General features: G+C 38.7%; 3 protein-coding genes and 1 pseudogene across 6 annotated transcripts; 1 reads left to right on the plus strand and 3 right to left on the minus strand.

Annotated features, from left to right (window-relative positions):
• Positions 1-13: 13 nt before the first annotated feature.
• On the minus strand, positions 14-29443 carry LOC113507385 (uncharacterized protein KIAA0930 homolog). 4 transcript variants are annotated; one of them, XM_026890243.1, is made up of 7 exons: positions 27755-29443; positions 27567-27665; positions 11226-11366; positions 3312-3560; positions 2934-3096; positions 1326-1475; positions 14-1193 (listed from the first exon to the last, which is right to left on the minus strand). In XM_026890243.1, exons 2-7 carry the CDS (start codon positions 27636-27638, stop codon positions 1153-1155), a joined length of 816 nt encoding a protein of 271 aa, XP_026746044.1. In that variant the 5' UTR covers positions 27639-27665; positions 27755-29443; the 3' UTR covers positions 14-1152. The 4 variants fall into 4 exon arrangements, with proteins under 4 accessions (XP_026746044.1, XP_026746043.1, XP_026746045.1 ...); XM_026890242.1 differs by having other exon boundaries at positions 27567-29443; XM_026890244.1 differs by lacking the exons at positions 27567-27665; positions 27755-29443 and adding an exon at positions 11983-13404.
• Positions 29444-37771: 8328 nt separating this feature from the next.
• On the minus strand, positions 37772-38667 carry LOC113507389 (nucleoside diphosphate-linked moiety X motif 8-like). The gene has a single exon (XM_026890248.1). It carries the CDS (start codon positions 38461-38463, stop codon positions 37780-37782), a length of 684 nt encoding a protein of 227 aa, XP_026746049.1. The 5' UTR covers positions 38464-38667; the 3' UTR covers positions 37772-37779.
• A 2338-nt stretch (positions 38668-41005) lies between these two features.
• On the plus strand, positions 41006-41838 carry LOC113507388 (nucleoside diphosphate-linked moiety X motif 8-like). Its single transcript, XM_026890246.1, has one exon. The coding sequence runs from the start codon at positions 41155-41157 to the stop codon at positions 41815-41817; it is 663 nt and encodes a 220-aa protein (XP_026746047.1). The 5' UTR covers positions 41006-41154; the 3' UTR covers positions 41818-41838.
• Positions 41839-43413: 1575 nt separating this feature from the next.
• On the minus strand, positions 43414-48571 carry LOC113507387 (annotated as a pseudogene).
• Between the last annotated feature and the right edge of the window lie 6684 nt (positions 48572-55255).

Genomic DNA, 55255 nt, shown 5'->3' on the forward strand with positions numbered 1-55255 from the left:
TCTCGGCCTAGTATACCTACTTAAATCGGCTTGAAATTTAGGTATTGCAATTATTACCACCTGGTACATGATCAGTTAAAAGAGAAAAAATGACAAAACACTTAAATGAACAAAAAGTAGCGGAAATCACGATAACGATTCAGTTTAAAGTCAATTTCTATTTTACGCCGATTTACTGAATCGAAATAAATCAAGATATGATAAAATACTGCTTGCTCTTGAACAATAAACAAAATTTTAAGTCGCGGAGGCGTGCTGCCATTTTACACAGATTATAAAAAGTCGCTCTTACGAAAATCACTCTTTACGTGTGTGTCAACTTCTTTAAAAATTAGAAAGCTCTTTAAAGGGAACAAATGTGGTCTTGCATTATTTGCTGATACGGCGATAAAGACAGATACGGAAATAGCTTAATCTATTCGGACAAACAGACAGCGGATACATTAAGGTTGGGGTGCCTGTGTCTGTTTATATTTTTACCCGTGTGCAAGAGGGTTAGTTTTGCTTCAATTATTCGTGAAGGCGGTCACAAATTATCGCAGAATGGCAACGCAAGCTCTGAAGCGATCACCACGACATACAACACTCAAATACTCCAGAGATGCCACGAATATAAGGCATGGGCAATGGGCATTCCCTGCGACACAACATTACCATATAATGTGCTTCGGTTTGTCAGCTTATTACAGAAACTAACTATTTAACAACTGTTCTTGATCCCTTCATAAAACAATCAAAATATACCTAAATTTAGCTCAAAATACACAACGTTGAACCAAAAATAGTACGTTACTGTGGGAATCGAGTGAGTGCCTGTACTATGAGCTCTTAAACCATCGACATCTTGTTATTGTGGAAGTGGGACAGCGTTCTAGTCTGAGCAAAACTGCGACCCGCTTCCACAAGGCAACAGGTCAGCTCCTAGTTCAAGAGTTCATGATAAGCGGGCAAGTCGCTGGCAAGTAACACAATGAGCACTATTTGCATGGAACATATCGAAGAGTTATATATTATCATATAATTACATTTATATAAACCTGTCTTGGACAGCTATTATAAAACTTACGGTGTCGTCTCAACGGGTATCGTTTTCGGGTCGTAGTTAATAGTGCAGTGGAGAAGTGAGTCGGGTTCGATCAGCGGCGGCAGCCTTCAGAACGTCAGTACCGGCTCCTCGCGGTGGTCGAGGATGTCTGGGGGGCAGGCGATTAATTTTTATTTAATTTGGTTTGTCAAAGAGAAATAGACATTTTTAAATTGTATGGCGTCTCTTTAGACAAGCCTTATAACTGTGATCATGTGATAAGTAGAGCGGGTCTGTTTACCTTTCGCTATGGTCCACCAGGGCAGCGTGACGTACGTGAGGTACGCGTTGAGCGGCGTGGACTGCGCGCGCTTTCCCTCCTTCCACAAGTGGAAGGTCTGCGTGAAGCCGCGCATCGCCCACAGCGGGTTGTACGCGCCGTCGTCCAGCTCTGGAATACCACACATACCATGTTAACAATATCATTACTCAAGACAAATTATATTTAGTAAGTCCTAAGTTGTGAAATGAATAAAGTTAACAAACATAGGAGACTTGAAGTTGTGACGAAAATTAAGGTCACGTCCGGTCAAAGAGACGCGTTTTGTGGTGGTGATAGTGCTAAGATATCAATTGATGGAGGGTGGTACTAGTTCAGTTACTCGAGTTAAGCCGGTGGGAAGCAAGGCTAGGCGACGCGACAAAGTTGGTTTTGGTATAAATCTCCAGAAGTGATGGGCTTCAGGCATGGCGGCCGCTGTGCCTACAGCTGAGCGTGAGCTGTGGACACAGCGTGTGTGCGGCTGGGCGCGTACCGGAGCGCGGCTGGCGCGGCACGTCGCACCAGTAGTAGATGTCCGTCCCGTCCGGCGTGCGGCGCCGCGGCGGCAGGCGCGCGCGCCGGAACAGCGCCGCCGCCACGCCGCGCCGCCGCGGCAGCGTCACGTAGGCGCGCGCGCCCCCGCCCGCGCCCGCGCCCCCGCCCGCGCCCTCGCCCGCCTCGGCCGGCAGCTCCTCCGCGCCGCGCACGCGCTCGCCGTGGCCCGCCAGGCGCGCGGCCAGCTCCGCCTCGCAGGCGGCGCGCGGCGGCTCGGCCTCGTCCAGCGCGGCCGCGTCGGCGCCCAGCTCGCACGGCTCGCAGTCGGGGTCGGCGGGGGCGGGCGCGGCCAGGCGGCGCAGCGGCGGCGGCGTGGGCGCGGCCACGGCGGAGCGGCGGCGCGGCGTGACGCGGCGCAGGCAGGCGGGCGAGGACACGTCGCTGGGCGCGCGCCGGTACACGTCGCGCATGTCGGGCGCCAGGCGCGCGGCCCCGCAGCAGCGCCAGCGCCCGGAGGAAGCCTTTAGCGCGCGCCCCCGCGCCCCCCGCGCCCCGCGCCCCGCCCGCCGCGGTTCTACGGACAACAGCCACATGAGTGCCGGCGCCCGACGCCTCTACACTACGAACACGCTCAGAGCGACTACCGGCGGCGCTCGCGCGGCTAACTGACTGCTCGTCATGTATCAGGGCAAACTCCTAGCTGGCTTCCTCCGAGCGCTCTAACTATACGCGTTTCGTGAGTCAAGCTTCAGGCGTGCAAGCTATGCGTCGTGCATGAGAGCATGAACTATGGATACTAAAAACAACCGACTACAAGTTTGTAAAAAAATGCAATCTACATAATAAGCAACTACTTTGGTTGACACAACCGAAAGATACTCAAAAGCATGTGCTCAAAAAAACAACAATAAAAATTCTCTCAATGGAACATATTCGAGTCATTGACCAAGAACATTCAATGTCATATTAATTTATCCAATCAGATCCATTAAACGTCTTCATTGAGATCGAAAGAATTTCAATTTGCCGTTACGAATTTCGATTGTTATTGACACTGACATCAATGAAGAGTAATCAGTAAGTGTTGCTCACCGTCGCGCAGGTCCCCCGCCTCCACCTCCGCCAGGCCGCTGCCGAGCGCGTCCAGGCCCTCGTTCTCGGAGCGGCTCTTGTCGCGCGGCTCGCGCGGGTCGCGCGTGCGCCACCCGCCGCGCACGAAGTTATGGATGTTGGCGCTAGGGTCGCTTAGCCGCCGCTGGATAATTATACATGCTATCATATTGACTGTGATCGAATTGCTGTTAAATTTCTAGCACGTCGGCGTACCAACGAAAACTCAAAACTAATAATGAAGCCTAAACATTTTAAAATATATTTATGAGAAGAGGAACGAAATAGGTAGTTTATGTTTAGAGTACAGTACAAGGGTACTGCCCTCTAAGCCAGGCTCCTGCTGTGTGCGTTGCGTACCTGGTGCCTGTAGACGAGCATGTCCTCGGGGTCGTCCTCCCAGTCGGAGTCCCACATGTCGGTGGCGGCCAGGCCGGGCTCGGAGCTGGGCGTGTCGAGCCCGGCGCCGTGCGGCCGCGACACCGCCATCTCGGCGTGGCCCTTGCCGCTCGGGCCCTTCATGCGCACGAACTCGCAGCGCGCCGCCGTCTTGCCGCCCAGCAGACCGAATGACATGCGCTGCGCCACCTTCGTCGACAGAGACGTTTGCTGGAACATTACACAAAATAATAAATTCAATGTCTATCGTAGCCAGAGTTTCCACGCCGCTCAGATAGATGTCAGCACTTGCATAGCCTCGTGAGGCAAGATTTGTTGTTGTCGCTTTGTGCATTCGCTTGTTCAATTTAAATTCGTGGACGTCATTTTGTTTTAACTGAAAAGCTTATTAATAACATAGCGAATATCCCACAATTGGACAATAATGCAGTTGTCAATGAGAAATACATAATACCCAAAGACTGGCTGATTAGTGAGCACGGCATAAGAAAGGAGCTTTGTGAGCAGTATCGCGCAGCGAGTTGGCGCGCGGCGCGCGGCGGGGGCGTCTGTAGTGGGAACTTAATTGTTTATTTTTAGCCGCGTAGTAAACAAGCTGCGACGTCACCGCCAAACAGATGGCCGCACGCGACCGCTGCCAGGTGATAACAACAGCCCCGCTCTCGCACATACTGTATATTGTTTGATGATACTTGTGGACAACAACACCCATTGTTTTGGAATTAAAACAATTTGAAAAAGTATTGATGACACGTCACGAGTGACAAGCAATTTAAATGTTTTCAATGTTAATCATCATACACACCTAGTGATCCGGTTTCGACTACGGCATAGCTAAAATACCTCGCACTGGTGGAACAACTTGTCAATGTACTGATCACCGTAGCGCTGAGCGTAGAGTGTAGACAAACCGGTTGATACAGAGTCCAGTCGGGGGCGGACCTCCGGACGACTTCTATTTCGCTGTTCTCACATATATTTACATAATGGACTTAATCAGGCTGTTGCGCAGTATTCAAATAAAATTGAATTTTCGTTTTTAAAGTTGAAGACAAAGATTTCTGTAATAATGACGTCAAAACGTACATTTGAATAATCAAAAAATATAATTTGGATGTTTACAATATATAAATATATGGGAGTGATAAACATTTAGAGATTGTTCTCGAACGTTCGTGTCCTCTGGGGTGGAATGATAAATACAAGAGTGAGTCACAGCTTCATTTGAGTGTATAACGTAAAGTTATTCATTGACAAATCGAGCTCCAAATGTTTAATATTCGTCACACTCAAGTCAATATGTCTAGTAATATAGAAAATGTAGTACATATATGATTCATCGTCGGCTTACAAGTGGTGAGCCCTTCGTCAAAGACGTCGCTCGGTTGTCGACCCCACACACAGTTACCAACTTACTATTGTTCCCTCGTTCAATGTATGATTCACACATGTTAACACACACTCATTCAATTAAGAGAAAGCTGCCGCTGCTAATTAGCGAGATACAATTACTTACAATATAATTACTGGCTGTCAGTGCGTCCTGATTAGCGACGAAGCAGAGTTATTGTAGGTATTGTTAATCGTAAAACAGCACGAACTTAAAACTAGTTTGTGCGTTACAGAATGTTGGCAAGTTAGCAATAACTATATAGTGTTTAAATAGTTATAAGCTACAGAAATTGTCTCTGTATTAATGTCAAAGTGGCGGGCCCGAGAGCACTCGAGCCCTCTTACTGGAGCTACTCGACAGCGAGCCGCGCTGCGGAGCCGCCTCGAGTGCCGACACTAATACAACATCATGATTACTAAGCGCAATGAATCGCACTTGTTATCGGTCGACTGACTCCGAACATTTACATTTCACAACGGGCAGAGATGTTCTCAAAATGTTTTTGTCTAGGCAAACGCAATACATATTTCATATATTTATTTGCATTCCATAATGTTACAAAAGATGTTAAAGAGGCTTAAAGCTATTTAGTCTGCTTTGCGATGGCGCGATGGCGTCCCGAATCTAAGTAACTTGTTTTTGTTTCTGTTAAAGGATGATGTTATCATCCTTTGCTTTATTTGTTTAGTCGCAGAGTTAGTCCCGATTGAGGTTATTACTATCGGTCTGTGAGAAGAGGTTTCATTACAGATTCTAAGTAGGCCGGAGTTGAGCCTCCTGCATGTAAGCGTAACGCGTGGTTTCAATACGCCACTTTCAACTAATACCATTTTCAGATTTTCAGTATAAATCGTATTATAATAAGATTATTTGATTAACAGTGAATCAACAACAATTAGGAATACCAAACCAATGAACGTTGTTTTACGTAGGCCACGGGACCTCCAATAAGAAAATAGGGCGTGAAGTTTGAGACTGAATTCAGTTTAGGCTTATTAAGAATATTTAAAGCGGAAAGCTTCGAGGGGTGGCAGCGGCGCGACGGCTGTGTGCAGTGATGTCAGCGGCAGGAGTCAGGCCGCGCCGCGCGCCGGCACCCTCGCGCCCTACTTGTGCGCGGCGGCGCCACGCGCCCGCCGCGCGCCCGCCGCGCGCCGCGTCACGGACGACCAGACAGGGCTCTATTTATTACTGTGTAGGCACCTACTGTACTATCGGAACTTTCGTTTTTATCTATCACGCAGTCTTAACACGGCTCGCGTATTATTGTCAGTTAAAATTACACGTTGGTTAAACCTATAACAACCAATTATGAATCACAATGTTTGTAATATTTATAAAGAAAAAGTGTACCATACAGATACAATAACCGCTTGTACAGGTGCAGCATTTCAGATTGACTACTTAGTAGGTTAACAGAAACACAATCGTTCACGCAAACATAGGTAATCAACTGTTACTTAGTTTATTCAACTAAGTAAGTAAATTCAAATTATACACTACGGGATATAGGTATTAGGTATTGCTTTTATTTCATCGGAAATCTATAAATACGTTTTTGATTTTCCTTGCTTATCGATAAATGATTTGCGGCCGATTTTCAGCAATTAGTTAAATATGTCTGGAATTTGAAGAATTAAAAATTGAATGAAGATTCTATGCGGGTACCAGCAGGTATTACTAGCGTATCACGCAGTTATGATGGAAATCCAATAACTCCAGGTGTTTGCCGACCGGTGGGCGGTGACGTAATATGACCATGATTTAACCTTGATCATAATAGTCAAGGGAAATAAAACAAAGGTGTCGTCACAACCGCGTAGTAGTGAGTGATGCATTACGTTCAGTCTGTCGATAACAATCGCATTGTCTGTTGTAGCTCACCGGTCACCAGGAGATGCTGAGTGCTGTGAGTCACGTGGTGGCGCCGGCCCGGGCTCGCATTCACCAGTACCACAACTAGCACGCCAGCACTCCCAGTAAAACGGGTCCGTCAGGGATGCGTGGGCGGCGCCCTCAGTGCTTGCTGACGTCATATCTACAGCCTGTTCGCACCATACATAGCGATATTTAGACTGCCATTAATCAGACTCGTTAACAGCAAAAGTACTTACAAGAACACTTGAAATGTTGATTAATTAAAAGGATCGATTTAACGTCCACATATAAATTGAAACCAGCTCTTACCCGCGACTTCGTCCGCGTGATTAGGAAATAAGATATTTTCTCGTAATAAATCGTAACCTGCCCTTACCTTGCCCTTTCGCCTTTATAATATTAGTGGGATAGGCCGGATAGGTTCCAATTCGCAATGACCGGTCATCACTGGAAAGCAGTTCCGATGATACAGACGTCACTGCACGACAAACGCTAGTGAATAACGTCACCGCCACATTAAGTGTGGTGGTGACGCGCGCTCTGACGACGCGGCGCGGCGACGGCACGCATCACCCGCACGACGTGGACTTCCTTCCGGTCCTTAAGGCCCGCGGAGCGCACTATAACGGTCCATTGATGCCAATTGCAGCAATCTGCGAGCGACCTAAATCTTTGCAACTAGGCATATCCAAACAATTTTACACTTCTTTTATTTATTTAAATTTTCAGCGCCCAAACACTTTTTAATTATTTAACAATTTTATTTTAATATTAATATGGCACATTCGGGTAAAATAATGATAGAAACTACACAACTAAAATACTACTTTACAAAAAATTTATTCATTTTTTAATACAGCCTAACATGTCAAAAAAGGTGCGATTTTTTGTTGACATTTGGCTCTGACAAAAATGTATTCTAACGTAATACAAACTTATAACACCCCGTGGTTTTTGCGTCGGGGGTTAATAAAAGGAACCGCTACAGCCATAGACAGTCGGTTCCGGTGAAGCGTGCAGTGATAATTTAGGGTGTTGCGCGAGATGTATACCCGAGGCCCAAGGCCGGCGCCGCGTGACGTCAGGCGCCCGCCGCGACGCTATAGACGCACCTCGGGATCTCTGTCAGCATAAGGCGAGGGGATCTCACACGGAATACATGCCGACCACATAATGATGATGAAGATAATTATTCGACAAATTAATTTGATAGGAACAAATTTTCCTACCAACACCTATATGAAGTATTTTTTTCTTCGTTACTGGATTACAAAACGATTGCAAACATTTGGTAATACAATTAGCTAAGTCGTGTAAGAGCACTATTGTCGTTGAAGAGCAATATGTACTCCATAGTAAAGATTAATTAAATACACCACTTATGAGCCGATAAGATTAGACCATCGCAGAGTGAAAGCATGCTAGTTATGGTGCACACATGCGAGGTGGACACGTGTCTCTTTGGGTCCGAAAGTGTATAATTTTCTCTTGCTGTAGGTAAATCGTAGAAAATTACGATTGAACGTAGTAAAACAAGTAAAATATATGAAAAAAACCCTCGACGAAAGACAAACCCAGGATTATGATGCAAGATAAGTGAACGAATAACAGAAAGATTACGAGACACGTCACTACGAAATAAATTAGAATCGTAACAACTAAACACGGGCAGTATTTTAATTAAACTAAAATTATTTCGAGATTTTAAAACTATTACTGATCCATCACTTCAAGCGCCATTTCCATCCTGTCAAAAAGGTCAACTAGAGTAAGTATAGTGCGTCATTAAAATGCATTTATTCTGTGACGTAAAAACAAAGCGTAAAAACATAATTTGTTTATTGGTCAACCTTCACTTTAGATGGAACAAAAAATACCGCAAAAAGTCCTAACGATACTTGTCACACATAATTATAAATAAAATTATAATGAACGCCTGTTATTTCCGCAATTGTAATTGGTAGAATGCAATGTTAAATATATTTTTCTTTGGTCAGCTATACGTCACATCCTTCTCTATGGAAATAAATAACCAAACGTGGATTGCTTATCAAGTAGTTTTGTTTTCGATAATTTATTTGCTATCGTCATCAAAATCGCAAGATTAAAAAAAATACGTGATTATGAAGCGCGCGGACGTCCGAACAATCATGTCCTTGAATAACAAGTGTAGCACAAAGAGGCCGACCTTGTACATTACTCATTCGTACGCAAATTGCAATCAAATGATCTCCAAGCTTTCCGCGCGGACGAGCGCTAGGAAAGAAGGCTGTAACTGAGGCTTGACGCAACACCTTATTTTAGATCGATTCGAGTCTACGAACATCAACGACACACTATTCGGAATAATTATCCAATTCAAAGTGAATGACGTGTCCGCTGGCAGTGGCTGCCCGTGGCTGGCGGTGGCCAATAGCTGGTCGTTCCCACACGCAGTCGCGCTCTGCAAGTACTTGTTTTGGAAGAAGTCTCGCCGTACGAACGTAACGCGGTTTATAAAACAATCGTTGCACAACAACAAGATACGGAACTTGCCGCTGCAGCGCTGTAGTGTATCGCGGGCGCCTGAATATATTACGTACTGACAGGCGCAGTCTGAAACTTGCGAAACTCATAACTTTGTTTCTACTTACTAATAATTGATTCTCGTTGCCGAGAGAGAGCAAGAGCTCAAGCATTCGAACGTATTTAATTCCGAACAGTCCAAATAGTTGAGCCACTACACGTGGCGTCTGTACTATTTATACTTCGTTGTCACTAGATAATTAGAATAGTCGAGCAATGTACCTACTCTACGTGAAGATATTACACAGATCAGTATTAGTTCATACTCCAAGCCCTAGATTATTTACAATGTTTTGGTCGTGACACGAGCATACTATAATCTACGTATGTCAATTCTTAAACACGTCGTAGAGTTAGATTAGCTGAAGTCAATCAAGGCTCAAGCTGATGTAGGTAAGTGTAGTTGCTACTGGGTGCTACACTTGCGTTCCATTAGTTCTTTATGAAGCACTGGTCACTATAACCACTGCGTCGTTAAAACCGTCATCGTATGAAACCGTCGAGGCTTGCTGCTAGGGCGAGTTATTTATTTACAGTTAAAACATGTAAATAACTCACGTACATCAAACAACTCTCCTGTTATACATATGTCTGTAACGAACGAGTCTTTCACATCTTGAATACGTTACACATAGGTGATCTAAAAAACTACTCTAACTAACGTAGCCTGTAAAGGGGGCACAATGGAATGCCTTGAAATTGATTGAGCTAGTACGGCTGCACTGCGCACAAACCATTCAATCTAGCACGCTACATACTGAGTTGTTTTAAATAAAGACAAAGCATCAACGAGTGCGACCGATTACTGCAGATTGAGAGTCTGCACATCTTATTAACATTCCCAATAGCGTTCGTATTGTCGGTTGGTCACGGCATTCGATATGGAGCAACGATATTATCACGATATCTGCAATAGTAACTTGATCTAAGCTGAAAATACATGGAGGGATACGAATTGATAGTATAATCTGTCAAGTGTGAGGCTCCGCTAAGCGACAGGGACTTGATAAGAGGGAGGCCGACACCACGGCGAATACTTCAAGTAAGATAACGATGAACATGTTCGCCATTTCATTCGAGAAAGTTCTTTTGAAATCGAATGCCAAATTAGATTATTTGCCGCTCATTGTGAAGACGCGATGAAAGAATTGGTCATACCAACAATTATAACACCATATTTTAATGTTATCAAATAATTAAACAATATATTTGTTTTGTGTCACACCAAGCACTGGCTCACATCACTGGCACTTATTGAGAACACAGCCAAAACATTGTTTCGTGCGTTCGCGGTTTATGGCAAGCATATTAAGAGATTCAGATTTTGTTTAGGCTCCGTAAATTTTATATCAGAATAGCTTATTTTGTCTCTTGCCGGGAACTTATAAAACAATCACATAAACCTCACGTAGTTCCGTGCAAAATTTTATCCCTTATTCCTAATATTGCCATTAGGTACATATACTACCACTAAAATATTTAAAGTACTTTTATAAATACAAAGTAATTTCAATATTCATAAGTATAGTATTTCGGTGACATGCGATGTGGACGGTACACACGAAAGCGCTTTTAATAATCCGTATCCGTCAATTAGTGGGCGGTCGCCATGACACTTGTTGCTGGACATGCGCCCTCCGACGCAGGAAGCGAACCTTCATCATGAGAACACATTCATGCGGGCTCTAGACAGGTCAAAATCAACATCAAACATGTTTGGACCAGAACGATCAAGAGGCTACGTATATAATAAAACATACGCCAAGCATTGGTGATAGCTAATCTGACGTCAATAAATAAATTGTGATAAGGCAGCTACATTGTTCGCACATGATAAGTTTTGGCCGTGAAAAGCACTGCCATGTTTGCGGATTACAAGGAGCCTGAAGAAAATAGTGCGGCTACACGCGGCGGGCGCCACATTGATGCGCGAACTATAAATTACACATATAAATCAATACAAACTATGTATACAGTACTTAGTCTAGAGCAGTTATGTGGCCAAAATACATGTCTGGCGGTCAGTCAGAGACGCTTACCCTGGAGTCGTAGACCCTGGTGAGAATATCGTAGCGTATGGAGCCGAGGAAGATGACGGCCTGCGCCGCGCAGCCGCGGCCGCGCGCCACCAGCTCCACGCACACCATCTCCCCATCGCGCACCACGATGTCGCAGAACACCTGCACCACACACACGTCATACACTTAGAACAATAATATAAATATAATATTCTACACAGGAAGGTCAAAAAATCCAGTAACCATATCCATAACTTCTCCAAGAATTCCAGACCAACATGTTCTCCTAACATAACTTTAATCTCAATACACGGTTACAGTTAGTGCATTCAATGTTCGTTTCTATTGTATAAGTACACGAATAACTATGAATAGATCCATACAGTAATCCTTAAGTCAGGCCTCGAGTGCGGCACGCCTCATTCATGGTATATAATCATTGAATGGTTGAATAACATGGTGAAACAATTCATCCGCCTGTTATCAAAACGAGGGTTTAAGATATAAATCAAATTGTACATGATATAAATGTTGTTGATATTCGACTTTTTTGACAATTTTTATACCGTTTAAAGAAGTAGTATTTATGGTATCCAGTACAACTATTAATTACTTTAAACGTGGAAGCAAAAAGGTGGCCCATTAGACTAGAAAGTAAGAATAAGAAACAATTCAAGTACTACATAATACGTTCACAACCGGTTGACTCATTTCCTTTCAGAACAACAGCAAATGTTTATTGAGATTAGCTTCATGTTTCCATAATTACGATAATTACCGGTTTGACAATTAAAGTGTAGTGTGTACTTCACACCCACAAGCGTAGTCGAGTATTCGCGGATACAAGTCACCGTGAAGCGATGATTACAGGCAAACACACTTATACACAGCTCTTAGAGAAGGCACACGAGCCAATTAACACCCAGCCGACAATCATGTGTGAATGTCACTCGTGACACTTGTCAACCAGCGCGCAGGAGACGCCGCGCGCGTTTATACAGAAAGTCATTGATGCACCAATATTCTAGCGATCAAGTGTAATCATTTCTATGGAAATACGGAATTCCTAACGCTAACATCTATCGGGTTATTCAGGCGTATTGATAAACCAGACTGGTTTGAATGAAATGCGCGAGACTAAAAGCACCTTTTTATTAAATAAGTACTAATGAAATCTTCAACATATTGTACGAGTAATTATTTATTTTCATTATTCCAATACGTATACAAATATTACTATACTTCGATAATCCGAAGCATTATATTATTTCATTAAAATTCTCTTATCAATTGCAGGTATCTAATCACTACTAATCAGTATTATTTCCCGTCGTTACGTATAATCTCTATGAATTACTCATGCGCCGTGGTTAGGTGCCACTGCACCGGCTAATGAGATATCGGCAGCTAAGCTGTTTAATTTAATTTAAAGACTTCGCTAATTCTTTAGCATAGTACGACTACGTAGTAACGCAGAGTGTGCGCTGACTCACACAGCAGCAACTCATTTCAATCCACAACTATACTGCGGCAACACTCGTGATGTCATTACAGTACTTTTCTGACTCGGTCATCTGTAATTAGATATGTTTATAGGGTAAAACCAAGAACGATCTATTTTAATAGCATTATGAGGAAATCGATGTCTTCTCTAACGGTCTTTTTAATATAATAAAATTAGAATTATATTGTACACGTAAGCAGTCCACGGCTATTTTAGCAAAATTATATGCAAATCACTGATTGACCATTGTCGTCATCAATAATTATTCACATTTACAAAAATGTTCAATTTACAAGACGACGGTATCGCCACTGAACGTCTTAAACAATGACCAACTACGACCTTACCTTGGCGTGTGCCTTCAGTTTCACACAATTTTAATACAATGATGAGATAACAATACAATGGCTATTAGTAGCTGTGCTGTGGCGAGCTTAGCGGTTGGTTAGTCGTGATACTGAGCAGAAGATAACAAGAGATGCTCTCTAAATTATTATATGAGACTGAAGCTGAAGTCAGACATACAAAACTGAGAGAAAATAGGCGCCGTCGTACCCACTGCTCTAGTGGCACGCTGACGTCACTTGCCGCGGCCGCAAGTCGCAGTTTGTTTTGTGTCATGTTTCGCGAGATTTGTGTTTGATAACGTGTTCACGTCAAAGATGACTTGAATTTAGCTAGTCTGACGAATCAGCCTTTTTTTAATTAGACCATTACTACTAGGACATTAATTCGTTTTGTTACTTGCACTAATTTATTAGTATTTCTCTATTTTTAAAACGGTAACGGGTGAAGTTTTTTGCCAGTTTTCCTCCACTGGAATGAAATGTTTGTAACACATCAATTTCTGTTCATTTTCAACACATGGAATAAAACAACAACATACAATAAAAGTATTGAGTATTGAAATTTTAAACCGCGCAACTAGAAGCAACAATGTAACGATTCAAAAGTTTCTGCTTAAGTATCAAAGTAAAAAACTTTCCATTTTATAATGGAATGTTACTCAGTTGATCAAATTATTATCAAATCGATTGCAACGAGGCCCAAAAAGCAGTGTCGATAACACGTCCCTTATCAGGCATAGCTAAGCTGATAAAATCATCTTTACTGATAACGGCAGTCATACTGCTGTAATATATTTTAGTACTATTTCAGTACAGCCGTATCCTGCGTTAATTTTCTTTCGAACACAACACAACACAACAGCTCCTGGGCCCCGATTCTGCTATTTTACAATGGCCGATGAATGAATGGCAATTAGGCTAAATTTGAAATTATTCGGATTTTCTTAAGCATCTTGCCAATACAATAATTGGAAGTTAATTGTATTGACCTTTAGTGTACCGCCCCGTACTGAATTTACAATTATTATGTAGAAAAATGTTTAAGAGAATACGGAAATTGTAATTTTAAGCCAATTTCATTCATTCATAGGACATTGTAAATAGCAGAATTGGGGCCCTGGTTTATTTATTGATGATGAAATTGGAAAGGAGGGCTGCTGCCCTCCTTTCCAATTATTCGTTTAAATTAGAATTAAAGCTTAAAAAAAACTATAAAAGCTCGATTCCCTATATTTTTTACTATCTTACATTGCCGATGTTACTACCCTTTACTATTTTATAAACGTTGTATTGTGTAGAGATTTATTGTAACGTAACATAGAACTAATTATACTTAATACGGTGCACCATCGGTACTTGTTCATTATAATTATAGATTTGCATGATCATTGTCACAGGAGTGTATCAACCCTCCGGCGCAGGTCGCCGCCACAGATAACTACCAGGTTAATTAGACACTAGGCCATGGCCTTTCTGATAATTAATTAAATAGTTTAAAGAGCAGACCAGTCTACACAGATGTGACAGCTGAAATAATTATTGAATTTTATACTTTGTTCATCAAAATGAAACTATCGTAACGCTAGGACATGATAATAACTCTTTATATTATTAAATTAAGCATATCATTCAGTTGAATACAACATTGACTATTGATCTGAATCTATTGGTGTACGATTAAAATACAATCGCGGCGTTATATGCAGAAATTCTCAAATGTATGAGTATAATGAAAGAAGTCAAAGGTTGACGCTGTCGACATCCAGTACAGGCGTGGTGCCATGCGCACGCGCAGCACGCACACATTTGTGATATCGTCTGCTCTTGGTTATACAGCAGAAACGTTGTTACCTTTTGAATCAAAATGACGGGGCGATGATAAACTACTTTGTGATTTGTGAGCCTTTCGTGGGGAGAGACGCTCTTGTAACAGAGGAAAGAATTCAAAAAAAAAAAATAAGGTAGGGATAACTCTAGAAAAAATATAGAGCCATATAAATTTTTCACCAAAGTTATTCTAGAATCTGGTGTAATATTGATTACATATAAATACTGCACTATTTGAGTACAATAAATATCAAATACACGGGAGGCATTAGAAAAATCCAAATGAAGTTCTCATTCTTGCAATATGTATAGGTGAACGACAAAGGGTTATAGAGCCAGATATCGTTGGGCAAATAGGTTTTAAGGTTTTAAGATTCGGTTTTTTCGTCTAGCTGCTACAACCTACATATTAAAGTACAATGGACTTAACTAGGGCTGTATTGTGCGCCCGTCTCGAATGTAACACGACACCTGCAGTGCGAGTGCACCGAGAGTGGAGCGCCCGAGCACGACCCGCCAAGGACTCGTGTAATCGTCTATTACTTCTATAGCAGAGGGAACTGAGGAGGGCTTGGTAAGCTGTTCAAATGTTTATCATGTCAGGAACATTACCTATAAAATTCGCCGCACAATGCTAGTCCACCACAAGTTATAAAATCAATACTGATTTATTTATGTAACGCTTGTATCAAGCTATTATTGGTAAGTAGTCGGTTGAACACAAGCTATAGTTGCAGTAGTACACTCAACCACTCTTCAGTGGTCACGGTGGTGGTAACGATGTCGTCGTAGGAAACCTACTTGTGGTAAAGGCATTTGCATTGATTCATTCATCGGTTCATGACAGTTTATAGCAGAAATAAAAAAGAGCATGTACCTAGGTATTGGGTATGAAGTTTGTGCTTCATCCATTCTTCTCCTCCTCCTTGATGCTATCCAAATTCCGTATTATAGTGTTGGTTACCATTATCAAACGTAACTTCAAACAGACTTCAAACAAAAGCAGACCAAACATAATATTTGGCAGCCAACTAGAACAAGTGCTAAATAGCGAAGATATCAATTGCACAAAGAAAGTGAGTCATGCTGCAACTAGCAATATCCGCGATACATAATCCACGCACTAATGATAACACCTGCGCACGCCGCGTACCTACCGTGCTGGGAGCACCAGCACTAGACGGCGACGAAATAATGGCGAGCTAAGTGCTCATTAATATGCTACTGGCGACGGCAATATAACGCCTGAGTAGACATTAACGAGGTCAACATGAGGGGTGTCGTGAGAAGCTCCTTGAGATGAAAGGCGCCTTCAGGCAGATTGATTGCATTATGCACAAAATGGTGTACGAATACGAGGGTGATCAATAACTAGCAGAGCGGTGCACCGCTGTATTTAATTACGGCTGGCTCGCTCGCTCTCTTCAGAGCATCGCGTTCGCAAACTGTTGCACACAGATTCACACCAGATCAATACAATACACGCCTACCGTTCACTGCATCAAGATTATTTTCAGTCGTTGCGTTATTCTGCAAGAAGATGATAAAAGATACGAGGGAAATATCAATACGCGTAACATCCCACATGACTAATGATACCTTATGTTCCCTGAATTAAGTATAAGGCCTGTTTTCGCTAGACAGAGAGTGATTATTGTATAAATATGAGCAAGGAAATTCGGCTAATGGTAATATGATATGAATGTGTGTTACTCCCGATAGAAAGTAAATCTCGCCAGTATCGGACACTGCAGACTGGCGCGGGTTGGCGCGGGCTGGCTGCGGGGAGCGCGCGTCCCACAGCGGCCAAGCTCTGGCGGCGGTGACGTCACGCTCATGACTCACCGCGTCATGTAAACACTGGCCTTATTATGATCAATATTGGTATCTTTACTCATTAGTGACAGAGTTTCCGTGAACTAATGAATCAACGGTTTACTTGATTTAAAACACACCGATCACGCGTTGATCAAAATAGACCTCACTCATTGAGTTTAAGCAAACAAACAACTACATTAATTAACTATGATCATTTTAAATTACCTTTTTTTTAATTGTTTTGTCGCTTGTCAGTAATGAAAATTTGCTTGTAATGTTATCGTTAATGAATCTTATTGTTTGAACGATAATTATTTTAAAACTGATTACAAGTTTTATCAGTGAATGTGAGTGAAAACATTATTAAGCGTCATAAGTTATGAGTAATATCTATATTTGTTTCATACATTTTCCATGGTCCTTGGAAATGAAATTCTAAAACCGTCAAAAAATACGAATTTTCTAAAAACCACGTACTCGTAGTAGGCTCTTACGCAGCGTAAGGCCTGAAATTATAATTTCTGTCTAACTAAATCTCTTTACAATCGTTAGTGCACAAGAGTGTAGCAGTACACGAGAGCTACGAGTATATGTCATAACAGATAAGTTCGTAATAGCATAAGTAAGAGCACTAGCCAAAAGCTGATATGCAGACAATGCTATTGGGCCACCTGGGGGCTTTCCAAACGATACGCTCCGGCGAGGGCCGTGCAGCGGAGCACAGACACACAGAAATATATTAACTCTGAAACTTAAGAATATATCGATATAACTGTTTATGAGGTAGCTACGACCTGGTGATGTCGGATACACAGAGTCGGGCAGATAGCCTAGCTTTGGTGATGGGATTGTGTTTTTACACTTGCACTTGAATATGGAACTCTTAAATAAATCTTGTATGAAACGCCTCATTACTTAGCGTTTTGGGAGAATTATGACGTTTTGGGTTCATGACTAGATTCAGATCAGAGACCAGCATCCGAAAAGAGCTACTGTTTAAGCAGGTAGACGCAGAATTTGAGTTTTTTTACAAGGGTTACTATATACCATAAAATATATTTTAAAGATTTCTAAGTAACCCAGGTTCAGGGTGATTCCATCAGGATGTACGAACAGGTGACATTTAGTTGCACCTACTGATATTATATGTACTAGTAAGTGTTGTGCGATGTGGGCGTCGCTTCGTGTGTTGCTGTATGTGGGGCAGTGTGGCGCGTCACTCTGTATCGGAGAGCCGGCCGTGCGTTCCCGCTGACCTATTAACTCTTCGATCAGCTGCCGACTGTCGCTAACGCTGGAAACTTTCCAGACACTCAACTCACGGGCTCTCGGAGCACGGCTCGCCCGCCATACACGAATCATTTGGCGTCTAGCACTCAGGACTGTGCAGTAATCAACGTTAGCAACGCAGCTCAGTTAGATAGCACTCTCATAAGTAACATTATACATAAGTATACGTGACTTGCTCAATTTAAAAAAAACAGTCATAAAACGAATACGGATTTGATGTGGCCTCTACCTCCGCATGCCGTATGATAACAAGTTCTAAATGATTATCATAATGAGTTGATCATTATTCATTACATACGTTATCGAACATACTTCGAACTAGCGCTAGATACCGTATGTATATACATAACGTGACCATTTATTCTGACTCAAAACGGGATAGTGGTTTATTTAGGTCAAATATCAAGTCGCCAATAATTGAAAATCCCGAGATAAGTGCGAGTCAGGCTCGTACACCCAGTAGTAGTTATAAAAAAATCACTGTCCTATTCAAATCGTTAGGTCTGGTCACCTTACACATTTAAAAAGGAGGCAAAAGCGAGCACTTTATAAAATGATGAAACCTAACTGTTTTATTTTAATTATAATTAAACCTAGAAAGACTAGCATGAGGATAAATATGAAGTTCCAGGCAATAACAAGTGCAAGCAGAGTGTTACAGCATGATGTGTGTCCACTAACTGCCACGATATTTAGTTAACAGCTATATTTTGACAAATAATGTTGCACAAACCTAATTAATGTAATCGCAACATATTCTACTTTAGGTTGTTTCTTATCTTTCAGTAGCTTTTGTATATCTTTAGTTGAAAAAAAAACTGATTGTTTTAAATTATATAGTTTTGTATCGTTAAGAAGGAAATGGATTGCCACGTTAGCAATAATTTTACATAAATCATTAACACAATATTTCCACATCATGTAGTCCTTCCACATTAATATAACGTATATGAGTGATAATCGCACTTTCAGTAGGTAATGGCGAAGAGTACAAACTACTGGAAAGAAAACTATACATAGATATGAGTAATAGTTAAATGTTGCTCTAGTCTCCACCCATTACTCCGGAAACGGAGCTGGAGTAGTTCCTTATGAAACCCGGCTCGTACTCAGCCAATTAATAAGAGTACCTGGTACAGCCAATTTGTTCACTCAATATAGTTGTTTAACCAATATTTATAATTTTAATTGAAGTGTATAGATTGGATGTGGCTTGTTAAAATTAAGTTGTTTAAGTAAATGTTTTAGATAATATATTCGTATGTATAAATAAAAATAAACATAGCTAAGCTAAAAAAAACTGAGGCAACTATAATATTATTAGAGATTAGTAGACTCAGTTGATATTTAAATGTCTTTAACATTACTCACACCCTCACAACTAATTAGAATCGCTCCACAGCTACTCTTTGCTTTGCAGAGTAAGAACCACATTCCTTCGCAGCAACACGTAATTCACGAACTCTCTAAAAATATAATGATTATGTTTTGCATAGTCTACCAACTGTCAGAACATGAACACGGCTATTTTGCAATTTTGAAGAGATAAATACCTGCAGTAGATACAAAACAGGTTCAATGTTTACAATTAACAAGTTGTATTAGAGGTCACTGAGTAAGGAACTAAAAATAGCCCACCGCCTCCGGTACTATTAGATACTCGTGTGTGGTTTACGATTCTAAAATGTTCGTTTAACCTTAATACTTGAAAATGAAAACATGCAGTAGAATTGTTGGCATCGGCAGTGCTGTGACAGTGCGTATCGGTCATCGTGCGACGAAAACAAACATAAAGAGGAGACAGTGCGCCGGCGCAAGGTCGCGGCCGGTCTCACGGCGTGCCCGCATACGCCCGCAAGCGCCCACGCGCGCTTCTATACCGGTCAACAAGCAAATTCGAAATTTTGTGAACTAGGAAACTTGACAACAACCGATTCGCCTTCACTAGTATATCATTCACGTATCAGCTAGAACTCCGGTCTAGCGAGCCTAGCATACTCTCCAGGCGTAAACAGTGCAAGTTAGGCTTCTGAGTGCTCGTCTGCCAGTACGTCGACCTTGCTATTAATGATATATTCCGGTTTCTCATAGAAATGCAATAAAGCAAGCATATTATGCAATATTCGAAACTTGGTGGTGTCGCTCCAGCGATTACATAATCACTGCATTCTTTTAATCAGTCAGTGTATCGTAATAAAATGGAATGCTGCGATGATTAAACTCTCAATCAAGATGTTATATATTTCGAAATAATAAGACAACGATATATCGAACATATTGTTGTTTTTAAATAATTATTTGGTTAAATATGGATGCTCAATCACGTCTTTTATGTACTTGTCTTACTTAGTATCCATAATGACACTAATTAACCTGTAATCAGTTGTAACAGCAAACCCGGCGTGATTTAACTTGTCCATCTCAAGTAGTTTCAATACCTATTTATCAGTCCGCGCGCTAACCACATAGTAAAATAGCGAGCTAATTTAATCGACGTGATTGTTTTTAAATAACTAGTTACGACATAAACAGGTTGTATATTGACCTTGGTGTATGAATGAAATAACATGACATGCCGCCACAGCAATATTGAAGAGGTAGAGGCGCCCCTTAGTATGTATTCATCGAGCTATGATCACCGTTGTCGCGTTAGAACTACTGAGAGTAGTGACGACAGATTCTCGATCATCATGAGAGACGGCGCAGATACGCATCGGCCATTTACCGAGTCTTTAGATGAATATAGCGCCAACTCTAATTTTATCAACAGACAGAACAAAGTCACAGACGACAATCGTCCAACCACTCGAGTACGTGAAGCTAAGTTTAGCGGAGCTGCAGTACTACATACTTGTGTTCTGCTCTGCCGTACTCAGCTATGCAACTATGTGGTGGTGGGCGCCAACACGAGTAGGGCTGGTTACTCACCACAAGTCTGTGTATATGTCGATTAGTTCTTATGAGGGCAGGTTGCGCTAATCAACCATAACTTGGCAGTACATGTTTCAGCAATTCTTCCTTTTAATGCTAGAATTCTACGCTTCATACATTTTTGGCAAAGTGTCAATTTCAGAATCTCGGTCATGGACCATTTTGAGTAGTGATTAGGCTGGGTTTTACACGTTTTTCCTAGCTAGATTTTTGTTTGTTCAAACCTCAGAAAAGCAAACAGCATAAAATAAATTGATTTTAAATTCCGAAAACGACGATTTTAAAATAAGATCGTTTATTGCAGGCAAAATCCAATACCCCCTTGTTTTTCAAACATTACATTAAACTTTCAATGAGAGGAGATGATTTTGTAAGATGTTTGACGACACTTATTATGACTTACGAGTTACAACACACATGCCGTCTATCACTTAAACCTTACATTAACTTTTAAAGGCAGAATAACCTTCTTAAATGATATAATACACTCTTATTAGGATGCTGTCAAATTTTAAAGCCGAAAGTTTTGATGGTATCGCCTGCAGTACAATTCTACGACCATTTGCCAACCAAGCATTTATCGTGATGTTAAAATGATGACCGAAATAATCCCTACAGAGTTATTTTTTCAAACGTTAGTTCAAATTACATAAAACATGATTCTCATGTCACAACTTTACCAGTAGCAGTTAATATATCTTTTTTTTTTTTTTTTTATTGAACTTTGAATTCGGTTAGATTAATTTTAATTCGCATTGATGATAAGTAGCGGCAGCTCACGCTATTGGATACGGTTGCTGCCGCTACTCTTAGTGTCGCTTTGTTGAGACATTTGTCTCATTTGTATTTTAAGACGCAAAGTAAATTTATAAAATATAATTACTATGATTTTGCAATATTTTAGGAGTTGCGGCAGCTCACGCGATTGGATACGTTTTGCTGCCGCAACCCATGATGTCACAGTTTAGAGACGTTTGTCTCTTTTGCACATGATAGGAAATATCTGAGAATTTGAAGAAGAAAAGAAGAGAAATGATTAAATCGATTGCTATGTATTTCGCTGTTTTTGGTTGGGTGCGGCAGCTCACGCGATTTGATACGTTTCGCTGCCGCATCCATTGCTATCACATAATTGAGAATTTAAACTGAATACGCAGGAAGGAAATTTTAAAAAGAAGAAGAAATTAAAAGCTGTTGTGTTTCGCAATAACTGAGGGGTTGCGACAGCGCACGCGATTGGATACGTTTGCTGCCGCTACCCATAAAGTCGCTTTATTGAGACTTTTGTCTCATTTAATGTGATTACGTATTTGGAGATATTGATTTATTATTTATTTAATTATATATGTTATTTTGCAATAATAGAAGGGTTGCGACAGCTCGCGCGATTGGATACGCTTGCTGCCGCAACCCATGAATTCGCGTTATTAAGACTTGTGTCTATTAAACAGGTGATTTCGAGAGTTTTTGTGATAAAATACTTGTATAAAATAAACATTTTGGTGCTGTAGGTAATTTTATCGCTGTATATATATATTATAGTAATTAAGTAGAAGACGTTATCAGTGTGACGCCGGTCCATAATCTGTTCGGTTGATTATTTTAGACTTCACTGATTTCACCCGAGGACAGGTATGAGAGGTGGCCACATGTCCGACGTCGTATGTGGTTTTAAATTTTATGTTGTGTTGGTCGCAATTATAACACTTGGGTGTGCTTTTCTTTTCACGGTGAGGGCAGCAGTTGGTGTCGTGCCCCTCCTCCGAGCAGTACGCGCAGGGTGCCTGTGTCGCAGTACACTTGGTCTTAATATGACCGAACTGCAGGCACTTCCTGCACTGGAGGAACGTGGAAAAGTCCTCTGCGTGCACCCGCTGGTGGTCCACACAGACGCGACCCAAGGTTATAATTTTGCGCCAAATGGCGGGTTTTGTAATAAGGACGGCATTATATAGCTTAGGGCTGCGGTTATTACGTTTGAAAGCGAGCCTCAAGTCGTCGCTATCGTCCACAAGGGCCGATAGCTCTTCGTTTTGGCCGCGGATGACGTCGATTAGTTCTTCGGACGGGGTGTCCAATGAGATTCCCTTTAAAATTATCATTGGCATTAGCAATTTCGCTGGTTCAGCGGTGATGTGTGTGGAGTTTTGTAGCTTTTTAAGAGTGTCATCGCGTTGTTGTTCTGTCTCAAATTCAACTCTCAGTTTGTTATTGGACACTGCCTGGATTCTGGACGGAGCATAAGACGTGGTGCGGAAATTGGCTGCGTTCTTGAATGACTTAACCACGTCCTCACGGGTCTTAACTGTGCTGTCACCCTGCGGGGCAACAACAAGTGCAGGTTTGTGCGACGGGGGTGCTTTAGCTGTTGGACGGGGGACTGGGACACTCGCTGCCTGCGCATAGGAACGGGGCAACGGTGCGGGTGTGAGTGGTGTCGCGATGGTGGCGAGGTGCTTGCTCAGTTCCTCGCGCACGCAGGTGGCAATTTCTTGTCGCATATTTTGGTCCGACGAGCCAATTTCCTGAGGGGCGGCGAAGGTGGGTATCTTCGCAGCCACGCATCGGATCTCGTTCGCAGCACAAGTTATTAGTCGCTTGTTTATCGCAGTAACATTCTTCCCCTCAGCGATGGCGGCAGCGATGCAAGCAGCGAGTTTATTTAGCGTGCTAATGCACGACTCGGTGCTTATTGCATCCGCCGCGGTCGCCGGGAGGGTCGAAACATCGCCGCTAGACGGCGCCATCGCAACGTCGACCACTATTCTACGCGATATAGGGCCCTGGGAGTGACTAAATACTATAAACTAAGAAGTAAAATGCAAGCGAAATTAAAAACTTTGAACGGCTATAACTGGAGTTGTGGTGCTCCTACGTGGCAATTATTATACCATATGGAATCACCACAACCCAGATATTCAGAATCAGCAATAAAATTTTTTTTGTATAAAAATGGCCCTTCCTTGTCCGTCTTCCCTATATAGAGGTCGAGACAAATGGGTGGGTTTGGGCGGGCGCGAAAATGAAAAATATCTCTTTATTTATACATACAATTATTTAAGCAGAAGTACGATATAAATGCCGAAACCGATAGAATCCAGTAGCACAACGTGTACCGGACACCAGCCCCGACAAGTTAGCAAATTTGGAATGCTAATAAGACTTACTAATTAACAAAAAACAATTAAAATAGTCAAATTTTCTTAAAAATACGCTAAAAATTACACTAAAAGGACTATAAAACTAAATAATTTCGCACCTAGACGGTATAGAACACGTCTAGGGGTTGGACGGAGCCAAGGTACGCAGGTTAGGATCGAAAACCGCAAAGGAATACAAGATTTTTTCACAAAGTGATTTCGTTTGTATGGCGGTTTCGTACCCTACAGGTAACCTCGGTTCGTATTAGAATTTATACAAAATGAAAAATATCTCTAAAACTATAGATGCTAGCCGAACGGGTGAGGTGTCGTTGGAAGCGGCTCGGCGAGACCTATCCAACGGTGTATAAATGTAATATGGTGTTAGTGTAAATTTTTTAAGTTTTGGTTAAAAAACTGTTTTCTGGGTGCAAAAATTTCAATTATTTAAGCAGAAGTACGATATAAATGCCGAAACCGATAGAATCCAGTAGCACAACGTGTACCGGACACCAGCCCCGACAAGTTAGCAAATTTGGAATGCTAATAAGACTTACTAATTAACAAAAAACAATTAAAATAGTCAAATTTTCTTAAAAATACGCTAAAAATTACACTAAAAGGACTATAAAACTAAATAATTTCGCACCTAGACGGTATAGAACACGTCTAGGGGTTGGACGGAGCCAAGGTACGCAGGTTAGGATCGAAAACCGCAAAGGAATACAAGATTTTTTCACAAAGTGATTTCGTTTGTATGGCGGTTTCGTACCCTACAGGTAACCTCGGTTCGTATTAGAATTTATACAAAATGAAAAATATCTCTAAAACTATAGATGCTAGCCGAACGGGTGAGGTGTCGTTGGAAGCGGCTCGGCGAGACCTATCCAACGGTGTATAAATGTAATATGGTGTTAGTGTAAATTTTTTAAGTTTTGGTTAAAAAACTGTTTTCTGGGTGCAAAAATTTCAATTATTTAAGCAGAAGTACGATATAAATGCCGAAACCGATAGAATCCAGTAGCACAACGTGTACCGGACACCAGCCCCGACAAGTTAGCAAATTTGGAATGCTAATAAGACTTACTAATTAACAAAAAACAATTAAAATAGTCAAATTTTCTTAAAAATACGCTAAAAATTACACTAAAAGGACTATAAAACTAAATAATTTCGCACCTAGACGGTATAGAACACGTCTAGGGGTTGGACGGAGCCAAGGTACGCAGGTTAGGATCGAAAACCGCAAAGGAATACAAGATTTTTTCACAAAGTGATTTCGTTTGTATGGCGGTTTCGTACCCTACAGGTAACCTCGGTTCGTATTAGAATTTATACAAAATGAAAAATATCTCTAAAACTATAGATGCTAGCCGAACGGGTGAGGTGTCGTTGGAAGCGGCTCGGCGAGACCTATCCAACGGTGTATAAATGTAATATGGTGTTAGTGTAAATTTTTTAAGTTTTGGTTAAAAAACTGTTTTCTGGGTGCAAAAATTTCAATTATTTAAGCAGAAGTACGATATAAATGCCGAAACCGATAGAATCCAGTAGCACAACGTGTACCGGACACCAGCCCCGACAAGTTAGCAAATTTGGAATGCTAATAAGACTTACTAATTAACAAAAAACAATTAAAATAGTCAAATTTTCTTAAAAATACGCTAAAAATTACACTAAAAGGACTATAAACTAAATAATTTCGCACCTAGACGGTATAGAACACGTCTAGGGGTTGGACGGAGCCAAGGTACGCAGGTTAGGATCGAAAACCGCAAAGGAATACAAGATTTTTTCACAAAGTGATTTCGTTTGTATGGCGGTTTCGTACCCTACAGGTAACCTCGGTTCGTATTAGAATTTATACAAAATGAAAAATATCTCTAAAACTATAGATGCTAGCCGAACGGGTGAGGTGTCGTTGGAAGCGGCTCGGCGAGACCTATCCAACGGTGTATAAATGTAATATGGTGTTAGTGTAAATTTTTTAAGTTTTGGTTAAAAAACTGTTTTCTGGGTGCAAAAATTTCAATTATTTAAGCAGAAGTACGATATAAATGCCGAAACCGATAGAATCCAGTAGCACAACGTGTACCGGACACCAGCCCCGACAAGTTAGCAAATTTGGAATGCTAATAAGACTTACTAATTAACAAAAAACAATTAAAATAGTCAAATTTTCTTAAAAATACGCTAAAAATTACACTAAAAGGACTATAAAACTAAATAATTTCGCACCTAGACGGTATAGAACACGTCTAGGGGTTGGACGGAGCCAAGGTACGCAGGTTAGGATCGAAAACCGCAAAGGAATACAAGATTTTTTCACAAAGTGATTTCGTTTGTATGGCGGTTTCGTACCCTACAGGTAACCTCGGTTCGTATTAGAATTTATACAAAATGAAAAATATCTCTAAAACTATAGATGCTAGCCGAACGGGTGAGGTGTCGTTGGAAGCGGCTCGGCGAGACCTATCCAACGGTGTATAAATGTAATATGGTGTTAGTGTAAATTTTTTAAGTTTTGGTTAAAAAACTGTTTTCTGGGTGCAAAAATTTCAATTATTTAAGCAGAAGTACGATATAAATGCCGAAACCGATAGAATCCAGTAGCACAACGTGTACCGGACACCAGCCCCGACAAGTTAGCAAATTTGGAATGCTAATAAGACTTACTAATTAACAAAAAACAATTAAAATAGTCAAATTTTCTTAAAAATACGCTAAAAATTACACTAAAAGGACTATAAAACTAAATAATTTCGCACCTAGACGGTATAGAACACGTCTAGGGGTTGGACGGAGCCAAGGTACGCAGGTTAGGATCGAAAACCGCAAAGGAATACAAGATTTTTTCACAAAGTGATTTCGTTTGTATGGCGGTTTCGTACCCTACAGGTAACCTCGGTTCGTATTAGAATTTATACAAAATGAAAAATATCTCTAAAACTATAGATGCTAGCCGAACGGGTGAGGTGTCGTTGGAAGCGGCTCGGCGAGACCTATCCAACGGTGTATAAATGTAATATGGTGTTAGTGTAAATTTTTTAAGTTTTGGTTAAAAAACTGTTTTCTGGGTGCAAAAATTTCAATTATTTAAGCAGAAGTACGATATAAATGCCGAAACCGATAGAATCCAGTAGCACAACGTGTACCGGACACCAGCCCCGACAAGTTAGCAAATTTGGAATGCTAATAAGACTTACTAATTAACAAAAAACAATTAAAATAGTCAAATTTTCTTAAAAATACGCTAAAAATTACACTAAAAGGACTATAAAACTAAATAATTTCGCACCTAGACGGTATAGAACACGTCTAGGGGTTGGACGGAGCCAAGGTACGCAGGTTAGGATCGAAAACCGCAAAGGAATACAAGATTTTTTCACAAAGTGATTTCCAGTTAATATATCTTAGGTTTGACTCAGGAATCTTAAGCGTTGCCGCAGTTCGGGCTTGTAAAGTAACTCTTATTATTATGTCTTAAACATCTGGGCTTACTGACCTCGTCGAAGTTGTCCACCATGAAGCAGATGTGGGGATAAGTCATCTCCTCGCCCTCCCCCTTCGTGTCCATCTTGCGGCGACTCGGCGACGCGTACACCTGCGCACGTTACAACAACATTTATCTATCATCACTCAAACTTGGAGTTATTAAAAGAGACCATTGATTGCACGATAACTTGAACTTACCACGATTCATCAGCTCGATACCTGTTGACCAGTCTTACCGGAAAGTGAACTACTTATAATATGTAGTACATGTATGAAGGTTTATAGCAGACCCACTTTAGTTTGAGCAGCAGCTTTATAACGATGTCATTATTACTGCAACCAATTACCCCTGACCACATGCCGATAACTATTTTACCTTTAAATTATTATTACTTAGTTCTGCATTATAATGTGATTAGAATAAATGAAGGACTAAAAAACTAATGATCTGGTAAAATGTAATAAATTGGTAATTCACATTAAGTATCTGTTTATAATGCATGTTTTTGTCCAGGCGGTTCCACAAATATTTGTGTATGGTTACCTATCATAAGGCCTATTAAGTCGTTTCCTAAATAGTAGGTTCATGCACTACCTCACATTGCCACAAAATTAAGTTTGAAGGCATGAATCAACGTTGCACGCATAGCTTCAATAATTGTGTGAAATACCTAGTTGTGGCTGGAAGTGCTATACAATCTCATTCCAATCATTATCGATACGTTACGTTCACTTACATGACGTATTTAATAGAACGCAAAGCTCGTATTGATAAAACATCCTGATATGAAAAATCCAATGCCAGATAATACAACGAAGTAGAAAAAAATACGATTTAATAGAATTGAGACAATTTCCTGCGATATAGAAGTTATCCTATAAGACCCGATGAATATTTTAAGTGTCAAATCAAATCTAAATATTCACATAAATTGCCACAAATACCACCAAGACTATGACAGCAATATGAGCACTGCCCTATTCTACAAAATTCAAGCATTCGTCCAAATGAAACGTGAGGACGACGTCGACATTTCAAAACGCAAACGATGTTATGATTATGAACAATGGTGAGAACTAAACGCGGCACTTATGAGTTATGACTCTCAACTTGGAGCATTATCTATTCATGAAGCTATCGTTGAATATTTTACATTACCAAAAATAGCAATAGTGTGTTTGTTACGTGTTGGATGTCAAGGACTCATGAGTACTGAGTAGTGACAAGGGGACCAGCATCGTCAGAGACGTACGGACGTGCCTGATGTCTGGATTCTGGACGGAGAGTTCTGTGTATCATAGCAACATAAGTTATGGCTACGAATATATTATATTGCGGCTAGATAATGTAGCTATTTGATTTTGAGTATATTACCCATCTAGGTCCTCCACCATGTAAATCCATGCGTTAACAAGTATGACATTGAACTGTAGCTTCATATTGGTCTTTGACAATAGGTAAGAAAACCCGCATCCAACATTGAATTAAATATCATATAAAAGTAAGTAATTGAGTTGTGTCCTTACTAATACGGCATGAACCAGACACCAGTCAGATATCAGATCATTTATGAACTAGATTCCAGCGCAGCAGCGGAGCCGGCGTACGTTGTACCGCCGTGATTATAACTGAAGTACCAAGGAGGCAGTGGTAATCATGAGGATGGTACAACGAGAGTACCTAGTATTGGAACCTGACAACAGGAAAAGTACCTATGTCTTTCATGGCTGTACCAGGGCAGTATCGCAAATCTGCTCATTATTGCCTCTCAAGCGGAACAAGTTCAATCTACTTGAAAGGAAATGTAAAGATAACCATTCACAATATTAGGCTATATATTTTATATTATAAACGCTATAGTTTGTATGTATGGATGTTTGTTCATCTTTCACGCAAAAACCACTGGATGGATTAAGACGAAACTTGGAACACAGATATCTAGTTAATAACCAGGATTAACACGTATGTGTTTATTAAATGACTAGCTGTTGCCCGCGACTTTGTCTGCGTGATTTTGAAGATTTGAAAAACTATGAAGTTTAATAATAACGATCATCTCAAAAATGTAATGCAATATTGAAAATGAAACACTTTTTTATATTTTAAGCTTGATTTTTATTTCTAAATTATAATGAATCTTGAGCGGCCCAAAGACTATCAAATGTTTGAATCAAACACATTTCATCGTTTACGATACTATCCTGGTGTCAAATATTTCAGAGCTGTTTTAATGAATTTTTCTTATTTAATCCCAAAAAGAGGGGTGTATAACTTTGACATATCTACCTGCCTGTCTGTCTGTGACATCATAGCTTCCGAACGAATTGAACTATTTTAATTTAAACGTGAATTATGTGTGAGTGTTCGTTTAGACATGTTAAAAATGGGGGGGGGGATGCAAGAAGGAAAAAATAACAGAAGTGCTAAGACTGAGTCATACACTCAGTCTTAGCACTTCTGCTAAAAATGTTTTACTTTCGAGGGTTTTCCATTTTCTAATTGGGTGGGTTATGATTTTCGAGCACGTCTGTTCTTGGGCCGGCCTACACCTGAAATTGCTAGACGGATTATGACAGTGATTATGAGGTATCATAAAATTATTGTACTGTAACCAAAGAGGTAAAAGAGAACCATATTACTGAGGCCCCGGTGTCCGTTTGTGTGTCTGTCATCTGGCTGTTTCTCAGGAACAGTGATAGCTAGACAGTTGTTATTTTCACACACGATGTTTTCTGACGATATAAAGAAGATGTCAAATTATTTTTGTGGACGGAGCTGGTGAAGTGAGAGTCGGGCTCGGTAACTGTGGATTTTACATAGTGTCATAAGATATAAGATTTTGCAAAATTGCGCCCAAATAAACGGTTTCCTGAAACACTCTATGTTTGATTGTCCTCTTAATATTAAAACTGATCATCCTCACAAACATTTGGAATATTTCTAAAATAAAAAAGTTAAAATCTTGCCCCCTGGTGTTTTGATCATGATTTGCCTTTAAATTGCTGATAAATAAATGGCGTGATAATAAAAAAAAATTCAGATACCCCTTTTTTCAAAATTGACAATGACAAAAATCTAAAGTATAGGATATGTGTAATTTGGGATGGTACAACAAAGCAAAAATATGAACATAAAAGTGACTTCATGTGCATGAGTCCTATTAACTGTACCAATTTACAAAGAAAAATTACGTATTTTATTCGTTAACCTACCTGACGATCATTGAAGTAAAATACCGTCATCCCTACTGCATAAATGGAACTTAAATAAAGACTACATGAGGTTGGTTATGAGGTTACGCTGTCGATACCGACAGCCAAAATGAATTTTCCAGACATTGTATGACGGATGTAAGTGCTGATAGCTACACGCTATTATCAGCCTTATTGGGGAAATTTCCAAAAATATGTTCCTAATCCTCGTCGGCTTAGGGATCTCAGAAACTCATTCAGTCTCGTTCCTTCCCCTGTTTTTACCAGGGTACGAAAGAAGAAAATTTTAAATAAGTAGAGAATACAATAAATTGTTAAAGGAATTTTTGGAAGGACTACGTGTGCGGTCTCTATAATGGTGGATGTAGACCGATCAAATCGTTAAAATATTGAAAAATCCCAGGTATCAGTAGACATTATTCTATCAATAGATACATAATGTCTATTCATTGATAGCTTTGGTCTTTTAGATCTTTCACATTGCATACCTATTATGCAGTTTTTATGCAAGTTTTCTGGGCTTTTTTATCCGAAATACTTTTGGCCTATGTAATGTTGCAAATTTAAGAAAACATTATTTCATTGTTTGAAAGGCTTTTTTTTGTTTCAAAGTTTATATTTTTGTTGCTAGTTGTTACAGATGAACCAAGGTAATTTAATAATAACGATCTTATTATCTGTTTCTTTATTTCTTCTAATTAACTGTTTCTGTTTCTTCATTAACTGTGTCGTTCAGTAATTTTTTGTATGCATAATTATAGATGAGATCAATGTGAACTACATGCAACTTTGGGTTGAGTGTCACTACGAATGTTTTGATCTTGAAGTACCATCGCTAACAATACTGAGCTGAAAACATAGGTATATACTCCTATCGTAAATAAATAGAAAATCATATTCCTCATTTGAACTTGAGTAATTTTAGTACATCAATAAAAATAATAATAATTTAAGTTCCTTTCTTTCAAGAATGTAGAGATTACAATTGCATAAAAAAAACGTATTAGTTTATGTTTCTTTTATTTTACTTGTGAAATAGTCGCGGTAGGCCATATAGACTTGAAAGAGAATAAAATGACTAATTTTGTGAAAATTATTTATTTTCGAAAATCCTATTATTTAAATAGCGTGATGTCTTTTTTGTGTAAACTGATGACCGTGCTGCCTACTACTCAATGGGGTGAAAATATACCTCATAATTGTATTACACTATGTTACGGGTGAGTCCAAAAATTTAAAACTTTACTGCTCAAGCCCCCTGCACAGTAGCTTTATGGTTTTTGTATATTTGTTGTATCATGTGTACGATAAGGTTCATGCAAAATTTGAACGAAATATATTCAGTAGTTTATGAGATAATTTGATATTTGTGTATAGATATAAAAGGCTCCTGCTCACCCCCTGTAACGAAAAGCGGGATAATAAGTAAAAAGTATGTTGACCGGACCTCTTGCCAATATTCTTTGAGAATTTGAATCAAATCCATCCAGTACTTTCCGAGATCTTTCCGGACATACATACAGACAAACAGACAAACAGACAAAAATTCTAAAAATCATATTTTCGGCATCGGAATCGTTAGTAGACCACTCTGCAATTATCCTTTTTTTTAAATATTCAATGTACAGTTTTCACTTTTCTACAATTTTATTATATGTATAGATGTAACGGTTTACTCACGCGTATTTATCGGGGTAGTTCGACTCGCGATCCCGCCGCGTCTTTGATTAAGGACTCCGGTTGGGTCCGAAACTAGTCGGGCTACCCCGATAAATACGCGTGAGTAAACCGTTACATCATTTAATAATGAATCAGTCTCACGATAGTTATTATAAAAACGTATGTGTTTATCCGGTATCGTTATTATAATTTTTGATTTTTAGCGAGCAAGCCCGCGGGAAGCAGCTAGCAGGCTACAATAAACTACTTTTACTAAAATTAAATGTTTGGAGACGACCGAATGATTTGCTTGGGGAAAGGATAAGCGGCTGAATGATATCAGTATAAAAATGAATTTCTGTTCGTTAGAATGATACTTATTACCGTTTATACTTTCCCTGGACTACCAGCAGTAAATCAAGACCACGACTAAGACAGTAAACTTAGCCAAATTGGTTCATACGTTTTCGAGTTTTTTAAGCTAACGAACAACAATTCAAATTAATAGGTATACTATAAAATAATACATATTATATAGAAGAAAACTAAATCCTTCGTCACATGACTCCTTATCTGTGCCTTAAATAATAATAATAATAATAATCTTTATTTCAGAACAATGTCCATACATAATTACAAAATAATAAGATTTATAGTAAAATTTGTGCGCGTATAAATGCTTTCAGGATGTCTGAGTCCTGCTTTTCCGCAATAACCTGCAGGATGCTGTTGGTGCTGCTCCTGACCCTGCTCAGTAGTGATACGAGCCGCTTGCGTATTACCGCGTGGAAGCCGTCTACCCTGGCTTCCGCAAACATACCGGAGGCACTGCAAAAACGGGGCAACCCCAACAACATCCTAAACCCGTTGTTATATTGGACACGTAAGGCATTGAGCGTCCTCTGCGTATATCTGAACCACAGGCTGCACGTGTAGAAAGTCTGACAGTAGGCTTTAAATAGAGTGACTTTAACTTGTTTACTACACCACACCACAAGCTCGCAATGTTTTTAGATGATAGTCTGTGGCCAGAAGGTGTGTCTTTTAGGCGCTTTGTTTACTTTAATAAAACTAAGAAGGCCGAAAACAATGTTGTGAATAGTGATGTGATACAAAACAATTAATAATGGGTATACAAACAAATACAACTGCAACAACTACTTTATTTAAATTTGTCAGTTTTAACTGTAAGTCGATAAAAAGATCAATTGATTGTGTCAGAAAATTGTGTCAGTCGGCGGATATCATAGCCTTACAAGAGACCTGGCTACTTCCCTATGACATACCGATACTGGGCACTGTTGACCAGGAGTTCGCATACACGGGCACGTCAGCAGTGGATATTTCAAACGGTGTTTTGAAAGGAAGACCTTACGGTGGCGTGGCAATACTGTGGCGTAAAAGTGTGTTCAAAGAGGTGACTGTTATCGAGTGCAATAATCCGCGTATCAGTGCAATAAAAGTGTCTATGAAAGACCGCGCATTTCTTGTGTTTAGTGTTTACATGCCGACAAATGGAATAGACAATTTGGAGGAGTTTACGACATGTTTTGGCGAGGTATGTGCGATAGTTGATCATTACGCTATAGAATCTATTTACGTACTAGGAGATTTTAATGCTCATCCGGGAGAACTGTTCGGTAACGAGCTAATTAATTTATGTATGGACCAACAATGGTCCTGTGTGGATATAGATGTGTTAGGAAGTGTATTAAGTAATTATACATTTATAAGCGAGGCTCACGGGTGTGTGAGGTGGCTCGATCACTGTGTTACTAGTCATTCTGCCAAACAAACTATTAAGAATGTATTTATTAATTATGACACGTTTTGGTCTGATCATTTGCCCCTAGTCATTGAGTGTGAATTAAGTGCAATTATATGTAAAAATAGTAATTATAATAAAAATATAAAAAATAAAGCTGTTTGGGGCTATAGAACTAAAGAACAAATAAAAAGCTATACCAAATTGTGCAATAGTAAACTGAAATTAATAGATTTTCCTGTTGAATTAAGAGAATGTAGTTATGATATTTGTAATTGTAAGGAACATAGAAATTGTCTAGATAAACTATATAAGGATATAATAATAGCATTAACAGACTCAGCCATTAACACTTGTGAAACTAAATCTCACTCGCGTAAGAAAAAACATGTAATAGGATGGAATAAGCATGTATGTGAAGCTCACAGGGAAGCTAGGAGTAAATTTTTATACTGGGTTTCTCAGGATAGGCCACAATCCGGTACTATATATGAAGAAATGTGTGAAAGTCGCAAATTATTTAAAAATAGATTAAAGTGGTGTCACAATAACAAAGAACAGATAAAAATGGAAATTATTTCGGAATGTCGTGCTTCTAAAAACTTTAGTGATTTTTGGAAAGCAACCAACAGTTTAAATCATAAGACTGGCCTTCCAGTGAGCGTGGGAAGTGCGAGTGATAGCAGAGATATAGCTGAACTGTTTAGAGAACATTTTACCACTAAGTCTCCACTGGGTTCTTCGTCTGCAGATCCTGGGTCCACCATGACCGGTGAATTGTATAGGGTGTCTGCTAAACAAGTTCGACAAATTGTGAGTAGCATGTCTAGGGGCAAGTCACCGGGTCATGATGGACTCAGTATCGAGCATCTAAAATACGCTGGTGTTCATTTACCGCGTGTGCTGGCAATGTTCTTTACCTTATGTCTGAATCACTCGTACTTGCCTATAGACCTTATGAAAACCATCGTAGTACCAATAGTTAAAAATAAAACTGGAGATTTGTCTGATAAGAACAATTACCGACCGATTTCCTTGGCTACAATTGTGGCCAAGGTGTTGGACAGTGTGCTCGACTCAGAACTTGATAAAAATATTAATATTCATGATGCTCAGTTTGGTTTTCGCGCGGGACTTTCCACTGAAAGCGCAATTCTGAGTCTGAAGCACACTGTCCAATACTACACGGAAAGAAGTACACCTGTGTATGCATGCTTTCTTGACCTCTCCAAGGCATTTGACCTTGTGTCGTATGACTTGTTATGGGAGAAACTCAAGAAAACCCGCGTGCCTACACAGGTACAACGGATTTTTCATTTCTGGTACCAAAACCAGAATAATTATGTAAGGTGGGCAAATGCCTTCTCGGACACGTACAGGTTGGAGTGCGGGGTGAGACAAGGTGGTTTGAGTTCTCCTAGGCTCTTCAACTTGTACGTGAATGAGCTTATAGTTGGGCTCAGCAGCACACGAGTGGGATGCTGGATTGACAACATTTGTATGAACAACTTTAGTTACGCAGACGACATGGTGCTGCTGACCCCAACTGTAAGTGCAATGAGGCAGTTGCTTGCAATATGTGAAACATATAGCATTCAGCATGGATTGATGTACAATGCTAAGAAGAGCGAGTACATGGTTTTCAAGGCCCCCGGTAAATGTACATTGAATGTGCCCGCAATAAAGCTAAATGGCATTGAACTAAAGCGGGTAGAAAAGTTTAAATATCTTGGACATTACGTTACAGAGGACCTTGAGGACCAGGTTGACATAGAACGGGAACGTAGGGCATTGGCGGTTAGAAGTAATATGCTGGCCCGCAGGTTTGTGCGTTGTAGTAAACAAGTTAAAGTCACTCTATTTAAAGCCTACTGTCAGACTTTCTACACGTGCAGCCTGTGGTTCAGATATACGCAGAGGACGCTCAATGCCTTACGTGTCCAATATAACAACGGGTTTAGGATGTTGTTGGGGTTGCCCCGTTTTTGCAGTGCCTCCGGTATGTTTGCGGAAGCCAGGGTAGACGGCTTCCACGCGGTAATACGCAAGCGGCTCGTATCACTACTGAGCAGGGTCAGGAGCAGCACCAACAGCATCCTGCAGGTTATTGCGGAAAAGCAGGACTCAGACATCCTGAAAGCATTTATACGCGCACAAATTTTACTATAAATCTTATTATTTTGTAATTATGTATGGACATTGTTCTGAAATAAAGATTATTATTATTATTATTATTTTCCTATCTTAATATAAATAAAATGATATGATATTCTTTTCATAATATTTTTAGCAAAAATAAATATAAAGCAGCAATTTTTGATGATTTTACGTAATTACGTCCTTAAAATTGAAATAACAAAACTACAGCCTAGGCCGGATGATGCGCAATTTTACTTATTTAATCTAAACACCAATTCTATTACCTCAAAAACAAAACATCAAAAATTTAAGTATTAACAAAACTATTATCTAATGAAATGTTGTCAACTAAGTTCTAACTTATGTTTCTCCTGTCACATTTTATATGAATAAGCTAACGAATTATAAAAATACAAATACAAATTACATCAGTGTAACTAATACTTAAGAATTACTTTTATACTTGCAGTGTGCCTAAGCATGTGTGCAAGTTGTTAAAATAAATATTTGCCTGAAATTAATTGAACTATTATTATTATACTGGTCAACACTTGTCATGCCATATGAACTCTGTTAATTATTACTGCTTTAGCTGCCTATTCTCATTAACAAATCACTGTAGTTTTATTCCAACTGGATGCAGTATTTTTTTTATTTGTGTACTAACAAGATCACACGTAAATAACCATTTGTTTTCAATTTTCATCCATATTTTTTTTTTTAGTCTCAAAAATATTATTGACAAAACTTAATAGTGTAGTGGCTAACTTTGAAAACATAAATTTTACTACACTTGTATCTTGAAGAGTTGTTTTAGCATATCCAGACAGCCTTTGGGCCTCTTTTCTTGCATGGATATATTTTAAGCCAGTTGTCAAAACTTTTCTGGATAGCCATTAGAGTGATCATGAGTGTCACTCAAAAACATTTTCTAAGATCTACATTAATTTACATTTAAACAGACTATATTTTCAAGAATTAAAAACTGCGAGCATGCCAGTGTTGAGAAAACATTTCATTGTTATTTTATTTTATTAGGGTTGGAAAACATGCAGAATTAACAGCTTACATCTTCTATCGATATATCTTCATCTGGATATTTCAAATCATGGAAAACCCAGTTAAATCTAATTAAACCCAAGGATGTTGGTTTATAAGCAGCAACATACCAAAAGCTTAATATGCCAGAAAACTTGTCAACAGAAATTTAAAATGAAATGTTTTTGTTTATTTGTATCCCATTTCTTAATAATGCCTAATTACATCAAAAAATAAAATTCTGGGCTAAACAATTTTTTTAATTAATTATTTTTCTCTACTTACAGTCATTCATCAAAATAAAAAGATTTATGAGAAGTTCATGTAGCATGGCAGAGTTCAAAGGTTGCTGCTCAGTTTTCTTTACACACGCTAAACCATGTTAACCTTAAAGTGATTTCAATTATGTCTAAAGCTTGGCAGGCATCAATTCATTTAGCTTATACTCTTGTCTTGTAAAATTTGGTGAATAAACTTCATTAGGTAGAAATGATTGAAGAAACAGATGCGTAATGATTCCTGTAATGCCCCATACTATGTGTTTGCCACCATTGTATACAGGTATAGTAATGTTGTCATACATAAAACAGCCATGATTATTCTTGTCACAAAGGACCTTCATTGGAACAGTAAATATCTCGGCTACCTCATCTTCACTGGGTTGTAACTTCTTCATATCAAAGTCTTTTAAAAGACCAACAACAGGTGTTATCACAATTTGTGAGGAGCGACCATCAACTTTACACATTTTTGACCATATTTCTATATTTTCTGCACCAACACCAATCTCTTCTTCTGTCTCACGGAGCGCGGTTTCGATCACGGTTTCATCTCTGTCCATTTTTCCTCCAGGGAACGACACTTGGCCACTATGGCTGCTTAAATTAGAAGACCTCAAGGTATATAACAAGCATACTTCATCATTCTCCACACACAAAGGAACTAATACAGACGCATGTTTTTTTGCAATATTCTTAGTTAACGATGGCAATTCGTTCAGATTAGCTATACACTTTTGACGCGATGCACTGGATAGAAGGACTTTAGGGGCCAGAGACATGTTGAGTTTATACAGTATACTGACTGACTTCATATGTTCATTGACTAATTATATTACTTAAAACCGGTTATCGACACTGCTGTACTTTGGACTTTAGTTTACAATTTGCATCATTTACTGTAGTCTTTTTTTGACATTTTTAAACATAATTATATCAGCTGTTGATGTCACAGCTGCAGAACTGATAAATGCGTTTCATTTCACTTCGAAGTATGTTAAGGTACGGTAAAACGGGGTGAATAGAGTTTCAAGGGGTGAATAGAGAATAGTGTTTTTAGGGGGTTACATGAATATTTTCTTACATTAAAATGCTTAGACACAGTTACTATATGAAATACTTGTGAGTTTGCGTATAATCTTTATGTTTTTTCTAGTTAAACGTCCAAATTTTAATAAAAACTCTGTTTCTATCCACCCCAAAAAACCCTCTATTCACCCCGTTTTACGGTAGTTAAAGTGACTGAGTAGATTAAAATTATCATCGTCAATACGCGAGCTACGATTCAAACACATTATTTTTTTATAGATTGTTTATGCTATTATATTATTATTTTTTAAAAGAGCGATGGCGTACTTTTAATTACGAGAGGAACAAAATTTTGGCAAATGTTCTAGTTGGTTTTAAATAAATGTATGTTTTATCAATCCTTCATCATTTTCAATTTTACTAAAAGCTTAGGAATTGAAAACAAATATAGTTAGCATCCAGCCGACATCTTAAATATGCATGCTAATTCCAATAATTAAACCGATGATACTCGGTTAGTACTTTCAAAATACTTCGGCCAAATTATTGCCATTTCATTTGCCATTATATAAATAATAATAACAATAATAATAACAATAATACCCCTCGGGGCTAGTCGTTCTCTCTCTCCATGGGAATAACGCAAGACCAGAGGGCATATTAGTATGCTTTTTCAAACCTTGAGATATAAATAAAAAATGTATCTGAAGGTCTATGTAGGAGCATACATCCGCAGGGCAGCTTGTGGCGAGCTGTTTGTGAGTAGCGACACAACGGAACCTGAATGCCCCAGGGGGTCACTCTTTATGGGGACTCCCAGCTCTTTCTTGCCTTAACTGGCTGGCTAGAGAGGGGTCGCTAGAGCTATATGCTCGGGGGTGGAAGTGTCTAATGGCGTAATAACGAGGAAACCCGCTCCGGGTCTGTAGCCCGCGATGGTGAAATCGGTGTCGCACCTCTCTACACCCCTAGCCGCTCGCACTGGTGTTGCCCACCTGCTGTCAATCGTGACGGTATCATAGGGGGCCCATCTAGTGAGCGGCGAGTCACCGCCTGCCAATTTATTTACATTACCATGTGTAGAGAGGCAGGTGTCATAGTTTTCTGGAAAATCCAACTAACTGGTCCACATAACTTATCATAATATAATAGCCTAATTGTTCATACACACATTCTTACAATAGTTTTGTATCTACTTTGGATTCTTCATGTCCGTTCTCCCATAGAGCGGAGATGAATGATCCCTAGTAGATACCCCATCACATATTAGATTAAAATTCTCAACAAGGCCTCTACATGTTGGACCTGTGTCCCCGTGCAAGCCTTTAAAAAGGACCGGGTCTCTTCACATGAAGTGATCCCGTGACTATAAAGAGATACAATAATAATCATCATCACTGCCAGGACTATTGTTGCCAATAAGCCTGATATAGTGGTGATCGATCGATCAGAGCGTCGAACAATGATTGTTGATATTACTATCCCCATGACGAGAACCTCGTGAAAGCAGAAAAAGAAAAACAATTAAAATATCTGGATTTAGCTCACGAGGTTGGGGGAGGTGGACTCGGCAATCATTGTCCCGATAGTCGTAAGTGCCAATGGCTTAACAGCCAAGAGCCTCGACCAACATCTTCGGAGGCTCTCGTTGGGCGTCTGGGACCTGGGTCAAGGGTTTGATTCAGAAAGCGGTACTTCTTGACAAGGCGCGCATCGTGAGGATGTTCCTCTCTCTGAAGCCCTGACCACCGGCAGCTTGGGCCCTATTCCCGTTGCCGGTTGGACACTATTTTTTATATTTTTAAATATATTTATGTTGTTTTTTTTATAAATATATTTAAAAATGTAATTTATATGTTGTAAGGTTTGAATAAAGGAGACAATAAATCATTTATTTTTTTGAAATGTACATTAGTGTGCGTCCTGTTTTAACCAAGACACTTGTGACTCCTCTGGGTGACCTGGGCCTCATTTTTTTATCAATTGGATTAAATGGCACCACCCAAATATTGCGTTGAGAGTTCTCTAGAGAATAGGAATAGTATCAAATTTAATCCAATTGCCATTCATCGGCCATTATAAATAGCAGAATGAGCCCCCCTTGGTGTTGCAGGTAGGTATCTAGGGGCGGCGGTAATCGATGCGTAAGCTCGTTTGAGGCCTACCTCATAAAAAAAACTTTATGAGAGAAAAATTCAAGTAGATCGTCTTGTCTTTACACCTTAGAAAGTTGGGCAAACTCAAGTTTTAAGTGTCCAAAAAGTTTATGGGGATGTGACCCAACGACACAACAAATAAAGACACGCACCTTTTTATTGGATTCTATTAAAACGTGAATGTCAATAATAAGATTAAGTTTTCATTTCTGACAAAACAAAACCTCGGACTCAAAAATGACAATTTGAACGTTGGACTTGAACAAAATTAGTAAATTTTTGTGATAAAAGATAAATTTTTAGGTGATATGTCCCATAATTATGAATTCAAGAGTGTCATTTGGTATCAAGAACATTTTCTCTCTAGCATCTCGTGAGCGATGTATGACCAATTTCAAACGACTCACCATTCCAAGATACGGCAAGATCCCTACAGACGCAGGGTCCGTATTAGTTCCAGTTTGTAAAGTAGGTGACAAGCCTTCATTGTTATACACCGTCCGCTCCACAAACCTTAGAACCAACAGCGGTGAAGTTTCCTTCCCAGGTGGAAGAACTGATCAGGACGAGTCCCCCGTGCAGACAGCCTTGAGGGAGACTTACGAAGAAATCGGATTGCCGCCAGATAAGATAGACGTATGGGGCCAGGGCCCTCCACTCCCTGGCCGGAATAATAAGATCATGATCACTCCGGTTATTGGCTCCATAGAGACTTTGTCTCATGAAGATTTGACTATCAACGTAAACGAGATTGCCGAAGTATTTACCGTTCCCATTGAGATGCTTTGTGAATCTAAGAATCAATTTTATACTCAATTCAGCAATGGATTCATATTGCCCGTTTTTGTGATTGAAGAATATAAAATTTGGGGAATTACTGCCTACATAACGCATTCATTTTTAAGTTCCGTATTGACTAAAGATGTTTATAAAAATGACTGGATGAAGAAAAAGATTGTCTTGGACAAGGTCACTGATAAATAGAGGCGAAACGAACCAAATTAATTAGCTCAATAATAATTTGTTCAGTATTATTTTATATACTAATAATTTATATTATTTAAAAAAATAAACTGTTTTGTTTTATTACTAAAGTTTATTGTATAAAGCTACTATTATCACATTGATAGTACACATGTTATAGACTGTTGTACACACAGGCTACTAAAAGCAAGGCACAGAAGCATATATTATAATTTGGCAATATTTGAGCAGAAATTTATGTTTAACGCACCAATCACACTCAATTATTGTAGAAATATAAGTAAAAAAAATTAATAGGAAACATTAGAAACAAAAATAAAATAAAACACAAAACAAAAAAAATAATATTATCCAGGTTTTATTCCTTAACATTTACATTATAATCTAGTAATTATTATTTATACATTGTCCAATCGTCGTCTCTCGCCCTTGTCGCTATTGTGTATGTCAACTATACTTATGTATTGAATTTCCCAAATTTGTAATAAAACATGGAGTCAACATCATGTCAAACTCTAAGTATAAAAATTATACTCTCAAAAGTGAGAACCCAAACATCTATTATTTATTTAAATAGGTGGTCCAACTTAAAGCCTCCCATCTTACATTCTAACTGTAGGTTCACAAATATATTAAAAAAGGAAACAAGGAACCGAAAATAAAAACAAAAAATAAGTACATACTAATGACAAAAATACCTTATCCTCAAGGTAACATAGGCAGGCAAGAGCGCTAACATAGTGATTGGCTGCAGTACATATTACAAGTACAGTAACAAACAATAAGGCAGAGGCAAAACCTAAATGGCGGCGAAACTGATCTTATGTAACCTAACAATTTAACTACAGGGGTCCAGAACAATGAATACTGTGAACCAACTTACAACTATTGTGAATATAATACAACAAAACATTCTGGGTATTTATTCGTTGTGTTTGAACACTGAAACTATACTAACTTATAAACTTGTAAAATCATTATTGTTTCCATAAATAGAAAAAGGTACACTGAAATTTGTTAAGATTGATGCAACTTGGTTATAACCTTACATTACAGATTTGTTCATTCTCCTCTGCCAAACAATGTACATCATCTGAATAAAATGCGTTATTACTTAATTTTTGGACCACAAAAAGTTATTTCAAAATACTAATGGCCACAATCTTCTTACAACTTGCAAACAATAAAAATTAAATATACTGATCTGTTTGAAGATGTCACATAGAAAACATGATATTTCTTGCAAAATAAATGTCCAAGTCTCTAATAAATAATCCACAATATCCTAAGCTTTTCTCAACATGTATTCATAAAAACTTAATTCCGATTGCACCAAACCATACATTCTCATAGATTTCGAATCTATCAACATTGCAACGCCAAAAAATCCTAATTTAGTACAAAAATATATTTACTTTTAGCGCTTAACAAACATCAGTATCTTTCCACAAAACGTGCGGTAAGACGGCTGATGTCTCGCAGTCGACTATAACTTATGGGGGTCGGTTTGGAGAGGGGGGGGGGGGGCTTGGTCTCGGCTGCGGCGCACTCGGCAACAGTCGCACACACATAGCCGTCCACACGTGAAGATGTGGAGTTGTTAGCCTTACTCCACACCACACTTACAGTAACAAATTAAATTTGAAATTCCGGAGTACAAATCTAGAAAAGTATAAAGACAGTCTTTCGATGTGTGGACGGTTACACAGGCGCTGGTGTAATTTTGGCAACATTTAATTATAAAAGGTTTATGATCCCTGCGTGCAGGCGATGGTGGTATAATTTAGAATAAGTTTACCGCCTACTATTGTACCAAGGCATGTGCGCGGCCGCGGCCGGTTACTCGGCATTACTGTTCTCGCTCACGTCGATAGGGATTGACGTCGTGAACGTCGGCGTCTCGAGTTCTTCGTGTTTCTTCATTTTCAGCGCCTGTAACGAATTTACAAGTTATATTACTTTATACTTGTGATACTTGATATTGTACTAAATAGCTTCAATAAATGTTATGAAAAATAACACGGTACATAGCAATAACGACATTCAAAACGTATTTACAGGATTAATGATGGGAACATTAAATGTTTTTGTACCAATTTCTTTTTTACAACATAAAACAAAATTGAATAGTTTTATCGTTCACATCAATGTTATTGTCAGGGTTTAAAAATAAGTTATTATATTAGAATAAAAAACAACAAACAAACACCGCAACCTTCCGCGCACCGCTTAGCAAGTAACAAATGGTTTTACTAACACCATGGGCTCATGTACTCTCTGTCAGTATTATAAAAGCCTGATTTTATTAAGGTATTTACAAAATCAGTTATTTGTCATTTTCCATACATTCAAGTTATCTACTTTTTGATGAGGTAAGCCCAATTTGACGTGTCTTGAAATAAGAGAAAATGACAAAATTTAACGTGACATAGATGTTTTAATATTTTAGTTATATTAGTTAAACCGAACCGACTGTTCATGAACAACAAGTCAATTTCCACGTCCAAACAATTATTGTATTGTGTTATTACTGGCTATAGCCTAAACGTGACATTCAGACTACAATGTAGTCGAAAAACGTATTACAGAAGAGTATAGCGTATGAGAATTGTACAAAATGGCGTGCGTTTGACATCGAGATGCGAGTAATGTTCTATCGGATGATGTATGACCAGACAATGCGATGTTATGCACGCATGTGAGTGACGTCACGAGGCCCGCACATACCGCTTGTGTTGGTATCTCTTTCCGTTGGAGGGTGGGCGTCGGCGACAGCACCAAAACCTTTCGCCGATAACTGAAGGCGACAGTAACACGGTAGAGAGAAAGTTGTAGGGAAACCCGTACAGTGACCAATGAGAAATAAAGTCATTGAAACACGCTTACAGAAGTTACAGTAAATACACATATCTAAATAAGAAACCTCTTGATTTAGTTAATATAGAATATAAATAGTCAAATTTGAACTAGATCCCATAAGAAAGAGGGCCACCCTTATTGTCTAGAGATAGTATGACATCTACTTGTAGTGTGGGGTGGTGGGGGAGTTACCTGCTGCAGTTTGTAGTGGTTGATGATGTCCTGGTCGGCGGGGCAGCTCTGCGTGAACGCGTCCAGCTGGTACATGTGGTACATGTAGCGCCAGAGGGCGCGGAAACTCGTCTGCAAATTAAAAAATAATAACAATTAAATATATTTTTTAAACAGTAAGTATTGTCATTGCACTGTACTGTAATAAGTTACATATATTTGTATTAAAAATTATCACTACGTAAGTACGCTTGCTCCTATTTTGTTGGTTTAAAATTAATTTACAAGAAAATTACGTCAGTTATAATGGTATAACCATTATTTACGGTTACTGATTTATGTTCGGGTTTTATTTGATTAGCAAAGCTAATTATATTGGTAAATAAATGATTCATTGTTTTTATTATTTACTACGCATTAGGTACGCCAAAGCGGACACTCATACTTAAATATAATAATTCGATCATTATGTTTAAAATAATTGAAACCTCAACATGTATCTTCAAGGAATCGGAAATCGCAATGACCAAGAGCAGCAGTTTATCTTTATAACGCAATTTTCGTAATTAAAAAAAAATGTTATAAAATCATACAGGATCTGATAGCATGCCAATTAGAACGCCACCAGCCACCGCAGCAAGTTAAAATTTTTCGAGGACTCTATTTGATTACCAATCTCATAAAGCTATATTTGAATCTATTCGAAATCAAAGTATACACCAACGTACATTCAAATCCTAGAAATAATATACCGAAACATTACTGCAGGCATCAGAAACTGGTAAACTGATAATAATAATAATTTTTCATGGTAATTGAAGGATGGTTTGCTGAAGTAAAGTAGTTAGTGTAGTACATACCGGTATCTCGAAGTCGACGAAGTACTTGCCGGCGACGCGGATGTGCTGCAGCGCCGGCATCAGCTCGCCAGTCGAAGCAGCACATCGTGTCGCCCGTTAGGAACCTGCGAATGGGATAAGACAGTTATATACTAAGACATAAGGTTAAGTGAAAGAGAAAAGTGCCTAAGTCATGATCCAGTTGTTAAGACTTGAGTTATTTCCATCGATGAAGAATTAAGAAGGAATAAATTAAAGGTTTTTGCATTTGCACTATTTGTTTTGTGTAAGTTTACCTATTGCGATCTCGGTAGAGAGATTTTAATGAAAATCACATATGTCTCAATCTTATACAATTTGTCCACATTGTGAATGTGTCCTAAGCACCAACAAAAGGTATTTTCTTCCTTCTATATCCTCACTATACACTCAAGTCTCTTATACAGTTTCCAATTGCAAGTAAGTCACCTATCTTATATATAAAATTATCGTGTCACGGTGTACGATATTGGAACTACTCGTCGAAACGCTCGTCCGATTCTCATGAATTTTTTTATGCATATTAGGTAGGTCTGTCAACATCTATTTGCACCCCCCTAAGCATCTTTTTGCGGCATCTTGGCAAAACAACGTTTGCTGAGACAGCTAGTTCACGTATGACAGTATGATCATGTTACCTGGTCCCCCTGCGCTCGAGCAGCCGTCGATGCGTCCGAGATGCGCGCGTAGTGCGGCGGACTTCTGCTCGTCCTTGCGCACCAGCACCAGCTTCAGCTTCGAGTACAAGTTCTCGATCAGCGAAGCCACCTCCTTGTCCTGACGAACACGTGTAAAGTAAGGAATATGGAGTAAGAAAATAAAATACATTTATTTCCATATTGCTTCATTGTTATTGTTAATGCTATACACATTATCTAAATTAACCCATATACAAATCAATTATAACGGTAAAATATGAAATACAAAAATATAAATTAAATTAATTATTAAATTAAATTAAATTTGCCTGTATTTAAATATAAATTAAATGATGTTACAATTGGTATAGCAAACTACTGGGCCTCGATTGAGCTATTTACAAAGGCCGATGAATAAATAAGACCCACACTATAATTGAAAATTCAGTACGGGGCGGCACCACTCTCTGTCAATATAGGAATAGTGCCCAATTTAATCCAATTGCCATACATTCATCGGAAATTGTAAATCGCAGAATCGGGGCCCATGAAACTTGATGGGTGTTGCTGAGTAAATAGTAGACAACTTAGTAGGCTAAGTTCAATTGATTTATTGACCGATATTTTGCTTTATTACCCAGTCTCAAAGCTTTGATGCAGGACACTGGACAACACATATTAAATACAGTCAAAACTTTATAAAAAAAGTTTTTAAAACACCATCTGCAAGTATACACAGTTAATGTGTGACCTGAAAGCTTCAACATTATTTATGAAGTTTTGACACTTGATAATACTTATACATAAAGACTGGAATTAATTTTATTAAAATAAAATAAAATATTTTACAAATTTGACACCTCTCATAAAATTCAGGTGTTAAATAATAAGCTTTTAGTAAAAAACTTGTTCTCAGCAGGTTCTTTATGGACGTATTAACGGAATTAATTCCTGACACTAAATATTGTCGACATTCATAAAATCATGTATTGTAAGAGACACCAGCTAAATGAGGGTATTAAAAACATTTTTTATTTTATGCGAGTATAAATTTAAAGTCGACTTAAAAATTTGTAATTCGTGAAATGAAATTAAAGTCACCTTATTTACGGATAATTATAATTGAATCGGATAATAAATTATAAAATACATTCGTTTTTATTATTTCAATTTTTGCACTTTTAAACGTAACTGGAAATTTAATAATTTACTGGTATGTTTACCTCAACAGCTGTAAGAAGTTAGGTCTTTTGGGGCATACAGAAGAAAACTTAGGCATTTTTATATCTATAACTGTTGCTATCAATTCGTAGTCACCCACAGGGAAGCTGTTAGTAAATCTATAAACAAGCAATCAATGTAATTTCATCTATTTCAGAGAATTAAACACCACTTCTTAAAGAAAGAACCATTTGCTGTGCTTTTGCTGTGCCCTTCAGGCGTCCACGATTGCTCCATCTTAATAGTATTACCATCTAATCTTACATTGTGGATTCGCAATAAAGAATATAAATGAATATGAATATGAAAGATAGTAGTAGCACTTGTACAAGCGAGACCGTGTTCATTGCGTTCTGTTCCACGATTCCTCTCAACATATTATTTGCAGTTTATATATTTATGTAAGTTTTCCGTACATACCTGTACAAATAGGTTGTGACCTCCCGGTACCGACTTCATGATATGCCGTTCGATCTTCTCGTTCTCCAGTATTGCGAGGCCGTTGTCGATCAGTATGGGCGGGTGCGTCGCTTCGAAGTTGGTGCGGAAGTCCGGAGGCGGCTTCTGCATGTCTACTGTTGTAACCTGGAAACGTACGAAAATGTGCATAATGAAATAAGGAACATATATCATTTCATTTTAGCTTGAAATTATCCGCTACTGGTTATCGAGGAACACTTGGATGGAGCTGCACTCACAGCAGACGTAATAAGTTCTAGTTCTTAAGTGGCTTTTTGTAACAATTATAATTATTTTTAAGTATAAGACCAAATTTCACATTCATTACAAAAAATTCAGCAACAAGAATGAAGACGTAAACTTTTAAGAAGAACTACAATTTAAATAAGTTTAGTATTTGTACCTTTAGGCTGATGGTTTTAAGTTCAGCTAACAGGTACAGGTCCATGAAGTACTCCTGGCAGAAGAGGCACGCGCCCTTCCGTCGCCCATCAATCGTCGATGCCTGGAACACAAAACATAATAGGTTAATAGCCGTACTGTAAGGCTGGTTCACACTTGTCTGGAAGAGCCGCGTCGATGAGAATAGATATTCTCGTCATTCATAGGTGAAAAGCCACCCTAGTAATATGGTGGCAAAAGAGCGTTAAGACAATGACAGCTATGAAAATGATTGCTTAAAGCTATAGATAAGCGATTCTTTTCTAAGATACAACGGGATCTGGATCGGGATCGGGAGAGATTACAGGGAAATAATACATGCTGAAGGGTTCACACTTAGATACTGCGAAGTATATACATATATTGATATTCTATCACAAACTGTTTAGACACGCGGTATTCTAGGGCCTGACCTGAGGTACGGAGATCTCGAAGGTCTAAGAAAATTTCAAAGTACATAATACCAATTTCTTTAAAAATCTTTTTTGTCATTGCAAAATTAAAGCCCGTGACAATACGGTGAAATCGTAATGCTTTCTTTTAGAGATCGGGTTAGCTGAACTAAAGGCCTAATCAATCTGTTAAAAACTTACGTCGACAAACTTTCTTTAAAACACTTCATTACTAAGATTAAGTGATGACGATGATGAAATCTAGACGAGTGGTATGATTATTATTTTCAAAACAATGTTAGTTTTTTCTTTTGTTTAACAATAAGAAAGGTTACGTTAGTATGACTTTCGCTTGTTTCGTGATATGAATTTTAACAAAATTGATTTGTCAGTGATTGATTGTCAGTGAGACGAAACAGGCTTTTTTACATGGGGAGATTCGCAGTGTTATATTACTAAATAATTATTTATCAGCTTCATGCAAATTATAAAATAACCGTCAACACGTTACTTGGAAAACCCCCGAAAGACACTCTATAAAACGACTCTAATAATTAAGAAAGAAATAAGGATATAATAACACAATGTAATAAAATGTTAATTAATAGTTTTGGGTCAGAAACAATTTCAGTTTTTTGTTTGAATAACATCTCAATTTTACATAATAGAACGGAATGCTACATTTCTTTGAAGCACGTTGACTATGGCCGACTTATTTTAGACGTTTAATTAGACTTGCTAATTAGCAATGAGTGTGTTACGTTTGTTTGTTGTGAAACGCGAAATTAGAACTAATGCAACCGTTATGCAACTTTATTGCTAAGAATTGACATAATGTTTCACGACGGCCTATGATTTTGTTGATGGTTTTAATATTCATTTTATGTGCAATCGAAATAGCTTTTTGAATGTTTGTAGGCGTAGTTTAAGATATCTAATGAGTTCTACTCACTAGTAGCAAATCTAATGACATTTAGTCTAAAATATTTAATTGCAGACCTACCGCTTTGTCTACCAAAGCACGATTAAGTTATAATGTCTAGCAAATTCTGAAGAATAATTATAACTTCTTAAATAAATCAAGCTTTGCAATGTAACCAGATGTAATCAGACCTGTTTATTTTCACACCTTTGCATGATGAAGAATCTGAATAGGTCATCCGATCACTTTTCCCAGATTGCAAAGAGACTGCCTTTTTTAGCCTCGCCGTGCCCAAGTAATACCTAACATTTAGCATACTAGATCGTGACTGCGAAATATCACTTCAAAGTTGATGCCAAATACCGAGAAATCGATTCAGATGAACACATTGTTTTTGTGTTACTAGGGGAGCTGGAGGCACCACTCTAACACCGAATACGTGTCCAACTGTCCATTGAGGAGCGAAATGGGGTCAGTCGACGACTCAAAAAAAGGTTTTATGTCAATCGTGGTCTAGAATGGCACTGGACCGAAGAAATTGGTTTAAGAGGCCTAAAAGCAATAAATAAATAAAAACATGACATTTTCTAATACTCCAAGGTTTTACTGCTTTAGATACAAGATGACAGCTTGCCTGTGTCTTCGTGCTTGATTCTTGAATGTTAGTGAAACCTCCGCGCACAAAGTATTCTTATCGTTGGAGTCGTTTATAAAAACATACAATAATTAGCGGATTGGCTCACGTTCATTGTCCACCTTCATAAGAGATTTTAGTGTAATCTCAAGACCAGAGCTTTATCTTAAAACTTGTACATATAGGAAGTTTACCAAGTCCAACGAAACCTTGTAAATTATCTACTGTAAATCTGTTAATCCCGTACGGCTTTGCCTAAAACGAGATTACAAGTACAGAGTTGACACACATTACGTTTAACTGCACGCGTTTTACTTTAACGACCTCATTTTCCAGATCACTGTAACACCATAACAGTAATATTTACGAGGTAGTAAATAAGGTTATAAATAAGTTGATAGCTGACTTAAAGTTATCCTTAAAGGAAGGACATATGGTTGGAATTATGTTGAAAGGCTGGCACATTCACATAAAAATGATATATTTTTATACATTCATGTTTATTGTGACTGTTGAAGCCATTTGGATTTCGTCTGTTAGTTGTTACAGTCCAAAAACATAGATCAGGGAAAACATTACATAAATATGGAAAAATTCAACAGTCGAAGTAAATAATGTCTTGAGTAAAAGTTAATGAAGTTGTTATGTAGTTACAGAAGTCTGAACATCTGCGTAAATTGCAGTCAACATGATATTACTGCGTTTCGCACGATATTGAGAATACTAATTTCACTGCTCAAATATGGGCAGTTTTTATATATTCAAGAGAAGAATACGCGATGAGAACATAAGATAATTATCATCTAAATGCACCTAGTTACTGACTATGGAGTAAAAATATTTTTGTACAATAGTTAGGTTACATTTTAATTTCAAGTAATTAACTTTATCACGAGGTCTTCTTCGTATATTTTTGTGTTCATCGCAGTTTTTGTTGCAGTGTCAAACTAACACCCACTTAGAATGCTGATTTACAAATTCTCTAGCCAAATCAACTGATCACGACTTTGGCTGGTTGCATAGAAAACAAACAATCATAGCTCTTCATAAGATTTGACAGGCGATCAACTACCTAATTCTTGCTTTTATCAGCGTCTGAGAAACCGGGGTATCAAACTTGTATAATATATTTTAACATCGGAAAGTTGTAGCGAAATACCTATTATACTTGTATGAATCGCCACGCTCAGTACTTTTAAGGAGAAATAGAAATGCTTCAAGATATCTCTAGACTGTATTCTTACATTTCTTTACACTGTAAAGAAATCATAACTTGTCAACATTCGTCGCAATTCGTGAGCATAATGTTGATTTCTTCATCAATTCCGCAGTGTAAAAATGGACGTCGATCTGCAGATTCGCCACCTCTTAAATTGACAGTTGTTGTTGTAGATGGGGGACTTTGCACTAAATGACTAGACAGTTTAGGGATCCGTCTCTTTTTCACAGCTATAGAAGTCATAAATTAAGTAGCTGTGTCTCAAATAAAACAAGAAGATTAAATTTAAATTCATTTCTGGACACGAGAAAACGAAGTTGGAATATGTCGGTATAGAAAGGACATCTTTTCGCAAAATTTTCATGTTATACACTATAAACCGAAAGTATATTCTCTTCTCGTTAATTAACTATCTTATCAGTCTAATCTCTACAAATCTATATCACGTCCGTTTGGCGCAAATCGCTCATTATCACCAGTAAGCTGTTCGCTGTAATATTTTTAAACACAACATGTAATTACTTGGTCATTCATAACGACGGTAATGAACGTTTCTCGCTCGTAAATTAATGGCCGCTTCACATGACAGTTGTAAATACAAGCGTTTCTCAACAGGCTCGTAAGATAGGATCCTTCTTGGTGAATATTCATTAGGTATTGTATACGACGCTGCCTCTACGGCATATTGTTTGTACAACTCTCGTTTTACGCAAGGACGCATGTGTATTGTGACAGTAAATTGTTATTTTCTCGTGATTACTCAAGGCCTTACAAGTCTTCGTGTTTTCTCATCATTATGTGTCATTATGCGGATATTATTTAACTTAACAAATTTTATTTTACCTCTAACCTTCTAGGACCCGCATTAGTAATTCAATAAGCTCAACAAGTGAGTACCGAGTAGCGGCTGTGATCGTCAATCCTCTTATAACAAGGGTTTCGTCGCCCTTCTATTTGTAATAAACTTGTATGCTAACGTATTTAATGTATATGGACAACACGTTCAATCATAATAAAATAGAATGCTTGCTTTGATTCAATTTTGTCTAACAAGCCACTAATTCAAAACTTTACTGCTTTAAACCCTGAAGTCACAATGGCAATGGAATTTGTAAGCCATTCAAAATATTTCTAAACGTATTGTGATGATGCAAATAGGTTTCTTAAATTTTTCTCGGTTTGAGTTAAAATGGCTGCTGTTGCGTTATTCGAAAGCTCATTGTAGAACCGTGAGTCATCGTGACGATTTGAGGTCAAAGGGCTGTACACGTGTAGTAACGCTATTTCTGCCGACTTTCTATGCTAAACACTACTGTTACTTCAGTCGGCTCTATCGCAGTATACTCTTTTACTATTTGAAAAGCAGAACTTGTACATAGTTATAAAAGACGAATTCAAAGTAAATATACGAAATACGTAAAATATGTCCGCTCACCTACCGTCAACCTCGCAATTAGACGAACACTTGTCAGTTTCACATAAAATTTCAGATAGGGAACTACTATTAATTCTACTCTTAATACTTGTCTCCCTTTCATTCTAGCAAATACAACAAATCTAATAAGTAATAACTGTCTGTAGAAAGAGACGACACGCATTTTCTTATGCGTCTAATTTTCACGGTCAAGTGATTGAGGCTATACATCATAGTTTATGACAGGAACATGTAAATAATAGGGTGGATACGTATCTTAGGTAAGCTGACAATATAATGGTAACCGTTTATACGGACGACGCAGTTTCGCCGTTTGTACCCGTTATGTGGGTGGGAGGGGCACCAAGATTTATTGCCGTTCAGATAAACCGTCACTTATTAACGTGTTGTAAAACGATAATTAGGTTAACTCCTTTTTGGTATTGGATGTTCAGACTCGTTTTCGAAGTTTTAAATCTGGATTTGAATACTTTCAGGACTTAAAGAACGGTTTTTAGTATCATCATGGAATGTTTCTCCACGATTAGATCGAAAGGTAAAAATAATTCCATCATTCATCAATTAAGTATGTTTACTCTAAATTATACCAAGCGGACCTCAACGAGACCTTATTTCTCCATCAATTCAATTATCACATCATAAAAAATACGTATTTAGTATTGTAACAATGTGTCATGGATACAACGATGGTGGTGTCATTAGCTGGTGGAATAGAAACTGGTGGTGCAATGGTGCGTAACAAGTGTTGTAAGTCACGGGCCTGGTGCACTCGCGCATAAAACCATCCTCACTGTAGAACAATGTAGACTTAACTAAACATAGTGCTAGTTATCAAATATTATGTATTGAATAGTAACAAAAGAGATTGTGCTGGAACCAGGTACTTATGGACTGGTATAGAGTAATACTTCCTTAAGGGAATTATATTGATTGAAACTTTTTAGAAGCGTTCGTCAAGTGAAATGCTATAATCGCTGTATCGACAACAACCGAAGACATTGATCAGAAGCTTATCTATGACGGTATAGTTATCGAGCTCGATAAATCAGTAAGCATTTTGTTTGTTTTTTTGGTTAAATGTGGAATAAAAAATAAACACACTAGATGTGTTATATTAAAAAAAATACAAATGTGCTAAAGCGATGACGACATCCATTTAGTGTTTATAGATTGGAAGTAGCTTCACTCGTGTAGCAAAAAAAACGATGTCTTATCTTATTGTATTTCATTTCATTCGAAGAAAACGCGGCAGAACAAAACAAACAATAAAATTGAATTCAAAGAAAAAAAAAGTGTGAGCAAAAACATTAAATAGTCAATTAACGTTCAACGGAGTGTATCTAATACACATTTTAACAATAAAATATATGAAATAAGAGCAACTTTCCAGTCGCTCTGTATGAGATAATGTGTATGGCGGAAGACGAAACGCTCTCGACTGCAATCATATATCTATGAATAATACAACAATTCCATACAAAGATCACACCATATTCAAATGAGATGAGTTAGATATTTAAGTTTTGAACGCAGCGATTACCACGTAGTACCTCGGTCACGGACGGGTTTCAAAACCCAAAACAAACAACTTTAAAGGCGTATTTTTAATGCAAATTCTAAGGTCTTACGAATCAAAGGACGATGAGAAGTCTAAAGGCTAACTCGTTCGACTTTTTGAAGTCTAACAATTGGCTGACATAATTGTCTGTTTGTGTAATACGAGAGACAGAGCCAATTAAGGTATGGACAACATCCAACAATGTGACAAACACAACGAAAACTTCCAGAGACATCTCAATGAATTTCTCAGAAGAAGCCACTCGAACAACAGCAAAAACTTAATAGAACGACAAGTAGTAACAGTGGGCAGCGATGCAAGACGCGTCATACAGCGAAGACAGGCTGAAAACAAAATAAATTACAAGTCCAAATTACAACATTCTAGTTGAACACGATAGGATAAGTATTGTAGTGGCGTACGATATGGATCCAACCAGGCGTGACAAACAAACATCAGAGTCAACGACATCACCCGAACATATAAGGCACTTTCAGTTTCGTGAAATCGAAAGCGGCACATACATCTCCCGCACACTACAAGACGCGCCATTTTTGCAAAGATGGCGGCGAAAAAACTTGATAATCCGTCACGGCCTTGCGCGCCAGCGC

This window comes from Trichoplusia ni, unplaced genomic scaffold (assembly GCF_003590095.1).
Source record: "Trichoplusia ni isolate ovarian cell line Hi5 unplaced genomic scaffold, tn1 tig00001897, whole genome shotgun sequence".
Lineage (NCBI taxonomy): Eukaryota > Metazoa > Arthropoda > Insecta > Lepidoptera > Noctuidae > Trichoplusia > Trichoplusia ni.

What these genes read in the sequence shown, in the direction of transcription:
- LOC113507385 (XM_026890243.1), bottom strand. Translation starts at nt 27,638, where the DNA reads ATGGACACGAAGGGGGAGGGCGAGGAGATGACTTATCCCCACATCTGC. An exon ending in GGCGGGGGACCTGCGCGACG is followed by an intron (nt 1,476 to 2,933) that starts GTGAGCAACACT and finishes GTGGTATTCCAG; the next exon opens with AGCTGGACGACGGCGCGTAC. An exon ending in CTGGTGGACCATAGCGAAAG is followed by an intron (nt 1,194 to 1,325) that starts GTAAACAGACCC and finishes CCTGCCCCCCAG; the next exon opens with ACATCCTCGACCACCGCGAG.
- LOC113507389 (XM_026890248.1), bottom strand. Translation starts at nt 38,463, where the DNA reads ATGAAGTCAGTCAGTATACTGTATAAACTCAACATGTCTCTGGCCCCT.
- LOC113507388 (XM_026890246.1), top strand. Translation starts at nt 41,155, where the DNA reads ATGAATTCAAGAGTGTCATTTGGTATCAAGAACATTTTCTCTCTAGCA.